The sequence below is a fragment of the Numida meleagris genome, chromosome 5 (assembly GCF_002078875.1).
Source record: "Numida meleagris isolate 19003 breed g44 Domestic line chromosome 5, NumMel1.0, whole genome shotgun sequence".
Taxonomy (NCBI): domain Eukaryota; kingdom Metazoa; phylum Chordata; class Aves; order Galliformes; family Numididae; genus Numida; species Numida meleagris.
The window spans coordinates 22680858-22752946 of record NC_034413.1 but is presented as its reverse complement, the minus strand read 5'-3'; the positions used below and the strand labels follow the sequence as shown (position 1 = coordinate 22752946).

The 72089-nt window shown below is 37.8% G+C and overlaps 2 protein-coding genes across 5 annotated transcripts; one reads left to right on the top strand and one right to left on the bottom strand.

Moving 5' to 3' along the window:
• Positions 27796 to 33763, bottom strand: RPS24 (ribosomal protein S24). 3 transcript variants are annotated; one of them, XM_021398875.1, is made up of 8 exons: positions 33669 to 33763; positions 32468 to 32533; positions 31918 to 32127; positions 31313 to 31423; positions 31187 to 31189; positions 30456 to 30473; positions 28704 to 28739; positions 27796 to 27893 (listed from the first exon to the last, which is right to left on the bottom strand). In XM_021398875.1, exons 1-6 carry the CDS (start codon positions 33669 to 33671, stop codon positions 30468 to 30470), a joined length of 399 nt encoding a protein of 132 aa, XP_021254550.1. In that variant the 5' UTR covers positions 33672 to 33763; the 3' UTR covers positions 27796 to 27893; positions 28704 to 28739; positions 30456 to 30467. The 3 variants fall into 3 exon arrangements, with proteins under 3 accessions (XP_021254550.1, XP_021254551.1, XP_021254552.1); XM_021398876.1 differs by lacking the exon at positions 30456 to 30473; XM_021398877.1 differs by lacking the exons at positions 30456 to 30473; positions 31187 to 31189.
• On the top strand, positions 33782 to 68901 carry POLR3A (RNA polymerase III subunit A). Of its 2 annotated transcripts, XM_021398873.1 has the most exons (31): positions 33782 to 34163; positions 34296 to 34431; positions 35416 to 35553; positions 36103 to 36274; positions 37151 to 37305; positions 38223 to 38462; positions 39388 to 39550; positions 39732 to 39868; positions 40400 to 40503; positions 41239 to 41380; positions 41879 to 42019; positions 43196 to 43265; positions 43907 to 44034; positions 45697 to 45835; positions 46401 to 46565; positions 46870 to 47042; positions 48754 to 48865; positions 49551 to 49669; positions 50961 to 51098; positions 52077 to 52247; positions 52966 to 53079; positions 57580 to 57666; positions 57749 to 57831; positions 60033 to 60203; positions 60792 to 60885; positions 60996 to 61088; positions 61495 to 61659; positions 62252 to 62416; positions 62740 to 62871; positions 64238 to 64370; positions 66566 to 68901. In XM_021398873.1, exons 1-31 carry the CDS (start codon positions 33931 to 33933, stop codon positions 66712 to 66714), a joined length of 4362 nt encoding a protein of 1453 aa, XP_021254548.1. In that variant the 5' UTR covers positions 33782 to 33930; the 3' UTR covers positions 66715 to 68901. The 2 variants fall into 2 exon arrangements, with proteins under 2 accessions (XP_021254548.1, XP_021254549.1); XM_021398874.1 differs by lacking the exons at positions 33782 to 34163; positions 34296 to 34431; positions 35416 to 35553; positions 36103 to 36274 and adding an exon at positions 36715 to 37054.

The following is a 72089-nucleotide window of genomic DNA, read 5'->3' as shown; positions in this document are numbered from 1 at the left end:
CAGGAGTAAAATACGTGAGCTTTGCTATATTGATTGTCTGAAGTCTACAAATTCAGAAGACTTGAACAGCTACAGCATCTGCTTCTGAATCAGCAGAGGCAACAATCATAATCTGAGATGAAGCAGTTAGGACTACTGCTCATTCTTCCCACGACTGCTTTTAGGTAGAGATACACGCTTATGAAGAGTAAAAACCTTATTCCGAATACACTAGAGGCTATAACCTGTTGTTACATCTATTGCTACAGCTGACTCACTTCCCGTTGTTCTGCACCCTAAAAATTCTCAAGCACTTCCCACAAATTCATAGACTGATTTTAGAAACCTCAGTTTGGAGAAAAAACCCACCACATTATTTTCACTGTTAAGTTAGTGTTAAGTTCTATTAATCATGTCCAGATGTGCTGACATTTATACAGGTGTTTATTACTTAAATGTGTGTATGTACGCTAACATCCAAATCTACTGCAAATATTCAGCATGCAAACACATTATAAAAATATATTCATACAAGTACTTCTTTTTTGTAAAACCTACCGCTCAGATGTAGTCCTCTTACAACTCCACTGCAGCAGTTATTTTAAGGAGTGCAGACAACACCATCACCTAAGCAATCCAAGTCAGAAAGAAGATTAAACAATGTACAACTGCTGGAGAACAATTAGAGTGTGTTGTAGAAGTGGTCAAGCAATTGTGAACAGTTATTGAACATAGATACTTTTTGTTTGTCAGCATATTCCAAGGTCTGCTAATAAGAAGAATTTACTGAATAGTTTAGAGCTGCAGTAATAAACAGAATTGCCACAGCTTTCCTAGAATGGACAAATTATGATTGCCTTGATACTGCTTTTTATTTGGGCTCTCAAGTAGATGATGTGAGAAAGACAGTGTTTTCTCTCTGTCTTGACAAAAGCAATAGATTTCAGTTTGTCTCTGAAGACTGATATAAAACAGATCTGATAAGAGTGTAAAAGATTAAAGAAACTTCCAGTTTTAAATAATCTTTGACAATATTGAAACCAGGATGAACACACCTGGGCAAACACGTAGGACTGGTTATGTAGCAAGCCTGTGTCACTAGTCAAGCACCAATTGTGTCTCTAAGTCTCAGTCTCACCTCACAGCCTGTAAGCTTGATTTTTTAAAAAGTGGATTCATACACTTTTCAGTCTTGGCTTGCAATCCTAACCTCAGACATCTCAGAAGTTTGCCTTCAAAAGCCTGTGGGACAGAACCTTGTGCATAGTTCTGGTGAGCTCCTAGATTTGAAGGTGAGCAGTTAGCATCTGGGAGAAGTGGCACAGGCTGATCAGCAAGAAGCAGAACACAGCAAGCTAATGGCCCACTTAAGGCTAGGGCAGCCTGGGACACCCAAAAGTTAAGTTACAAGTTGTTTTGCTGAGTCCACTCCTGACAATGATAACCAGAAAAGTCAGAGAAAAGAGAAATAAAAGTCCAAGGTGACTAAAGATCTTGTACTTGGACGCTGCTGAAAGCAGTGACATACACCTTGAAAACCTGACATATTTACTCTGAAGACATATTGCTGGATTCAGTTATTTCCCATAAGGGATGGTCAGAGTGAAATTACAGTAAAAACTAATGACAGTTCAAAGGAGAGAGGAAGCTTCAAAATGTCAAACGGTAGGTGATGGAGCAGGAAGGCCAACTGAGAATGGCACCAAAGACAAAAGGGCTCAGTCAAACTCACGCAAACTGAATAATAGAATAGCTGAATATCCGTTAATACCTGGATTTATTCTGCTGCCTTCTCAATGTATATCCAAGTGCATACGTAGAAAGCATGCCTAAAAAAATGGAGGAGGAAGATGGTATTCCTAATGTAAGGAAACAAACGAACAAGAGATTCAGGAAATAAGTCTAGTTTCTAAAACTGAAGGAAGACAATGTTCTTTCCACATATTTCCACGTACCTGTAATATGAAACAAACTTCTAGGACATTCTTAACATGTGCTGCAGTAGGATGTCACGTTTTCAAGTTCCATGCAGTGTGAGTCACGGCCTCGCAAATTAAGTTCTGCTGATTTACCATTGTGCCACAACCATCAAGTTTATCAGCTCCATGAAGTATTAAAGCAATAAGAAAGCATCTATGACAAGTACACTAGTATCAGAGAAGGAAGTCAGAACATCTAGTCTAGAATTGGTGTGTTAATCCCAGATGAGACAAAAATTTATCACAGGACAGGGTACAGCTACCTAGTATCTACTAGCTGGTTTTCACTTTTGAGGACTTAACATGGACTGGCAGAGTTAAATAGCTCTTCTCAGATCTCATTTGGGTTTTTAACTGCAGTTTGTCCTGTTCATTTGAACAAGTAAGAAACCTCGTCCATCTTTTCTCTGTCCAAGTAGTATTTTTTGAGTTTGTTACGGTATAAAGTAGCATAGTCAATTTATGTTACAAACAGCTCATTGACCAGGTTAACTATTCTTCACTGAGTTAATTCACTGCATGCATACCATCTATAACTAGGAATTAAAACCAAACACAAATCTGATGCCCAAGTGAGGTACTAATTTATATGAGATAAAAACCTCAAAATCCAAAGGAGGATTCATGTCTTCTACAAATTTGTATTTTTTCTGGTACTGTGAAATACAGCACTCTTAATTCTAAATGTTTTCAAACCCTAGTCCACACTGAAATAAGCCACAAGTAACCCATTAAAACCTAACAAGCTGTTCTGATAATGGTTAATAGACTATTCCTAAATTCTTGTGGTCCTGTCCTTCTGTCCCCACTTACCTTCTAGAACAATTTATTAGTGAGTCCTTTAGTGGGCTACACTGCTTAACTAAGTCAGATTCATACAAAGAGAAACAGTTCTTAAATACACCACTTAAAGTACATACAACTATAAAAGATGTAAATCACAATCTCCTCCTGATTCCACTTGGTTGGCTTCTGTCATCTTCCCTCAGAGAGGGGTTAAGATATTTTATCTTAGTAATAAAAGTTATATTCTGTCTCACATAATTTCATTTATTTCAAGCCTAAGGTAATTTAAAGAAAAAGTAATAAGATGCTATTAATTTTAGCGTTCTTATTACAAGAACAGAAAAATAGAAATTTTGCTTGTCTGCTTAATTTTCTTTTTAATTTTTCTATACAGTAGGTAAAGTAACACAAAGGTGAAACCACTGAACCTGGAAAATAACAAAATACAAGGGCTGTCCTATGACAGTGGTGTTGCTAGGCATTACTTTTGGAGCAGCCCACCTCCACTGGGGAAGGTTTTTTTGTTTTTTAAAAAAGCGCAGCACGCAGGCTGTTTTTAATCACTGGTGAAAACACATAGCTAATGATGTTGACTATGTTGAAAAATAGTGTTTTGTAGCTCAGAATTTGCTCTATCAAACAGTTTTATTGTGTTCTTTGTTGTAGTCTCCATATAAATAAATAGAAGGCATTACTTTCAGAGCAACCTATGCACAAGTAGAGAAAAGTTCTAAAAGAAGAGTGCAGGTTAGTCAAGTGGACGTTATTGTTTTGAGCATTATTTATCTAGACTGGAACACTATTTTAATATAAACAGTTGTCCCTTTGTCCTATAATATGCCTCAACAGCACAGCAAGAAATTTTTTTTCTTTACATTCTGTTTCCACTGATTTCAGTGGACCAGAAGGAAGTCCTACCTCTTATGAACCGGTTTGTAATGGAGTTTTGTGCAGCTCTGTCTTTAACAGGAAGAAACATCAATGAGTTTGTACATGACCCCACATACAGTTTATGCTGCGCATTACTTCGTCACAGTGCAGTTTGTGTATCACAACAAGCAATGTCTAGGCATTGGTAAAATCATTTCACAGCATGTGGGAAGAATTAGAATGATCTCACTGTCAAGAAGATTCGTTCTTTGTTAGCAAGTGCCTTCTTGTTAAGGGAATGGCTGCTACAGCAAACAGCCAGGTCACCATCACTGGGTGTCACCGAAGACTCTGTGGCAGCAAGAAATGAATGCAAATGAAGAGAGATGAGCAGAAATTAAGAGAATCAGGTAGTCCTGCAGCCACCACAAGAGCTCCTACAGCTCTATCTTAGCATTAATTGTCATTCAATTCCCCACAGCATTCTAAAACCTAGATGATCAGATAATAAGAGGTTGAGTGGTATGCATAACATCAAGCTGATTAAATTTGTTTACTGATAATTCTTTCAGGTTCCCGTGAATATCATGTAATTTTCAAGGTTTATTTCAAACAGATTTTATGTAATGTATTATTGACAACATCCTCATGGACCATTTCTACAATGTCATTCAGGATAATTATTTCACAACAGATTTTCAGAGTCTCTGATTCCTGTTGGGATTCGTTTTTGCATAAATTACAGAGCAGAATATTTAATCAGTGTCCCCATTAGAACCCTATGGCTTATTTTTAGGAATAAGGAATGAGAGAATGGATAGATTTCAGGACAAGGGAGGGGAAGGAAAGGAATATTTGTACAATTGCTGCATGAATATTTTCATCAGCTACATTTTCTAAAGCACAACATGGCTAGATGTTGTCCTGCAGCATCTTTGCCTTTTTTAGAAATAAACACAAGCATTAATCTTTTGATTGCATTAAATTAAATATTCATGCTAATGAACCACATAATGTGGAGTTAAAAACAATTAACATTTAAACCACATTCTTCCTATGTCTGTTCAAAAAAATGGAGTTAGCCCCTCTTTAATAAAGCCAAAGCAATAATAAATTGAAGGATTATGAGCATGGAAAATGATCACGTTTGTTTTACATATACATGCAGATGAAGACTGGACAATCCCTCATCCGCTAAAGCTGATAAATTCTTATGCCTCAAAATATTAATATACATGACTTAAGTAACATGCTGCATAGTTTCAGAGTCAGTGCTGCATACCTCAGAAAAGATAATTCAACAAGGAGAGCAATACAGTCCTGGGATTTGGCAATATACCAAGAGTAAAAGAAAAAAACAATGAATGAATTAGTTTCTCTAAAAGATTACACGTTGCCCACTAACAGAGCATTTAAAAAGAAATTAAAGTAAATGCTCAACCTGATCGATTGGAATCCATTTCCCTGAATAGTACAAAACGAAGCATTCGCCATATTCTGTATGGGAGCATCCAGTTATTTCGTCAGAGTAAGGCAGTGTTTCAGGCCACCAGAACACACTGAGCAGAAGCCAGAGTCAATTTTGTATTTTAAGCCTCTAGCAGAGGAACAAAATGCACCGTTAATGACTCTGCACAGGACAGGGCCTCAAGTACTGCACAAAACAAGAAATGAAGTAGCAGCTTGAAGTGCAAAGGAGGTTGTGATTCCAACCATAAAATAACTGCCAAAGAAGTCATAGGTAGCACTTTGAGATACAGCAGGCAGAACAGGACAGGCTCTATCTCACCATTCAAGTTCGCACGGCACCCAAACTTCACCTATAACCGCAACAAACAGGGAACATATATTTAGCAGTTCAGAAGTAAACTTTCATTACTACTAAGAAGTCAACAGCAGCTGAATGATGGAGCACTTTTCCGACCTTTCTCAATCACAAGTTTAGATATGAGTATCTCTGGAATCTCCGCATGGTACAACATAGTTATGTTACACATGCAAATTCTTGGAAGGTCCCTTTGTTATACCCAATGAACGAGATGAAATTTTATGTATTAACCAAGTAATATATATCTGTGGAACGTATGTCAAGGGGACTAAGTTCACAGTTAAATTGAAGTCTGCATCCTTCTTACTTCTACCCACCATTACAGCTAATGCATGTTCAAGAAACTTCTCCGAATACCAGCACTGCATAAACTAAGAACAAATTAGCTGCAATGACTTGAGTCTGTTTCTAGATAGTCATGAAGATATGGAAGTTACTGATCGATAATGCTTAATGCTGTTGAAAAAACACCAGGTCCATAATTCCCAGAGACTCAACCGCATGTTTTTGTGGTGTCTCTGCAGAACACATACATACTTCTTCGCTAATGCGTGATTTCTTTTGAGCCAATGGCATCACAAGGCTGGCGTGGCTAAGGCTTGCCATAGCATGCAGTCTGCAAGACAACAGTAATGTGTCACACGCTAAACCCTTGTTTTATCATTTTCCTCAAAAGAAGATATAAGCTAATAGAGTCTGTATACCCAAATCCCTGCAGAAGACAACATGCCATTCAAACATAGCCCTATCACTTGTATTCTGCTGTATGTTGGCTTGTAAAATTAGATATATGCAATAGATTAACACAAAACAGCAACTAGAAAAGATGCCTTATGTAGGGCCTTGTGGTTCCACAGCAGTGTATTGATTTCCATCACCACATGCAGACTCAAAGCAGTGAATCCATTCACATTTAAAATAAAGGACAATTGAAGTGTATTTTTAAAGTTTCAGAAGCTCAGCCTTTCTGATGCTCGTTTCCTTCCCTAAACAAACTTCAGAATTTTTATAATTAGAAATCAACTAGACAATTAGTGAAAACAAAGGCAACTACACTCTTCTATGATGTAACAAGGACCCGGAGAATATTGCCAACAGCAGCAGCTACGTGTTTATCTAGTACAGCAGTTCATAACCCAGCTTGCAGGAAAAAACACCTCTAAGCCTATGAGTATGAGTAGATATGGATAGAAGCATATCTAGTGTGAAAAATAATTGCTAACAAGGAAGCTCACCTCTCTTTTCTGCTTCTCTCTTCCACTAGGTTTGGGACCCAAACGTGTTGCATGCAATCCATTTGGCAAAAACAAGGCTATGGCTGGACTAATTCAAAACTGTCAGAAAATTCCCTTAAAAAGACTTCAAAAAGATATTTTGTCAAAATAATGGTTTGATACTACACAGAACAGTGGAAACCATTTGCTATCACAGCACACACAGAGGTCTGTATGATCCTCTCTGTCTACGTATTACACAGAACATTAGATGAGCCAAGTTCGAGGGAAGCAGCAGCAGGCAGGGAGGCCATGGCTCTCCCTCCCACACCTCATAGCAACCCTGCAAAGCAAAGCCAGGGCACAACAGAGGAGTCCCACCAGCCAATGAACAGTGCCTTCTGCCTGCCAGCACAGCAAAGGACACGGCAGCAGCACCACAATAATCTGGTGTCACGGCTCCAGGCACTTGTGTGTTCCCCCTCCATCACCCCAGTTCCAGCTAGGATGGGCCAAGTGCTGGGCAAAGGGGTCCCAGATATTATCCAAGGCCTAGAGCATCTCTGGTCAAAAACAACATGTGTACAGCAGTATGTCCCTTCTGTCACAACCCAGACAAATCTTTTCATCATAAAAGGATGGCTGTACACACACCTCCACATCTCAAGAGGACTGCACTGCCATCACTGTATGGTTTGCCGTATAACTATTTCTTATGTATGTGAGTTGTTGGCTTTTTTTTGTTGTTTGTGTAGAAAAGAAAAAAAGGCAAAAAAAACAAACAAACTCAAGTAGAAATATGCTGATGCGCAAACAGAAATTATTACCTAAAAAACACTGCCTGACAAACCACCTCTCTGACATGCAGAAGACCATGCTGGGGTCTGTAAACATGTGATAAAACTCATGACAAACAAAAGTCAAGAACAAAATAAATTAGAAGAAATATCAGTGGACAAAAGCTGCAATCAGTCTTCATCGCTGTTTCCCAAAGATGCAAGGCTTGGCAAATCAGTGTCCTATGAAACATGCAGACCAGCCAGCCTCAGTTGTTACACGTATCATTAGCAAGGATTAGAGCTCATTATTCCATGTCTTCTCCACCCCCCTGACTAGGGCAACATCTGCTAAAAGCAATGCCAACTGGTTCATCCTGCATTTGCAACAGCAGAGAATAGCATCTCTCATCACAATATGTAACAAGAGGAGAGAAGGATACAATCAAAGGTCTGCAGAAAACAGAGATGCTGCAGACCCAGCTGCACATCAGCAAGCTCCCCTTGAAATGGCTGAGCACCATGTGCAGCAGGTAGCTGAACACCAGTGGCACTGGAGTGGCAGAGATACTGCTGTTTCTCATTGGTCTCTGAGCTAAAAGAGATAATAAAGAATATCTACAATATACTACAGGAAGTTAAATCAATCAGCTTTATATCAATATACTCAGGTCACTGAAAGACCAAGAAAGATCGAAGTTCTCAACAGAAAATTTTGCCATTGTATCCCATAAAGAACCACAACCTGATAGTAAGAAAAAAAAAATAATAATAATCATCACTCCCACAAGTCTAATTGATTGCTTAAAACCTCTCCTGTATGCCCTTATCATTCTTCTTGGTATGTACAGATCCAAAATAAACAGGAACTTGATTTATTCTTCCAGTGCTTTGAAGGAAATTTTATATCTGCCCTTTCAACTGAGTATAGCACTGTTCTAGATATTCTTCGAATCAGACAGAACACAGTCTACACAACTTCAGTTTCATAGTCCACAGCGTTAACTCCTTATGCAATAGCAGTTTGCACCACTATGTATTTCACATCATTATGTATTTAGGTAAATGCAGACAATCTTAAGTTTTTTAATGCAACAAATTAGTACCAGCTAAATGCTGACTCAAAACTTAAATACCAAAAAATAAAACCCAATAGAGTTAAAACCTTCCTATCTTCTTAATTCATCCTTATGACAACTATCAGATTGAAGTCACTCCAGGTCCAGTCTTAGACCTCCAGCCACACTTCAGTGCAGCAGGGCCTTACTCCCCTGTCCCATGGCCCCAACCAGGGGCAAGCCCAGCAGCAGGCAGCTCTCTGGGGATGGAGACAGGCACACGTCAGCTGGGCTGAGGTTGGCTACACAGCTGCTACAGCACTGGCAGAGCAGCAGCAGGCCTCAGCTTCCAGCTGCCTAGGGCCAAGAAGCAGGTGAACCCTGAGGTTTCTTCCTTGTGTCTGTACACATAAATACACACAACAATCTGTAAGACTGACTCAATTTGAGCCACAAGAAAAAGACAATCATGAATCATGAGGACAAATGACAGACACTACCATTTAGGGGACTCGTGGAAAGTGAATTACTAGACTCCCCCAGAAAATAATACCATGGAACAGCCTTCAGTGATCCAATGTGTCCTGAAGGCCACTGAATGGAGACAGACAAAAAAAAAGTTAAAAACAAGAAAAAATCATTTTTCCTACATTCACAGATCCATGAGAGGTTTTTAAAATGCATTTTATGCACCTCCACCATTTTCTGTTATTCGACAGGGTGACAGACTAGTAATATCTCATAGAAAATAATTAGAAAAGACCTGCACACACACAAAAAAAGGGAAGTATGCAAGCTTCAGTAAACAGAGAGAAGGTGAAAAAACAGCGTTAACAATCTAGGAATAATGTGTGACTAAACAAGGTTGCTTTGTCCCATAAATTAATTCTAACAGTACCACGCTAGTTTGGTAGTTTGGGTTTTTTTTTTTTCCTTCAGAGTACATATATACATATTGACTAAAGTACTGTTTAAAACCAGATAGTACATGTCTGAATGGGACAGAAATTGAAGTTACTTATTCTGTTAGATATGTGAATCTGAAAGGCACTTTCTACTCAGATTCTTTACTAGAATTTTTCATGTGTATTTGTAATGATCAGAAAGAACAACACAATGGAAATTGTGTTACAAAAGAGGTGGAAGGACTAGCACAACAGAAAGGTCCTACAAAGGAAGGGAAGTAGATCGCTCACCCATATCAGAAGATTCCAGGTGTGCAGGGAAAAGGTTCCTCCAAGGAATGATCTCCAAAAAGACATTCTTCCAGAGCAGCAGCCCCTAAATGAGGCGAAAGAGAGGTGGAGCCAGGCTCCACCCCTTCTGGTCACACAGTGAATTGCCTTCACCTGTGTTCCCAGAGCTGACTGGGTCTTTCCTCCAGGTGCTCAATCAGTGGTTCAGGCCATGACTCAGCAGTTCCCACACAATATTGTACAACAGCAGATTCTCTGGCATAACATTTTAAAAAGCACGTATATATAACCCTATTCCCATTACCTATTCTAAGAGCTGGACAACCTTCATAATGGTATTCTAGTGTAGCTGCATATGTGAGCACACAGTGTCATGATTTCTGGCTAAAAACCCTTGAATCCCAGGCTGTCATTCCAGGCTGTGCTGCAGCACAGGTCCCACAGAACCTGGCCAGCTGCCAGCCCACAGGCAGCTCTGCCCTACACCCAGCATGACCCAGCCAGCGAACACAGATTTTGTGGCCACAGCAGCTGCAACCTGAGTGGAGATTGAGGGTGCCCAAGGGGTTGGCACTCAGGTTTGGAAGGGGCACACGAAGGGAGGCAGAGCAGGAGGAGAGCAGCAATGCTCTGAACCAGCAGGAGCTGTCTGCAGAAAGCCATTTCCACCTTTTACACCCTCTTTTCTGTTCCACATCGATCGACAAACAGAAGAATTAGGACCAGAGGGTTGGACAGGAATAACTCATGTTATCCAGAGAAAGGCAATTCAGCAGGTTTTGGCCTTTCAACATCATCCCTGTCAGAGGGAATATATAGATAAATCCAGTAATGTGAGATAACAGCCAAGAAGCTGTCTTTCCACTCATGGCCAGCAACAGCAGCAAGAAACAGTGTGAACAGTCTGAGCCTCCTCAGGACAGCAAGACTCACTGCAGCTCCTCATCAAAACTCCTGGGCTCCCCAGTACATGTTTCTACAACGTATTTATTTATTTGATTTCTCATCCTGAGTGCTGTTGGGTTTTTTTCCCCAGAACAGAACTCTGAAAATAATTTATCTTCCCAGGCTCCCCTAAGCCCTGTTTTCCACGAGCTTTATTTAGTTTTTTTAACCTCCTTGAATTCCAGTGGGTTCACTGTAACAAGTCCACAGTTAATAACTTGGGAGGAAAGCAGAAGTTGTTGAAATGAACAATCTTAAAGAGGAAAGGAACTAAATTAAAATGTTGCACCAGGCACCAACTTTTCCTGTGGCCCTCTGCAAGCCACAGCATCTTTCTGTCCCTGCTCCCTATCAGTGAGACCATTAGCTGAATAAATGGTAGTTAAAAAACCATTAACAAAAGTCAGACTTGATCAATTAGGTTCTTCCAGTGTAGCAAGATCCTAACTCACAGGGCTTAAGGAGCAAGCTCCTTCTGTTGAGCGTATCAAGTCATTTTTTCTCTCCTTTCTCTGTCTCCTTCCCTATTGGGAAACTATTGTTTCTTTAATGGAGAAGTTTGGGTGACGATAGGGGAAATAAATTATACTTCCTGATTTTCACAAGGGGTGTTTCCTATTTTTTAACTGAAATTAATTTTATTTCATTTACTTTCCTGATCTCCAACTGAGAGCAGGGAATGAAAGGCAAAAAGGATCCTGCAAGATGAGCATGGCTGGGTTTCATGCTGCTGACTGGGCTCTTTGTCCCAGAGTTCAGACCAAGGCTGCAGCAGTACTGCCGGCTGTAACCGTTCAAGCTCCACAGCCCAGTGGGACTAATTACTGCATTTACAGTAAAACACGCAAGGAAATGCATCTCCCTATCTACATATAGCCAAGTTTACTGAAGGATAACCTACTACATTACACAGATTAATACTCTAGTGAGTAAATTAATCCTCAGAATTTCACTCACTACTTGTGGCTTATAAATTTTAATTGGCTTTAAACTGCAAGATGAATTTATGCGAATGTATACTGATGAAGCAGAAGGCATCAGAAATTACTCTATCAACACTCAGAGTCTAGAGATAAGATAACAGGATATGTTGGGACCAATTTATAAACACACATAAATGTTTGCAAAGCAGGATTCAAGCTTGTTTTAGAGGTGCACCATCGTAGATTGGATACAGCCCCACTGAGGAGGAAAGAAGCAGCATTAGATTAAACAGGAAGGTTCTTTCAGAATGCAAAATATTCCCATTTTGCTAAAAGGCAGATACAGAGCTGAAGTACAAGCGGTGCTTATGCTGTTTTTGACTGTACTGTTATTGATCGCGGTCAATCAATATTACTGGTACAGCAATCAGAACAGCTTCCTCTGATGTGCTGACACAATGGTACACCATACAAGTTGATATTTCTACAACCATTAACTATGGCACCAAGCTCTTGAAGGTATTAAAGTGCTTAACAGTACAGACAGAAATCTTTAGGAAGCCATACACCTTCAGAAAGTTTTGTCACATCACAAAACCTTTTGGCTGATTGAAAACTGTTTACGAAGATCCAGTTTGCTCACTTAAGCTTCCTACAGAGAAAGCCAAAATAGAAGCAGCTCCCTGACACATTGCAAAGGTGGTCTGACCCATTTACCATCATCTGTTTACTAGTACCGAAGCAGAGCAATGATTCTTTGGATGTCGGTACCAGTAAACATCCTACTACTTCCCATGACAGCAGGGGCAGCCAGTGCACATTACCACTGTCAAACAGAGTAGTAACTAGCAAGACAGGGAATCAGAGAACTGACTTCCCCTAAAATAATGGTCAAGACTTCTAGAACCCAGTAACATGAAAGGCCAAGTCCATCTCCTGTCTCCTGTCCAGACGTAAATACCTCCCTGAAAGTCAGGAAGCAGAATTGCCACTTAAAGAACGCCTTTCTTTCTTGCAGTTTTGTATTTCTTCATGTGAACACCCATGGAATGCAAGAAGAATATTGATACTACATGAACCAATTGAGTTTGGTATGAATAAACAATATGAAATAGTGAGAGACTGTTCTTCTCATATTTACTTCCATGAGGCTCTTAATCAAGCATCTGCTAGAAGTTTCCACAGAAGTTAGCAGATGCTTCACAAATGCCTTTAGCTACCAAAACTCATTTCACAAGTCTCACCCACCATTGTTAGCAGAGATGGTGCTCTATGGGAAAAAGGAGGGAGCCCTAAGACTAAAATAGCTCCTTGAGTCCTTTCCATCTTAAAGGTGGATCAGTAAATTGCAGACGTTGGTAGTAGCACCTAGGCATAACTTGGGCCCCTTAAATTAAGAAAGAGTGCTGTGGTTTAACCTGACAGCAGTGCAGCACCACACAGCTGTTTGCTCGCTCTCCTCAGGTGTAACGAGGAGCAGAGTTGGAAACAAAATAGAACTGGTGTTGAAATATAGACTATTTACTGAGACAGAAATAAAATATAGCTATCTATGTGTCTCCACAATGCTGTTGCTCTCCAACAGCCTGATACCCAGCTAACAATGTAACTGCTCACTGACTGATGCAGCAGCTGCCCCCCAGCCAACTCCCCCCAGCTTTATGGCCTTCTACATGGTGTCATGTAGCGTAGAATAATTGTTGGTCCATCTGAGAACATCTGTCCTGGATCCATCCCACCCCATTGCTGCTGTGCCACAAAGGCAGTGGCTCTTCCTTGCTGAGACCCCTAAACAGGACCCGGGTGTATTCCCATCACTCAAGATGAACCAAAACACAACTGTGCTATTAACACTTTCTCAGCTGAAATTGTAAAAGAGATCATCCAAGATCCATACTTACAAGCCTCCAACACCTAATTACTCAATTAAAGTGGGGTTAGAAGACAATCTAAGCTTTCTCTGAGGCCAACTCCTTACTGTTAGAAATATGGGTATCTTGTAGAAAACTGCAGGAATGCCTCGCAATCCAGCGCACTCCTAGTAGCATACTAAGGGATACAACCAACAACTTCACAGTCACATACACAACAGGCTATGTAAGTCTTCATTTTATGCTCTACAGCTCTGTACGGTGTCACTAAATTATTCAAAATAAATATATGGATATTATAAAAGGCACGACCTAAAATAAAGTTACAGAGCCCTTAGTCTGTGGGACATGCACTTTGGTTTCTGAGTAAAAAGGAAAAGTTTTTGTTGGCGTGTTCTAGTTTTAGTTTTAAGGCTAGCTGCAAATGCTGATATTTATTTCAAGGATATCTTTTCCAAAAGCAGTGTTTTAACTAAAAAAGGCAAGGAGTAAATGAGTAAAAGCAATAAGAATAAATAATTACAGATATTTCTTTCTCATGCATTTTCTTCATCCATTCAGCAACACTACCTTTTTACTCCTCTATTCTCTTCCTGATGTTTTTGCCAACAAAGGAAAACTCCTTTAAGTTTAGAAGCAGATGAAGATCTTTTTCTTTAAAAGAAAATACTAAGTTTCAATTAGACATTACTTTACTCATTTAACATTTTTATCTTTCTTATAAGAATTTTCTATTACTGAATAGGAATACTAAAGCTCTATAGGTCTTAAATAGAGAGTCCACAAGATTCCTACCTCAATCTGAACTGAAGAATTCTTGAATGTGTTCCCCCCAAATTCCTAGTAAAGCTGGGGATCATTCAAACATCCAGGCACATTTCAGTTAAGCAATTATTCACCTACCTTATTATCCAAAGAGAATGAGCCTTTGAATGTCCAGCCATTCACTCCTAATGTTCTTTCATCAAAGTTTTCAGCATAATAAACACAGCCACCAAACAAACAAACAAACAAACAAAACCCAAACAAACAAAAAAAAACACCTCACCTGGCTGTGATGAAAAGTGACTGTTACACCACTGACTTGCAGACTGGGGTACAGAAAATGAGCACCAGCTGTGCCTTCTGTGTCCTTAGTAGCTACAGCTGGGGTTGGACAGGAGCCTCCATATTAGAGCTAACAGTGGTCAACCTCTAAGGCTGCTCGGTTTGTTAGGAGTCTTTCACCAAACTTTTAAAAAGAATAAATATATAGAGGAAAAAGTATGATTGAATTTGGTTTTCTACTTTTTAAGAGAAGTTTGAACTACTTCAGTTATATAAAGCACTCTTTGTTCTAATTATTTCCGCTCATGCTGTATCTATATGTTTTGATCTGAGCTCTTCATTGAAATATCTTAGCTCTTTTAATGTGCTTAATAAGTAATATAACTAACATCTGTTATGCATTTATTCTTTTATTCCCTGTGGAGAGAGAAAAGTAAATAGTAAAGCATTTTGTAGTCCTTGATATAAATTTTTCTACATGGGCCTTTGTTTTATTGTTGCATGCTAGATGTAAACTGGATATCAAAAGATTGTAGAACTCTAGTTCTATCCAGATTGCTCTAGACAAAAGAGATTCAGGCTTCTCTAGCTAGAAGTTTAGTATGGCAGGAACATCACCTTCAAAGGAAGCTTTATTGTTCTGTCAGTCTTTAGGAGAGCACAGAAATCAGCCTGCCCTTTCTGCCTCAGAAAACACTGGGCCAAAATATATTTACATAGGTCACTCCAAAAGTAATGCCTCCTATTTATTTCCAGGGAAGCTATGGCAGGTACAAAGAGCACAATAACATTATTTGATAGAGCAAATTCTCAGCTACAAAACACTATTTTTCAGCATAGTCACCACCATTAGCTATGTATTTTTCACCAGCAATGAACAAGAGCCTTCATGCTGTGCTCATAAATATCTGCATGGCTGTCTGGAAGATGTTTTATCTTTCTCATCACTGTTGCTACTGCTGAAATGCATCACCCACAGCCTCGCTGTACTCACATCCTCTCTTTGATCTCCACCAACATTCAGCAAGCATCAATGAATGTCATTGGGTGCAATTTTTTTCTGCATGGAGGAATTCAGTGTCATGTGTTTGCTTCATCTGCACTTCCATGTCAGACGCCATTGTGTCAGTCTGCCCCTCTGCTGCCATTTGTCACATGGCAACAAAATGCAATGGAATATTGACGGAAATGTTCAACCTATACTGCTATGCTACCAACATCCAACTCCAATGTCATGGGCTAAGATAATAATATAGGAGGCATTATTTTCAGAGTAGCCCTTGTACATAAAAAAAGACCACAGAGTTCTTCAGCACACTTTTGGCTAAAAACAGTTTGACCTAGCACATACAGTGTGGGCCAATGAACTAATGAGATAGTAAATATTAAAAGACCTACTCATTCACTAAACTAATTGAGCTAATGCTGTCCACACATTTAAATAGGAGGAGTGAAAGCTATATACAAACAAAACAGCTGTAATGACTTTCTGATAAATGCTTCCAGTCTGAATAAGGCTAGAGGATATTACTCAAGGGTAGCAGAAAAATATCCTTTGCACAGCAGCAATAATCTATATGTCCACAGAGAATTTGAATAAATGATTGAGATCCAGCAGTTTACTATGGTTACTGCAAATGCAGAGGTAATACTGCAGCTAAATTTCTATTAGAAGCCAGAACCTTCCCAGTTTCAAAATCAGCAGGCTACTTCTTCAGGATGAAACTTTCTGCCCAATTTCAGGAGAACTGGACAAAAGATTCTTGAACTAAAGAGGTGGTATCAATAAAAGAAAGAAGCAGCCAGTAGAATTCAGAGTCTAATTGCTATCTTTCCAACAAAACATAATCAAAAGACAAGGAAGAAAACTGAGCTTCTAGGTCTTATATATTTAGTTCAATGTACTCCTGTTTTTAAAAGCTGAGATTTTAAATAGATATCAAATCAGTTTATTAGCTCTGAACTGAAATTGTTTGCTGAAGACCAAATCTTGCTTTTTTGGAATTCTTTTTGTCATTGAAAAATAAAGCACTGAAGCACTTCATTCACACTGTCAGAAAAGAATATTGCTAACAATAGCTTTTGACAATAGCTGTAAATGAACAGGTTTCTGAGTACAGTCTTGTTCCCTAAACTGATTTTGTTCTTCAGTGGCTTAGAGCACAGAATAGGAGAATCCCACTCTACATCCGTTTTTTTGCTATACTCCTGGGAGTTTGGAAAATATGCGATTTTTTTCTTTGCCATTCAAACAGAAATACAGGAATGTGCTTGTGTCTCTTTGTATATGTGTATATTGTCATATAATGAGTAGACAAATCATAGTAAGGCTCCAGAAAAAAAACAAGATCCAAAAATGGCATTTTTCCCCCCACAGGAGTATCCTTGTTTGATACAGCAAGATTGAAGATGGTTGTTGTTACCTTGACTGAATGTATGCACTTGCATGCAGACGCATGAGATGTAAACACGTTCCTACTTCGTTCTTTCCCCAGATTCTTCCTGGTGACATGCCTTTCCTTGACTGCTTCCTACATGGCATGAACTGGAGGGATAGCCTTAGTGAGACTGGAGGAAGCTAGGAGGAAGGCATCTTATGCATGGAAATAAGAACAATGCTAAAACAGAGAGGGGGTGTGGGTGAGGAAGGCCAAAGAACAGAGTAGTGATAGGTTTTGGAGCCAGTTTGGAGAGATAGAAAGGTTCTCCAAAGCTGAAACTCTTTGCTCCACCATCACTCTCTAACCCAATCAAAGTAATGCAGTTTCCAAGTTTACAGTGTCATCCTGGAGACTATTTGACTGTCATATTTAAATTTTGTTCAGCTCACTCAAACTAGTATTAAGAATCCATGTTCTGCCTGGAATAACTCAAATGTAATCCATATATCACAGTGCTTCTTCCTCTGGGTAGTTAAAGAAAATAATATTTATATCAATGTCTTCAAACATCTCAATGATTATTAAAGACTTCAGGCTGAAGAAAAAGCAATTCTGAGAATTATTTCCAAGGGAACTATCCTAAAGACGTGCCTTTCTTATGCAGCTGGTTGCTTGTCCTCTTCCACTCATGTGAATTATGAGACATTCACCCAAGTGATAGAAATCTCATCACTTACCCTTATCTAAGAGATATCCTCTAATTTGATATGAATGTGTAAAAATGTTTTGAGATACAGATCTCAGCAGAATTTACTGCAGATGCCCTTCAAGCCTCTTCCAGTGGAATCATTTATCAAATAAGTGAGAATATGTCAGAGTGAGGATTTCTGAGCCTTGTTTTAAATTACGTTTTATATATGGATTAATGAATGAAGTAATAAATCAAGAAAGACTGCTGTGCTCCGATTACTCTCAGTTCCTCATATACAACTTCCTTTAATGTCCTACCTGCAACGCGATGGGGGAAGTAAGTGGGAGGAAGTAGCACAGAAAAAGATGGGACTGGATAGAATCAGCTTTCCTCCTCACAGTGATTCTACCCATTGCTGCCTACTCTTTTGTTTTGATTATGTTTGCTGTGTGGTGCCTGAAATCTGGGCTGAAAACAGAATTCCTCCCTCCCCAGAAACACCCATGTGAGCTCTGAGAATGGATTTCTTAATACACAGGGCAATTACTGGTTATCTTCTAGAAAAATCTACGTCTTGAAGCATATTAGTTCTTGATCTACAATAAAGTGTGAAAATAGATCCCAAATGTAGGCATTATACCTCATATTCCCTCAAAGTTGTCAGCTGCAGCCTTACTACTAACTTCAGTACTTAGGTATCATCGTAAATGTCTCATTGTTAAAGAGCACAGGTTCAACTGTCTAATCAACCTAAGAAAACTCACTAGAAGACCAACCGAAAGTGAGTGAGAAAATCTACATGAAGGGATTGTACCTCAACTGTTTTATCAAATATTAATGATGTGAATTCACCTTGTATATGAAACCAGAATGTCACAGAACTGCACTAACTTTCACAACCTACACGAAGACAACTCCCTGCAGGCAGAAAGCAAGCAGAGTCCAAGAGGCTTTTCTAAGATTCATAAAGTAAATCTTCCTTCTGTACTTTGTGGAATCTGTCTAGATTTGTTTTCTTTCAGGCATTATGGCCATGTCCTTGGAAAGGAGTGTAATTGATAGAGAGACATTTCTGGCTCCCACAGTGGAGTAATGTATGACTGTAGTCACAAGTGCTCTGACAAGGTTTGCTATTGTGTTGCAGGAAAATCCCCCTTGCCCATCCTGTAGCTTTTCTTTTTTCTTATCCCTCATTTGCATTCTGCCTTTAATTGAAGCAACAAGAGCTCAGCACTTCGACAGGTTGCCATTGGTATCATTTCTATCCTGAGGGCTAGATCCATAACATACAATTGTTCTCCACAGCCTCTTTCATCTTTACAATAGGGTGGTAAGGAAGATGTAAAAACATTTCAATGTTTTAACATGCATGACTGCAGAAAGGGAGGGTAGCACATTTTAGCATTCAAAAGAGTGGATTCCAGATTAGTAAGACAAACCTGGAAGAAGCTGGATAGATAGCCAGAAAGAGATGACATAAGGTGCAGGAGAATGGATTTTAAATTGGTGCTGAAACAATCCATGCTAGCACTGATAGCGTGAATTCATAGAGTGTTTGCATACCGCAGCAAGTGTTTGTTTTCTCCTTGGGGACAGTTTGTGTTTGTTCTATTTGACAAGAAGAAAGGTGAGGAAGGAAATGCTAGTATGTTTTAAAACATGGTAGGAAAAAAAAAGTCTTTTATATTTTCCTTGTGTTTGGAGAGTAGTTTGCTGTCTGCAGTTTAAACAGATTCTAAGTGGTGAAGGGTGGGAATCCCTCAAAAGGAGAGATGGAGGGAAACAAAAGCACACCTGTAGGCTACAGTCAGAATGCTGAACCTAACTAACTAGTGATTTGCCCCTGCCACATCATATAATGCATTACCTGGTGTTTCCAACACGTTAAAAAGGGAATTCAAGACGGCTGTAAGTTGCTTAGACTGCATTTACCCTATAGCACAGGGGAGGTGATTACCTGCCAATCCAGCACCAGCACACATATTCACTTGCAGTGCAGTTTTGTTCCAAAACGTCCCAACAATTTGTTTTTTTTTGCTGTTGGCCCTGTGCACACAGATGATTTAGAAAACTGTGGATGATGGCAACCACTGAGGTCCCATTGATGACAAACAGCAAAGGGCAGGCCATTCTCCTTCGTTGTCTGGGATGGCTCCTTATAAATAATAAATGCTAAAATCAGGAAGAATTGTCTCACTATACTGAGCAGAAAAACTCACTAAACTTACATGATCATTTGCATAGGAAATAAATCTGAAATCAGTCACATTTTCATACATAATAGATTTTACTTTTTAAATCTTCCTCAATCATAAAAAAAATTAAAAGTATTTTTCTGATGTATAACTAGTTTCATGAGATCAAAATTGAGGTGCAAAAAAAAACCAGTCCTTCAGCATGGAACTGTCTCTCACAGCTCGTTGTATGGTAGCCAGAACAGTGTGATTTCCCTCTGACATACAAGGAGAACTTAAAGTTTGGTTCATTCCAGAAGCAAACATTGCAGAAAGGTGATGGTATTGCTAACTTCATCACTTCTTTTTAATCTATGCAGATATCTCTTTTCCTAACTGGAGATAACTAATACACGTTTTAAAAGAGACAGATAAATGGCAAATTTTTATGCCTACAGAAGTGCCTAGAACAGGTTAACTACTTGCAGGTGACACTTGGATGGGCAGGCAATTTTTTGCCCTGTTCCTGCAACTAATGGGTGCTTAACAACCTAGCTAAGGAGAGACAGGAGAATCAGGGGGGCAAGGAAAGCTTCAGGAAACAACAGAATTTTCAAGAATTTGAGAGTTTGTATATTTGCTTTTCTCATGTAAAAGTCTTGGCCTCCATTTGGATTTACAGCATCAGGGAATGCTTTTAAGTATTTTATCCATGTATCAATTATTCTCTGAAGAGCGCTTCACTGTATATCTACAATATTGCACTTGTGCAGTAAAAACAAGCATCTGAAGAACCCTTATGAAAACATGTAAAAGCCAATTATTGTGATTTGTGTTTATATTCCAGCTGTCTTCTAATGAGATTTTTTTTTTCCATGCCATTAAAAAAAAAAAAAGGATGGTGCTGTCACTTCTGGACTTGGAGATAAAGTTCATGGAAGCATTTCAGTATTGCCTTAGAGTTGAGAGATTTTTCTGAAAATTTATCATTTAAACATACACTGGAGTGCTTTCATGAATTAAAAGATTGATGTAAAATACATAAGTAGATGCACAGGGAGTCTGAATTCAACCATTTGTCCTCAGCAGAGTGCTTTTTCCCAACTTAAAGTAACCTCAGCACAGTTACTGATCTTTGATGATGAATGCATAACAAGTTTCAGGTCTAAATGGACTAGACCCTTCAATAGGACAGACCTGGCTTCCGGAGCATTTCTTCCAGGACGCTAACATATCTATTTGACTTTGAGCTAGGGAACCGATAACAAAAGGCTCTCACAGCTCCCTCTGCCTCTAGAAGCAGCTTGCTGAGGCAGCCCAACACAGGCATCTGGCCCATACGTACTGGAAGAGCAGAATTCTCTCCTACAGGAGACAGAGAATGAATGCACCACTGTAGCACACCCAATCTGCCACAACAGTGCAGAGAATGTTCCTGTTTCTTAAAGGGCATCATGCATATCAAACCCTTCTCAGTCTTAATTACAAAAAAAAAAAAAAAAAACGGTCTTCTTACTGTATGTCTTTATTTACTATCTCATCTGCTCTAGCATTTTAATATCCAAGTTTTAGTTAGAAACAGATGCCTTTGTTTTAGCACCTTCTTGTAATGGCTTAATATTCGAGGTAGGATCGAAGACAGAGGAAAAAGATGCTACACTGAGCACAACTTTTGAGCAAATGGGCTTGAATATTCATTAAACAACATTTAATTTAAACACCCAAACTCTTAAAGCAGCAACATATGGGCCTGTTTTATTTTACATAAACTGAATAGGAGGTTGTGCCATTAGTTTCTGCAGACATAATGTTCATTACAAATGAAGTATGTTTTCCTTTAGGGAATGCGCCACCATTTCTGTGTCAGCACAGCACTGTGATTCCCCCAAAAGGTTCAGTATGCAGCACATAGGAAGTACTCTTCTTGGCAATGAGCTTCCAAATGTAAACAAAATTCCCACGGATCTTCATCAACAAAGGAACCTGGGGCAAATTAAATTCTTTAATGAGAAATAAACAAAGAACTGAGCCCTCACTTTCCAGTATTTTACCACATTTAATAGACTGTCTTTTCTACATAGCTTGCTACATGGGTTTTCCCTTTATTCTCTGTGATTGAACATTTTTTGCATCAATAACTGTATGATACGTGGTTCTACAGTCCTCTGCTGGCTAAATGACTACTTTACACAACTCCTTGAGAATTTAAGTACTTCCCTTCACGCACTCCCAGTGAAAAACAGGCTATGTTTGCTTTTGATTTTTGCACCTATTGGAAATAGCTAGATAAGACCATTTTTGATTACTCTGCAAACTCCATGAAAGATGTTTTACACGTGGTCCTGCACTGTACATTCCAAGACAGTTATCTAAGGGATAAGACAAATAAGAAGAGACTTTGAGTACTGAGCTGAAAAATAAGGGAAGCATAGCAGCTTCTGAGAGCGGAGGTTCTGTTCTCTGTAGCATCGCTGTAAACTGCCATTAGTTAGAGGAAAATTAATTGAATAACAGACCCAAGAGGTACCTTGCATTTAGTATTTGTGATAGCTGCCTGCTGTACTACTCTCACTTCCTAGTTCCTAGAGTGCAGTAAAGAGAGCATGACCAGCAGACTGAGGGAGGTGATCCTCTCCCTCTGCTCTGCACCGGTGAGGCCACAGCTGGAGTACTGTGCCCAGTTCTGGGCTCCTCAGTTCAAGAAACACAGGAAACTCAGAGAGTTCAACAGGAGGCCACGAAGATGTTGAGGGTCCTGGAGCATCTCCCACATGAGGAAAGGCTGAGAGACTACATGGAGCTGTTCAGCCTGGAGGAGATAAGGCTGAGGGGTAGAAGAAATCTTACCAACGTTTATAAACATTGAAAGTGTAGGTGTCAAAGAGATGGGCCCAAGCTTTTTCCAGCAGTTTACAGCAGCAGAACAAGGGGCAACAGGCAAAAACTGCAACATTAGTAGTTTCATACAAACATGCAAAAGAACTTCTTTATTGTGTGGGGGACAGAGCACTGGAACAGTCTGCCCAGAGAGACTGCGGAGTCTCCTGCTCTGGAGATAATGAAAACAGGCATGGGTAAGCCACGTAATAAGTAAAATCCTGCTAGTAGCCAAGAAATTCTGTTAACCTACATTTTCTCTAAAGCAAATAGGAAAGGCAACTAACAGACATTCACGCCCCTTAATAATGGAGAAAAAAGGCCAAAAAAAATTTTTTTTACTTCATATTTAATGCTAGATGTTTTGTGTTTAGCACTCGAGTCTGAGCAACTCACTTTCACCAGATTTTCTTTGGTTTATGCATTAGTGCGATCCTTCACTGTTTAAGTAAATGCTATAGAGTTGAGTGCTAGATAAAATATATTCTCCTTGAAAAAAAATTGTGTGCGTGAAGCAATTTCTCCCAATCCTGCGTTCTTACATTTTTAGTTGTTACTGTCATAAAATCCAGAAGCAGGGCCCTCAATAAACTTTCCTTCAATAACCAGATCTGAAGAGTTAAATACTTAAGATCTGAGTTCTGACAACTCCCAGGTTTTATGATAACCCTCTACCCACCTTTTAAGAAAGCTTCCTCTTATGCTCTGCAATAGGATCCAGCAAACAATATAGGAAGCAAACTATGTAAGAACTGCTGTCATCATTTTGAAATCAACCTTTTCCCCCTTTAAATTTAACAATACTAAGCCACTTTCATTGTGATTTTTAAGTTGGTTGTTAAAGCAAACAGAAAAGATTAGAAAAAAGTGTCAAACCCAATTTTCTACTTGCAGCCAGTGCTGGGCAGAAGATACAGATCTGAGGTCATTTGTTGCAGAAGTTTTATTACCAGTGATTGAAACCCATTATCAAATCATCACAAATGATGCCTGGCTTAGCAAACAGGCTAGTAAGAACTGACATAAACTGATAGCAGGGCAGCAGCTCAGAACAATCGAATCAGATCACCATGAAAGGCAATGAAGCCTGTTTCTCTTAACACAGATATTTCCAGTCTGGCCAGTTCATTACATAACAAGCAGGGTTTTAACCCAAGGAACACAGTTATGAACCATCATGCATCTGTAACAAAGCACTGCACTAGAGTTTTTTTTTTCTTGCTGAGCATATGCCATTGACAGCATGATAAGAAGTCACAGGTGCTCCAAATAGACCTCTGCTTCAATTCACTACTTGCATACGACTTCTACGAATGAACAGCAGTAACTGACAAAGATGGAGGTTTCTCTCCTTGTTATTTGTAGCACTGGTCAAAAAACCCACAACACAATTGTCTTCTAGTGCACAGGATGCTTTTTAGACACTTTTGCAGCTGTTTCATTAAGCACAGCCTTCTACAGAGAGCCAAGATAAATCAAAAGAAGCTTACTGAATTCCAGATGGATAGAATTTTACAGGTGGTTTTTTTTGTCATCATCTGGGTTTTTAAGACAGAACACTGTATAGTTAACAAATTACCAATGTACAATTTAGGACTATATTTCCATTTAATCTCTTTAAAGCAATGGAAAACAAAACACATTAGAGTACCAGAACATGCCTAGTTCTGACATTGACTTGTCAAAGCTTAAACCTTTCTTTCTACCTACTAGAGGCATTGCAACCAGTGCATTCGTAAACATAACTTAGGCTTATTGCTATTACGTTTTGAATGAATAAATGAACAATGCATTATCAATGAACAAAAATATTTGCACCCATATTGGAAACTTATATTCAGATTAAAGTCCACCAGTAATTGGGGCAAAAGCCAAACTACTTCCATCTGATCTTCAAGTACCACAAACATATCCACCCAAAACAGTCTCTATGTAGTTCTGCTCAAATACAGACACATGAGCAGAGAACATTCAGAACTAGACTTTTGAACTTACTTTATGAATAGAACGCCAATAGCTGCTACAGGACCATGTTCTATCTCTTCCATGTACAAAAACTGAAGACTTTAAAATGAATTTTGTAGAACATACCAGGATAATAGGGGCAAGTTAATTTCTTCTGATTTGGTTGAACTGCATATCTTGCTACTTAAATATGTGCTTATTTTTTTCCTGAGAAAAAAAACCTACACTGCCCTTTACTCCTCTTCATACTGGTACAGCATTCTTCTCAGAGCATGTTATCCCTCATTTATTTCAACCCAGTATCGGTTGCCATTCTCTTCCCCCCTTAACATTTGTTCTCATGCCTGCTCCACGTTGCTCAACTCCTCTGCCCAGCTAAAGCCAAATTTTATCATCTTTCATTTGTATTAAGTTGTCTTTAGCTGACCTCATGACATTGATCTCCTCTCCTCCTAAGATTTAGGTGGGAAGCTGAATCTGACATGCTGTAGCTTTCTTTTATGCCTTCTAGACAACACGCTCTCAGATGGGAACTGCCTAATAAGACATAGCTTATATCTCAGTGAGCCTACAGGTGGAACCTCACTAACAAGTAGGGCCACTTGATCTAGCCTAAATTAAAGTCATGCCCTAAGGCTTCTGTGTAATTTTTAACATTTATCAGAGGAAGAGCTCATTTTACCTCACTAGTCAAGCAATAGGATCGAGTCCTTAGGACCACAAGAAAAAACCCTCCATGATTTCTGAGGCATTTGTATATCTTGTAAAAATAGAAAAAACAATTCAAACAAGTCCTATCCATGAATATGGCAGCTAATAGAAGTCTTACCATGTGGATCAACTTAAAACTAATCGTAAGAACCTTCTCCAAAAATCCTGTTGTTTAATTTAGGCTCCAGATGGCTCATTAAATAGATACAATACTTAAAAGTAGTCTTTGAAACCTGCATTTTTAAGAAATTGATATTCTAATATTAAGGCCAGGCTGAAGTCCAAAAGGAGCTAACTGTGACAAAAACTGTCACTTATAGATGATGGGATGTGCTGAGATCAGCAGGAAATAAAAGGGTACCTTCAGCACACAGTAGGGAAAGAAGTGAAGATTCCTGCTCATCAGTGCTTTCCACTTAATTGTTTTACCTCCCACAGGAAAGGGGATTAACCTAGAGTCTCTCCACAGCATGATATGTGCATTTAACTTTTGAATTAGAGAACATCTGCTACACATTGCATAGACTGTAGCATACAAAGGCAAAATGTTGGCAGAACAGAAACTTGCACGACAAGCCACTTCTCCCTCCAGACTGCAGAAGCACAGGAGTTCTCTGATGACACACTTGGGTTGTCTGCCATTTTTCAAGTTGAATGATAGCACAGCCACATTGAAAGCATTGCAGAATAACAGAAAAACTCAAATAGAATGACCTAATTTGACCAATTAATTTCAGATCATTCAGTCATTTCTAACCCCTTCCCTTATTTTTTTTTCCTGCTTAATGCCTCCCACCGCAAGACTACAACTTATTGATAACTGGCTATAACCTACCCACATAACAAAAAGTCCATTGCTTGGCTGAATCACTAGGTAAATATTTTTTGCTGTCAATCCTGAATTATCGTAATGGAGCACCAAATAACAAGTATAGCAACAGGCAATTACACAGCCTACTTTAAACTATTTGCTTTGAAATCCTGCCATATCGAGTGAACCTGTAATGAAAAGCACTTCAAATATTACAATATTGAGGAAGGAACCTTCAATTCCAGAACTAAGTTGTGCTTCAGGAAGCACATATCCTTTAAAATAGTATTTTTTAAAACATCAAGACTTTGCAAAACATACCTCTGTGCCAGTATTTAGATTGTTGATTGCTTAAAACTAAGGTAAGGAAGATTCTGAAAAGAGCAACTTCAATTTGAGCATCATTACTATAATGCTTTGAAATAATCAACATTTTTGAAAATTGTGTGGTATTGACTGAAAGTAAATTTCCATTCAGTTAAAAACAAACAGTAGAACCAATGTATCCCAGCTCCACATCTTCAGCAGCAATTTTAAATGCTTACTTTTGAAGGAGTTGACCTCTTGGGCAGGACAAGTCTGGACACGTCTGCTTCCTTCCAGCTTTTTTTTTTTAAATGAAAAATTGTTATAGGATTCTTCCTCATATTTGCATCGCTGTGTTCACATCCCCCCAGTGATTACTCAATTACATTTATCACAGCTTCTCCAGTTTCAAACAGGTAGGGAACGGTGCTGTTCCAGTTAATACCTTCAAAAGATTTAGGTTTAATTCTACCCCTTATGCAAATAATGCTTGCTGCATATGCTTGACAATCCATTTGTGAGGCAGAAGTTTACTGTCACTTGCTTAAAACACTCCAATGGACTGGAGAGTTCATCATATATACACACTATGTAACAACACAAATCTCATCTTTAATGGGCCTCCAACAATTCTTCAGGTTTTAATCTGTACATATCTTTTGGAAGAACTTCTGAAAACAATCCCACTAGTTCAGCTAAAGGCACTAAAATAGATTGTTTCATCCATGCCTACTAGATCTCATATGGAATTTACTGGGACATTAGTATCCTCTTCCAATCACTCTGACTCAAGGATTGCTTCCCCTCCTTCTTGGCCTCCAAACACAAGATGTCTTCCATTTATTGCAATATTCTACCTCAGTACACATGGAATAATTTTAAAAAACTGCACTTAAATTAAGAAACCTCTACTCTAATGCAATCTTAAACAACTCCTTTAACACTACCAGATGAGAAATTAAAAGTGCACTTAGCAGTTCACAGAACAGAGATCCCAAAGGCTGCTCTGAAAACCAAGGAACAAGAATCTAGCTGTACTAGACTCTTGTATTAGTTTCAACTGTAAAGTATTCAGCTCTGAATCTCATTGCTGATATGACTTGTTCTCCATTCCACTGTTCTACAAGTAGAATATATATAGGCCAAACAAGTATATTTTAAAAGGGCTCTCAAAACCAGAGTGAACACCGTAAGACAAAAAGTATGCCTACCTCCACTGAATAAATACTGCCTGCTTGAAACTTTGTTAAAACTATTTGTCATAGAATGCTTTGATTCATACTTCAGTGATACTTAAGACAGATGTTTAATTATGAAAAGATTTTAATACAGTGGAAATAGTGCACCGATATTGAAATTCTCAAACTTTACAAAATTATAACTATCAAATCAAAACTGAAAGGCAAATCAGAATTTGACTGACAAAGTTTATTTGATGTTAAAGCCAGATGAGCAGCTTCTTTCCAGAACAGTTCTTCCCATACTTCTTGAAGGAATTATGTAGTCTGTAAAGAAAGAGAAAGATCAGTTCCAGAAGATCACAACAGATTTTGTACTCAAACTTCTATGAGGCCTGAATAACTTATTTCCAAGTTTTGCTCTCCTTAGAAAAACATAAGGTTCAAGGCTTCACAGTACAGTCATGGGAATGAGAGCACCTACATAACAGTGTTCCTTTAGAGCAGTTCCGCAATCTAGAACTGCTTTGCCAGCCTCCTGCTCAAGGCATTATATTCACTCTATCAGCTCCCAGACAGTTACTTAAAAATGAGCCATTGATATTATCTGTAATAAAAACACACTTAGGTCTGCAATGGTTACTGCCACAGCACATCCAGTTTACTTGTTCCTGCAGCAAAGATACAAAAACAGTCTAGCGCTTGTCTGAAGTGACATCAAACATCTACTTGATTAAGTATCAGTAAGAAAACAATTATTGCTGAAGTTATACAAATCCAAACTACTTCAGAAAATGCAAAGCTATCCTCTCCTTACCGTATTTAAGTTATCTCAAGTTGTTTGCAGTAGAACTAAATGATCAAGTTCTATTAACAGAAAATCTGAACTTAATCTGAATGCACGGCTCAGGCCATCTATTAACCAGGTACTTCATGCGAGTTCAAGAAACAAATAATCAACTTAGTAGTAAGCAGAATAGTGCTCTGTAAACATCTTAGTCTTTCTTAGTCTTCCTTATGCTGATATGGAACATCATGCAAATAACACTCTTTGCACAAACTAACATTAAACCTGCATCACAGTATAACTACAGGCTACTTAACATCTACTCTTACCAAGTATCCCCCAAGTCATACCTGTTATCCATTTTCCATCTGAAGTACATCCAGTTACTGAAAAAAAGCATTATTTGATGAGAATGATTTTATTAGTGTTCTGCTACTGTAGGTGATATAGACTTGAGAATACAATTTGCTTTTTCAATTACCACAATCAAGTGTGATAGGAAAACCTCTGAATTTTGACTACTGTAACAGGTAAAGACTTTAATTTCATGCATTCCCTCAAGCTTAAAATGGAATCTAACAATAGCTGTACAGAGCTTAAGTAACTCTCAGGATACAATTGCATATTCACTTTCTAGCTAAAGGCTACAGTGGTCTTAAGTGCTTATCCATCCACATTACTGTTCGATCATGTTTAAAAACACATTTCTGTTCAAAAAATCCACATGCCAAAAGCTGTCAAAATGACTTGACATTAAAAGGCATGAGTTTTTACTCTTAAAAATGATACTTTCCCAAAGATGACTAATAATCAAGTTCCTACAGATTTCTGAGATAAACAATTCTCACAGACTGCATAAGTGGACACTAAAATAAATTTCATGATTCCTATTAAAAACACAGATGGCTGTGAACGAGGATGTTATGGCACACAATTATGTTTAAGCATGCATTTTACAAGAGAACGCTTTAAGGTGGGAGAGTATTCTGCAAGTTTTTTCCTGCAATGCAACACAGAACTTTTCCCAAATAGATTTTCCACAAAGCATGCTAATTAATTTGTCCTTAGTTATTAACAAAAGGATTAACAAAGATGAACAAGATCTTAATTATGCATACTTAAATTCAAGAATGATTTTAAAGGACACTGAGAAACCTCTAAGCCAAAATGCAGTTCCCTTATTACTAAGACTATATGCTAGTTTGACAAGTATTTGATAATGATGTCACATCTGCTGCATAATTATCACAGCACATACCCCTACTTTTAATCTCAAAATGCTCATAGACTTAAGGAGATTTTATATGAACCGGTCAATTGTAACTCAAATGACAGTTAACAAGTTTAAATACAATACTGTTAACAGCCACCTTCAAGGGCCAAAACTCCAAGGGAATGAGCCATACTAGGTATAAGTGCAACACTGACTCCTCTCAGTGTTCACAGTAGGATGTATGTTCATGTTACAACTACAGTAAAAGCTATTTTGTAACTTTCCACTTTAAACTACTGTATGACTTCACTATTAAACTAGTATTGAAATGAAAAAATGAAAGAGGTTCCAGATTACAGCTAATAGCTTCCTCATCTACCTAATCACTGCAAGAACTTGCTTATACAAAAGGCAAAAAATGCCATTTCAGAGTAACTGCTGTCATTTTTATCTCTGCTTAGAATAGTTGAAAGTTTAATGCAACTACTGTCTCACCTGCACTAAGCTATGTTGTGACTTAAGTTTTCATACAGATGTGCAAGTACTTTTGCCATATGGTCAAGCTACACATGCAATTACACTACACTGCTTGGAACTAGAACTGCAGTGTTTTTAACAAATGCCTCAATAATGAGTTGTCCTTTCTTCTCACCAGAAATTCCATATTTTCATGTCATTTGACCAGTTCGGAAAATTTTTTTCTATTGGCCCTATCTTATTTTTAAGCCACACAGAACAAAATTCAATATGTAGTCATCTGAACTCTTACAAGACAGAAGTTTAAAGCAAGCATATAAGCATGCAAGATAGTACACTGCTTCCATCTGATGGGATAGAAAAGTGTTTCAGTGATGTATAATTCAGTCACAACCATGCTCATTTTCAGTACCTGCTAGATACTTCATTTCTGATGGAGAATTCCAAGAAAGTAGGAAAAAAAGCAGAAGTGAAGATTACTGAAGTTCAAGATATTAAAGCAATTTAACACTTAGAGAGCCAAGCAATAAACCCAACACCCTCTTATTAAAACGCAGTTGCAAAACCCACATAGCAGCACAAGCCCATTCAGTGTTTTCTGAAGTGCCAGAAGCTGCTGAGCAAAATAACTATCTTCACACCAAGTTCATTCCTGTTTTGATGGTTCTGTTTCATCATAAAGGACCTCAGTCTCTTCTCAAGCTGCATGCTTTCTAAATTTGTTTTAGTTGCAGCCCACAGCAGAGAAAGCTCCCAGCAGCAAGAAAACCCACAGACATTAATCAGTCCCTCAGAACCAATATAAAGCAACTATTTTTTCTTATTTTTACTTAATCTTCACTACCTGCAACACTACAAATCCTTAAAATTTACAAGAACACTAACTTATTCCACAAAGTGTTAGATATTTAGGTAGTTTGAGTAACTATCATTAAGTAGAGTATTTCATTTGTACATAGCATGACTGAGTTATGAGATTAGAGCATTACTGTTAGGTTTAAGCTTAACTTTAGTTCCAAGTGACATGTAAGAAACAATCATTTAAGAAGCACTGTCTCATGTTTTATCAGCTAAGCTGCAGCAGTGAGGAGCAAAACTAAGCTACTGAGCTAGTAAGAAGCTATACATGACCACACAGATTACCTTCTGTTATCCAGTAGAACAGGTAAAGGAAATGGAAGAAAGACAAGGTTATTCTATTGAATAACTTCTTATCAACATTTCAAAAAATAACATGCCAACTCTAGCCTACAGAAAATCTCATCATACCTTCTTGCCAGCACCAACATTTGCCTTAGCTGTACCCCTGACTTTCTTCATTCTGTTCTTCCGTTCCTTCCGCTGCTTCCTAGAAGTCTTCTTCTTCTCATACAAACCATGCTATTAAAAAACAGTCATATTTAATACCTGTTCAGCAGTACTAATCTCTGAAGTTTTTGTTCTACAAATTACAATTACTTTAGTATTTCTGGACTTTTCAAGCACTGTTTGAATCTGAAATAATGAAGTTGTCTTGCTGTTCAGCTGTTAAGTAATAAATGATAAAATAGACTAAACACTAAGATCTTGCATGGATCAGCCCCATCTTTTATGCTTCAAGAGCTTTAACAATGATTAAGGAATCCTTCTTTGCAGAACAACACAAGCAACATCAGTTTTGCCATCCCAATTCTATCTATACTACATTATACCTGAAACGATCTATTTTTCAAATGCAAAAGCTAATCCATGCGATATTAAGACCACTAAATTCCCTATGTACAACAATATCCCCACAAGGCTACAGGTGTTTTTTTTTTCCCATGAACATGAACTGGTAAACACTTGAAAGTCATCTTAATTGTTCTCCAGTCGCTGAAGAACAAATAGCCTACCCTGGCAAGTCTGTGTTTTGGTTCATTTTTCTTTGCATAGTCCAAGGAATCGTAGATCATGCCGAAGCCTGTTGTCTTGCCACCACCAAAGTGAGTTCTGAAGCCAAATACAAATATTACATCAGGGGTTGTCTTGTACATTTTCGCCAGCTTTTCCCTGATTTCTGTTTTGGGGACTGTGGCCTTCCCAGGATGAAGAACATCAATCACCTAAAGAAAAAAATTTAAGTTATATGAAAGCCAAAGACAGTCAGTACCCAGTAAAACATCCAGACTCCCATCCCAAACTTAGAACCTGAACTAAGCCACCCTAACAGTACAAGGTATTATTAATCTAATCCGCATGTATTCTTAACAGCTTCCTGTTTCAAATGACAGGTCAGCTTGCTAACCCATTGTGAAGATTTACCTTCAGGATGCATGAATATGTTTAAATCTCTACACACCTTACAATTTTAACACTTTTAAGGCCTCTTGCTTATAATGACTTAAAATACCTGCAGCCAAGAACCAACACACAACTAAAGGCAATATGTAGTGTTTTTCTTACCATCTGCTTGCGCTGAAGCAGTCTGTTCGTCATGAACTTCCTAGTTCTGATGGTCACTGTGTCATTCTGGAAATGAGAGTACATAGAAGTGAGACAAAACCATAGATTTCAAAACCTAACAAATATAAATAATGCATGACACCACTGCAGTCAGCACTCTACTTGAAACTAACTGAACTTCCAAATTAGATACACTTGTTACATGCTATAGGAGACACCCTACAGAACTAAAGTACACTGAAGAACAGTCACTCCCAGTCCACAAGCCAGACAGCAGCATATATGCCCCTTTATTTTAACTTGCTGGAATAACTTTATTAAAACAAATGGATTACAAAAAGAAGGCTCTAACAGAATTATAGAATTATCACAGCTGGAAGGGACCTCAAGAGATCACTGAGCCCAACTCCCTGCTAAAGCAGGTTCCCCACAGCATGTCACACAGGTAGACTTCCAGACAGGTCTTGATATCTCCAGAGGAGAAGACTCCACACCCCCTTTGGGCAGCCCATTCCAGTGCTCCACTACTCTGATAAAGAGCGTCTTCTTTGTTATGTTAGTATGGAACTTCCTGTTTTGCAGTTCCTGCTTATTATCTCTTATTCTATTGCTGCTCACCACTGAAAAGAATCTGCCCACCCATCAACTTGACTCCCATGCTTTAGATACCTATAAACAGTGAGGAGTTCCCCTCTCAGCTTCCTCTCCACCAGAAAGAAGAGTCCCAAGTCTCTCAGCCTTTCCTTGTACAGGAGATGCTCTGGGCCCTTAATAACCTCTAGACGCTATAACAACATAAGGTTCCTTACGAAAGCTACACGTTTTGTCCTGATGGGACTTTTCAGGCAGTAAGAACGACAGAACTAAGACAAGAGCATAACCCCCAGGGCTCCTCTCAGAACGCAGAGAGGCAGTACTTCGGTATCTCAGTACCGCCTGCACCTACGGCCGCTCCTCCCGGCAACGGCAAGGCGGCCCAGCATGCCCAACACACGGCCAGCCCCGCTCCGCACAGCTCCTAGCGGCACCAGCCAGGCCGCAGGAATCCCGGTCGCAAGCCGCACTGCCCCCCGCCCGCCATACTCGCGCAGCCCGCTGCGGGCAGGCCAGCCCAGCGGGGCGCGGTCCCCCAGAAGGCTCTCAGAGCGCGGATGGTGGCACAGCAGGACGGATTGCACTACACCCGCATCCCCACACTCACCATCTTGTCGGCACCCTCCCTGCCAGCGAGCGAGAAAAGGAAGTGGCACCGCGGCGCAGCCAATCATAAGGCGGCGCAGGGGGCCTTGAGCCGGGGCGGGGCCATGAGCGCGCCTGGCCTTTCCAGTGCCGGACCTGAGTGGAAAGAGCGCGACTGTATTGACAACGCTTCACGTGGGAGTTCTGTAGCTAAGTAGGGTACCTCAGTAGGCCCACACTGTGATCCAGGTCTGCTCGTTTACTGGTCCGCTGTCCCGCTCCCGATGAGGGAGCCTGGGGAATATGAGCCTGGCGCGGGGCCTTGCGGGAGGCCGTACGCTTGCTCCAGCAGAGGGCGCTGCAGGCGGGAGCTGCGCCGCTCTCTCCTCCTGCTCCCACCGCTCTATGGTAATCGTGCCGGTGTCGCTGCCGCCGCCGCCGCCGCCGCATGTAGGCTCCGTGCTGCCAGCGCCATGGTGAAGGAGCAGTTTCGCGAGAGCGATGTGGCCAAGAAAATGTGAGCGGGATCGTGGCGCGGGGGGAACTGACCCGGGGGGGCTGGGGGCTACTGGGAAAAGCGGTGGTGTGGGCGGGGGCCGTGTGTGCGCGGTCAGCCCTGAGTGACCCTGTGTGAACTCTCGCCTCCCAGAAGCCACATCTGCTTCGGGATGAAGTCCCCAGAGGAGATGCGGCAGCAGGCCCACATCCAGGTGGTCAGCAAGAACCTGTACAGCCAGGACAACCACCACGCCCCACTGCAGTACGGTGTGCTCGACCACCGCATGGTGAGGAGTCTCAATTTCCTACAATGTCCCTTTTGGGGAATAGCTTGAAATAGTTCAAATGAGATAATTGAAGCTTACTGTTCCAAATATGTGCAAGTGTATCTCTACTTCAGGAGCACAGGCTGTTAGTTGCAGTGGCGTCTGCTTTGGTTATGCTGTTGGATAGCTCAGCAAAGCACTCTTGGGAGTCAGGAGATGAGTTTTCTCTGCCCAATTATTAGAGACGCAGAGACATTCATCCACAAAACATGAGGCTGTAGGTCCATAGACTGCGGGTCAGTTTCCACAGCTGCATGACTCAGTGTCACTGCTGTCAGGAGGTGCTGTGTGAAAAACATTTCTCCCCCTCTACTCTGCTCCAGTGAGACCACATCTGGAATACTGTGTCCAGTTCTGGGCTCCCCAGTTCAAGAAAGACAGGGAACTTCTAGAGAGAGTCCAACAGGAGGCCACAGAGATGTTGAGGGTCCTGGAGCATCTCCCTCCTGAGGAACGGCTGAGAGAAGTGGGACTGTTCAGCCTGGAAGAGAAGACTGAGAGGGGATCTAATCAATATGCAGCAGTAGGATAAGGGGCAATGGGTACAAACTGCAACACAGGAATTTCCATACAAATATGTAAAAGAAATTCTTTATTGTAAGAGCGACAGTGCCCTGAAACAAGCTGCTCAGAGAGGTTGTAGTCTCCTCCTCTGGAGATATTCAAGACCTGTCTGGACAACTGCCTATGAGACCGGCTGTAGAGACCCTGCTTTAGCAGGGAGTTGGACTCAATGATCTCCGGAGGTCCCTTCCAACCCCTGTGTTCTATGATATGTATTTCATGTAGTGCCACTGGCATGCTTCTGTTGCTGGGAAAGAATGGTGAGGGTTGTGGGTCTGCTATCAAGATAGTTGCCTAGCCTAAGGACTGTTCTGTCTTTTACATATTTAGCTGATTACAGCGAAAGCTTTATTCTGTGCATGTGTTCCTTTCCCCTCAAAGGGAACAAGTGAAAAAGACCGTCCCTGTGAAACCTGTGGAAAAAACCTGGCTGATTGTTTGGGACACTATGGGTACATTGACTTGGAACTGCCGTGTTTTCATGTTGGATACTTCAAAGCTGTGATTGGCATCTTGCAGGTAAACTTTATTTTTATTTGCCATCAATATCTAGGCTGGAAAAAGGAAACGATCAAAGAGAGATGAGATACTGAGATGAAAAACAGTAGTTCAGGAGACAAATGTAAGATTGTGTTACAAATTTTTATGCATCTTGTGTTTTGTAAGTGTGTTTAAGTATCAGTGCTAGTAACATAAATGCATCAGTGTTATTCTTTGTGATTTCAAATTCATTAGAATCAAATCATAGAATCATTAATCTGATATCTTTCTGTAGCTGTTTGAAGTAAATGCATGCAATATAACTTGCCTTTTAGGCCATTCCAGTGAATCATAGCTCTGTTTGCTTTGTATGGATTTTTGAGGTACTGCAGAACTTAGACAAGGATTTTTTTCCTGTGTACTTGTTTTTTTTTTTTTTTTTGTTACAATATATGAATTCATCTTTCATCTAAGTATGCAGTATTTTGTTAAAAAATCCTGCATGTTAGTGAAGAGCTTAGGTTGTGGAAGAAGTTACAACTCTGCATGTTTGTGTTAAACAACTGCTCTTATGTGTTCACATTAAAGATGATCTGCAAAACCTGTTGCCATATCATGCTGTCAGTAGAAGAGAAAAAACAGTTTTTGGATTACTTGAAGCGGCCAGGCCTTACATATCTTCAAAAGAGAGGGCTAAAAAAGAAGGTGTCTGAAAAGTGCCGGAAGAAAAACACTTGTCCTTACTGTGGTGCCTTTAATGGTGAGCGTTGGTATTAGCAGTTATTGATAGTTCTTTACTGATGGTTTTTATCCTATTGGCTGCAATAGGCATCAAAATCTGTAATATCCTTTTCATGGTGAATGGATTTTTTCTCTGTCGTCTCTTAAGAAACAGTTTATTGCATTCTTTATGCCAAACAAAGTCTTATTGACATCTCATGTATGTGGAAGTAGACATTGACCTAGTAACCTACTTTCTTTTATGCACCTGTTCATGACAATGACCAGTACTTAACACTTGAATAAGGGCTGTAGCGGAAATGCTAAGTTACAGCCTGAACCAGTGACTGAGCACCTAGTCAGAAGGTAGGGCCAAGCCAGGGGAGCTCAGGTGCATGCAGTGCACATCAGTGACCGGAAGGGGGGGAGCCAGGATCTACCCCTTCCCAGACCTCATTTCAGAGTTGGTGGGGGGAGGTAAAGGTATCTCTCTGGAGAGCTCTGTGTACCTGAGGTCTTCTGAAGATAAGCAGCTTCTTTCCTTTGTTTCTGTGCCCACGGCTGTTGCATTTGAGCAAATCATCACTTACTGTAGCCTGGGACTTTGCAGCTCTGCTGTCATTGCCACGCTTTCCATTGCGTTACAAGGGCCAAAAAGAAAGAGCCCTGTTTAACCATTTGTTTTAAATATGGGAAGCTGTTGTGGTGATCAGTACCTTAACTTGAAAGTGTTTGTAGACTGTAATTCTGACCTTCATTTTTCGTAATTCCATTAAGCTGTTCTTCATAGCATTAGATATGCTTGCCATCCTGTGGGAAGGTAACTTGGTTTTGGAGCAATCCCTTATGTTATTTTGTGTTGTTGTTAAGTTTTTCTTTAAAAGGAAAAAAAAACCAACAAAACACTTTTTTGCAGGAACTGTGAAGAAGTGTGGTTTGCTGAAAATAATACATGAAAAGTACAAAACTAATAAGAAAGTTGTAGATCCGATAGTATCCACTTTTCTGCAGTCCTTTGAAACTGCCATAGAACATAACAAAGAAGTAGAGTCCTTACTGGGAAGAGCTCAGGTGAGCTTTGTTATTACTTCAGTTTTCTGCTAGTTTTTGTGCATGAAATAAAGCCTTTGAAAGGTTTTCAGTGTAGCAGCTTACTGTGGACTAGTATTTTTAAGCACTAAGGCACATGAAGAATGTTTGCCATATTGTGATCATTATTTTGTTTATTAGTGTGTTCTGATATATGGCTTTTTGCCTGTGAATAAGGGGGTGTTCTTGGTATGTGAAACTTCAAGAAGCCAAAAAAAGCCCCAAAAGCAGGAATTATAAAGCCAAAGAAATGCCACATGTACCTGTAGATTTACTGTAACTCTGAGTTGACTGTAATACCTAGAAATCTATTTTCTTCTGAAGAATGTAATATTATGGAGGGGAGAGGAGACTTAATCAGCTTCTTTTGTTTCATACGGCTTTGCGTTGTGTGCAGTTGTTTCTTTCTGTTCTTGGCAAGCTGGGAAGATCTCAGGGTAGGTATATGCATAGAAAAAGTAATGAGCATCTTGAGTTTCTCATACTGCAGCAGTAGCTGTACTAGAAGAGAAATGAAAGGTGTTTTTTGTCTTATTTGTTTTTTAAAGAAAAACTGGAAAGTACTGTAATTCATGTCGGTTTCTACTAAGTAAGAAAAGTACATTTTAAGTTTATTGTAATGCATCAGTTACATTGCTTTAAGAAGTAACTATGAAATACTGCTAACAGTAATATAATATGTTAATGAAGCAAGTAAACATAGCAAGTATAAGAAACACTATAAAGGTTGGTTCCAAATTAATAAACCAAAACTTAATTTTGTATGCATTGCTAGTAGTTTTCTGTTTGTTGTTTTTAAATACTGATTGTTGAACCTTTGAGTAAATGAAGGGAGGAAGGAAGGGTTGCAAGTTGTTAAGTGATGGCTTGATTTCACAATTCTCTGTTGGATTTTGTAGGAAAACTTGAATCCATTAGTAGTATTGAACCTTTTTAAAAGAATCCCAGCAGAAGATATCCCTCTGCTTCTAATGAACCCAGAAGCAGGTAAGCCTTCAGATTTGATCCTCACACGACTCCTAGTGCCTCCCCTGTGTATCAGACCCTCTGTCGTGAGTGACTTGAAGTCTGGCACCAACGAGGATGACTTGACAATGAAACTGACAGAGATCATTTTCCTCAATGATGTCATTAAAAAGGTGAGTCATCCTTGAAGCTCTCTGAGGCTGTTAGTTTCAAAAAGATACTCTTAGCATTAACTATAGAGAGTGGTTTTATATGTATTGCTGCTCCCAGTGTAGCAAGCACTCTGTACTGTACCACTGTGGTGTTTGGAATTTTATTGAAAGAAATAAAGTTGCTTCAAATAGAGCTGGCTCTCTGGCTGCTTGCAAAATAGAACCTGCTAAAAATCTTCTGGAAACCGGGGACAAGATTTCTCATTTTTGTTCTGGTCTGTGAACTCTTCTTTTATGTTTGGTTGTGGGTTTTTTTCTGACCTCTCCTCATCACTGTAACATTTTTGTTGTTGTTGTTGGTTACAGTGAAAACATATTTGGTTATTTTATTTTGTGTACGCCTTTCTAGTTCTTGACCTTTTCCTATTCTACCATCTGTTTTTAAGAAATCAGTTTGCAGTTAGCACAGTTATCAAGCTGACTAGAAATATATCTGACCATTCACCATTTGTTTAGAGGAACTGTTCTACCAGACTAATTTTTTTCAGGATTTTCAAAACTGGTCTTTTTGTCAGAAAAACAAAATGAAATTAGCAAACTCTCTCATGATTGAAGAATGATTAAGTACTGGTCATTTTCCTGATTGTGAAATTATATCATCTTAAGTTCAGCAGATTGGAAAAACACACAATTTATAGGAATGTGTAGTTTTATGGGCGTTTGCTAAAAGCTGATGCTAGTCAAAAGAAATTACCTTTCCTTGTCCTCTGGAAGGTCTTATATTCTTGCAATGGAAAGTTACCTTGCCTTTTTCATTATAATGTGTGAAGGCTTTTGGACATTATTTTGCAAAAAAGAGTTGTGCTCATTGTCAGAATTAAAACTCTTTACTAGTTTAATTTGTTGCTATGTTTATTTGCTGAAATGGTTGACTATTTTTTCTTAGCACAGGATATCAGGAGCCAAAACACAGATGATTATGGAAGATTGGGACTTCCTTCAACTGCAGTGTGCTCTTTACATCAACAGCGAGCTTTCTGGAATTCCTCTGAACATGGCACCTAAAAAATGGACCAGAGGCTTTGTCCAGAGACTTAAGGGAAAGCAAGGTTTGTCTAGGAAGTTGGTTTTAATTAAGTTAAAACTATTTTCTGTTCCAAAGCATCTCTTTGTTACTACTGTGTTGTGCTATTGTGATGTACCTTGAAAGGTGTTCTAATGTGTTATCTTAACAGACATCACTTTGAAATTTAATTTCTCTGAAGGAGTTTTTACTTGGTTGTTTGTTAGGTCGGTTTAGAGGCAATCTGTCTGGAAAGCGAGTGGATTTCTCTGGCAGAACGGTCATTTCCCCTGATCCTAACTTAAGAATAGATGAAGTAGCAGTGCCTATTCATGTTGCTAAAATACTAACTTTTCCTGAAAAGGTAGGTAGTGCAGATACCAAAACCTTTTCTCTCCCTTTTTTGTGTGGCTTTTTTTGGGAGTTGTTTTGTGGTTACTTTCTCTACTCATATATGAGTGTAGTTGTTACTTACAGTCTTGTTCTAAGAGGAATAAATGTGTTGTTTATATGCTCAGCATGTGATTTGGTGACGCTCTGGTAGATCTGTTGCTGCTAGTAAACAAAGCTTGTACCATCAGATGTATAGAAGTAGTGTGGAAGGATATGGGGTAAGGAGTGGCAGACAGACCAGGATAGAACAGTTTACCTTGATGTTTTCAGACTTAACTATAGCTTCACATTTTCATTGATTTATCTGCTTGAGGAGTGACTGGATGTTTTATTTCTAAATTTCCTTCTCAGATTTTTCATGTATTTTCACTGTTGCTGTGCTCTAAATTTTCCTCTTCTTACCTGTTCCCTTCAGCAGCTGAAGGCTGTGAGGGGAATTATCAGTTGAGCCTAAAATTTGAAAATGTTTCATTTGTTCCTGTTTGAAATCTTTATGCAATAGGTGAACAAAGCAAATATTAATTTCATGAGGAAACTTGTCCGAAATGGTCCTGATGTTCATCCTGGAGCCAACTTCATTCAACAAAGGCACACACAAATGAAAAGGTACAATGCTTATCTGTAACTACTTACTTTTCATCTCTCCTCATCAGCTTGTTCTTACTGCTGTGTGAAATCAATTATATCTGAAGGGATAGGCATTATTTTTTATTTCTAGCATCTTTCATAAAGGAGAGTAGCAAAAAAGAAATAATTATGAAAAGGACTTATGTACTAAACTTGAAGAGGTTATGTGGTGAATATATAATTAAAATGCACATATTAATGATAGTGAATTGCAATTAGATTGCTTTAGGACAGAGTCTCTATTTGGGATCAAGGCTAAGATACCATAGGTAGTACAGAAACTTCAATGAGATGAATGTTTTGGGTCTTATTGAGAGGTGATGAATGAAAGGGGATGATACTGGTCACTTTGTGCTGTCTTTTCACACAAGGCCTATCAGTTTACAGATACGAAAAAGTCATTCTGTGTGAGTGAAAATCCCTCTTTTCCCTGATACAATTAAAACAATTAGTTTGTCTTTGTTGGTAGGCTTTCCCTTTAGTTTTTGTAGTAATAACTGTGGTTTTTACTAACATCACAATTTTATTTCTTAAAATAGCAATAGATCTAATGTTTAGTGATGCAGTCCACGCGTTTTGTCTTCTAGTCGTTGCAGTACAAACACTCCGGCATTTAATGGAGAAGCTTGCATTGTGAACACAGAATTTACTAATAGTTCTCTTTACATCTTTGACTTTCTTTTTTTGTGACTCATTGTCGTGTGTTGTTACAAGATTTTTGAAATATGGAAACCGAGAAAAGATGGCCCAGGAGCTGAAGTTTGGTGATATTGTGGAACGGCATCTTATAGACGGTGATATAGTCCTGTTCAACCGACAGCCCTCTCTTCATAAGCTGAGCATTATGGCTCACATTGTAAGTGCACAGTCTCTAACAGTCGGGTAGTACATCACATGATTGTTAAGAGGCCTTCATTTGCAGCTATTTATCTCTTACATGTACAGAAATAAATAGCTTCTTTTCTAATTGTGCAGTTATGCTTTTTGTATGGGAACTGATGTGTAACTGGACTGTGTGCTGCCAGACAATTCTTTTAATAGCCATATTTGACCTAAGAATCTGTTCTTGAGTAAGCATTATTACAGAGTTGTTGCGGCCTCTACAAAGCATTCTTTGTACTGTGCTTTGTGTAAATACTTCATAACGGAAGTTAGACGTATTTGTGTAATGTAACCAGTAATGTGTGCAGTTTCTGTTGTTTCATGGCTGAGCTGAATCCTACAGTCAGGAATTTTGATTCATGTCTGTAATAAACAGAATGTATAATGCCTACAAAGAAGCACTTGTGCTTAGTTTTTCATCTCTCAATATGCTTCACTGCATGCACATCACTTTTTTTTTTTCTGTTTGCAGGCTAGAGTAAAACCCCATAGAACATTCAGATTTAATGAATGTGTCTGTACACCGTACAATGCTGACTTTGATGGAGATGAGATGAACCTTCACCTTCCTCAGACAGAAGAAGCAAAAGCAGAAGCACTTGTTTTAATGGGGGTACGTATGCAGATCATGTTGGTATTGGGACTTTGCTAGTGACAGTTAGGCCATGCCTTGTAATGCTTATCTTGCATGTGAAATCCAAAATCATCATCAGGTTCCTTGGATATGGAGAGTATGCAGCTGTGAAACTCATTAAAAGCAAAATGAAAAAGGGAACTGAGAATAAACCAGGGCTGCTAGTCTGATAGTAGACTGGATGGTAGTCTAATACACATGCATTTAGCATTCCTGGCAAATTCTGGATTTTTGAGTAAGTACATGTCATCAGTATGTTTCTGCTTGACTACCATTATCAGTTGCTATCAAAATAGTGTGTTTGTGCTGGACTAATAGTTACTAGGGAAGACAGATGAGTAGGCTTTTATTTAGGGGGGGGGGGAAGTAGAAAAAGAATGGTAGATAGAGGAATAGGGTGGTTACAGTCATTTATCTGTAGTGTGAAAGTAGAGTCAGTAGCAGTAATTTGAGGATTTTCCAGTACATTGGTCCTTTAGGGCAACTACTCCTTCTGTTGTGCAAAGACAGCTGTTTGCAGCATGTACTGATTGGCTGAGGTGATTTGACAGCTTAAAAAGAAAGCTTCCAAAATAAATTAAAAAAAAATTAAAATGTATAATCTAGGTTTCTGTTGTCCTGTGAATAGTTCAGGCAAAACTGTGGCAGCCAGATACTGCATAGATGGGGATATGGAGATGAGTAACTGGAGCAATAAGAAGTACGAGTGGGAGTTCCTTACCCTAAACTCAATTTGTTTGCTGTAGAGTGATGTTTGAAGAGAAGCAGTATTTCAGTTTATGTATGTGATGCATGCTAAATCATACTGTTTTTCATGTTTTGTGCATGGAAGTGATATTTTAAAAATATTCATGAGTGAAGTGGGTAACTAAATCCATTTGACTTCAGTGTCAGATCTAATTGCTGTTCCTGACAAAACCTGGCATTACGCAAGAGACTATGAACTGCTGTGACTTTGCATGTTGATTGCTAGTTAAGCCTCCAAAGAACTCAAATAGGTGTGAGATCTTCTGTAGCCAGGCTTAGCAACAGTCAGAATAATAAGATTTTACCATTATTGCTAACAAAACATTCTTCAGTGGTAGATTTTCTGCTGAATAACATATGGAATTTCAGTGTCTTGCAGTGCGTAACTTTTGTTTCTACATCATATAGACTAAAGCAAATTTGGTAACACCAAGGAATGGAGAACCCCTAATTGCCGCTATTCAAGATTTCCTAACAGGTGTGTACATAATCTTATTTTAGAGCTGTGTGATATAAGAATTCTTTCAGAATCTTTTTGAAGAATTTTTCTATGTTAATTTTAAAATTTTCTTTTACAAGTAAAAGTGACAGTATGAGAATAAAGCCATTTTTTAGTCTGAAATATGATGTTCTTCAGATTTCTTCTGATACTGTCAACTTTTGTTGGTTCATTTTTAGTAGCTTTTCATATGTTTTGTGGTTTTTTCGGTGTCAGAAGTACACATATGGGATCTTCATATACATTACGTAATGTAAACTAATAATGATTATGGTAGAAGAGTTGAATTTATTAGCATAAAGTGAGTTTTAACCTACAGTAAGTATCTTCAAATTGCCTCATTTCTTCAAGAGAAGCAATGAATATAAGAGAGAAAGTGTACAGTCAGTGCCAAAGCTTTATTTTATTTTTTTTTTACTTATGGGATAGTGTATAATAAAAAATAGATTGCTAGAAATTGAAGCCAGTGCATTGCTACAATCTGAATGTGATGGAATTAAATGTATCTGGAAAGCTGTGTAACCCATTGTTATTTTGCATGGTATATAGTTACATAGTATCGGAATGAGGTCTTTAATACTGAATATGCAATATAAATTTATTCACTTTTTACATTTCAGGTGCCTATCTTCTTACACTAAAAGATACCTTTTTTGATCGGGCAAAAGCCTGTCAAATCATTGCTTCTATTCTGGTTGGCAAGGATGAAAAAATTAAAGTTCGTCTTCCTCCCCCAGCAATTCTGAAGGTGTGTCACATCATGTTATTTAATATTATAAACACTTACTCTGTATATTCTTGACCTATGATGATGTTCTCAGCAAGGAGACCGTTCTTATGTTTTCTGCTGTTTGTTTTGTATTAGGTACTGTAAGGCACAAAGTGCAAGGATCAAAAATCAAGTTCTTTGGTGGTTGCTGCAACTAGGCAGAGTAAATCTTGAGTTGTACAGTCCATAGAATCATAGAATCACCGAGGTTGGAAAAGACCTGCAAGATCATCCAGTCCAACCATCCACCTACCACCAATATTTCCCCACTAAACCATGTTCCTTAGTACAACATCTAGATGTTTTTTGAACACCTCGAGGGACGGTGACTCCACCACCTCCCTGGGCAGCCCATTCCAGCACCTGAGCACTCTTTCAGAGAAGAAATTTCCAGATGAATGCAAGTCCAGATGCAGGATTACATAGGGATTTAAACAGTTTCGCTTCTGTCAGACAAACCACTTAGCTATTGATGGTCGGTAGAAGATGCATAACTTTGCGTAACCTTAGTGTTATAGTTGTGGGACTAGGTTGGAGCTAACTAGAAAAGCTGTTGTTCTTTGGATGTGCTGTAGTAATAATGTGTTGAAATGCTCATGAGTTCTAGATTTCAGTATCCCAACTGTACAAAGCGTCAAAACGAGGAATAGTATGTTTTAACTGTTAACCTGTCAATGTGTTAAATATTACAGAGGATGTGGGCAATGTGATTTTTTTGCTACATAGTATATGCAAAAAGAAAACTATTGCTAACGACAGAGTGTTTGTGTAGGAGTCAGAAACTTGAAAGAGAGCGATAGAATCATGTATTAGATTGTTAGTGTCTTTAAGCTTTCATTCACATAAATCTGTATTTGATAACTTTGTATTTGAGGCAAGTATTTGCGTAGAGAGAGTTTAGAGTTTCTATCTTGTTAAATACATATAAGGTATTTGTATATACCTTTTAAACCTCTTACTCAGTCTTAAATTTGTTATGCATGTAGTATTCAGGGAAGTTTCTGTAATTATTCACAAAGAGTAACCAAAATAGCAATGTATAATTGCAATGTAAAGCAATGTCAGAGCATTAATGGGCAATATCTAATGTGAATTTTATGAATTTATATTAACTTTTATAACAAGGGGTGGTGTTTCTTTGACTGCTTCTGCCATTCAAAATAAGAAAATATAGCATTTTTAGCAGTGACAGTTACTTATGTTTGACTACATAAATGTAGTCAAATGAGTGAAGTACATAATTACATAAATCTTTAACCTCCTGTAACTTCACACAGAAGGCATTAGATAAAGAAGTAAATATAAATGTGATACCTAGCTTTGAAATGAAATTAACGTAGCATCATATTTTTTCCTTCTCTAATCAGGGAAATGTGGCATTAAGAGGGAGGAGAGGAGCATGTCTCAGTAAACGCATGCACGTACCGTTATGTAAAGAGTAACCACTTGGGAATCAACATTTTTCTATACATAAAAGTGCATATTTCTCTATTCAAAGGAATGCCATTGTGTACCTTTCCATTCAGTATGGAAAGATTACATATTAAAAATGGAATTTTACAATTAAACTCTTACTTGCTGCTTCTAGTAGTTGTATCATAAACTCTGTGGCCCTAATTCCTGTTATTTTGTTTCCCTAAGCCTGTAACGCTCTGGACAGGAAAGCAGGTTTTCAGCCTCATTCTCAAACCCAGCGATGACTGTCCTGTAAAAGCCAATCTGCGAACCAAGGGCAAGCAGTATTGTGGCAAAGGGGAAGATCTGTGTTACAATGATTCTTGTGAGTGACATTTCTAAAGCTGTGTTTTGGAAGCCTTTAATAACATTATAGGTGTTACATTCAAACTGTTTCCGGAAGTATTTCAGGGGTGAACTGAGTACGAGAATCTTTGAATAAAGAGAACTGTAGCTTGGTTTCTGAGATTTTTTTGCTGTAATTAAAAATAAATCGACTGTAGTTTGCTGTCCATGATTGAGGACTTTATTTCCAGACAGATAAGATGAAAAGCTTGATTCTTTAAACAAAATAAAGCATTTAGTGCTTTTATTTTAATTTTTTAAACAAAAAATAATCAAGACTTCTAAGAAACATTGCGAATAAAAACTTGCCGTTCTGAGGTGGAAGGAAAATACATAAATGTTCACTTCTGTAGGTAAGATCAGTTTGTAGGCTGTTCCCTCTTAAATACTCATTCATATGCTTATTTAGATTCAGTAAATGTGCATCGTTGGGTTTTGTTCTTTTCTTGAACAGAGCTTTTATTTGAAAAACTGCTCTGTACTACTTAAGAGTTTGAGTCACGCTTTAGAAAAATTATGATTTATTCTTGCTTTTCTATTTCTAGATGTCACAATTCAAAATAGCGAGTTAATGAGTGGCAGTATGGACAAAGGAACCCTGGGTTCTGGATCAAAGAATAATATCTTCTACATTTTGCTGAGAGACTGGGGACAGGTGGAAGCTGCAGATGCCATGTCAAGACTAGCCAGGCTTGCTCCTGTGTATCTTTGTAAGTTTCCTTGTAAAACAATATCTTAAAGCAGAAATACAGAACAATCAAGTGAAATTTTTGCTTCAAATACAACATATCCTGTTAAAAACAAAACAAAGAAAAAAAACCCAAGCCAGTGGTTAAACTGTCAAATAGTGTTATGACTGGTATGTTTACAAAGTGCTTATGACTGTCATGTGGTGGGAGGAAATAGCAAAGTTCCAAATGACAAAATTTCCTGATTTTCTTTTTTTTATCATATATAGGTTGAGCTATCATATACAGGTTGAGATAGCATTATAATCTTTTTATTTTATGACAGCTAATCGTGGCTTTTCAATTGGAATTGGTGACGTTACCCCAGGTCAGGGGCTGCTAAAAGCTAAGTATGAGCTCCTGCATGCTGGCTATAAGAAATGTGATGAATACATTGAAGCATTGAACACTGGCAAGCTACAACAGCAGCCTGGTTGTACAGCAGAAGAGACGCTAGAGGTAAGCATTTTCAGTTAAATCAAAATATATTTAGAATAGAAATTTCATGAGTGTATTCGCATAATTTGTGAAGCTAAATGTTGTCTCCTGAAGCTTGAAAATATAAGCAAGTAGGCTCTGTCTGTGTGCAACTTTAGCTGTCTGAATATCTAATCCATTAGATGCATACAAGCATCTGAATGTTAAATTGTTAGCTAAACACTTAATAACCAAGATCCTTCCACCCGCTGGAAGTATTGAAGTGACATAGAATAAGATTACACAGATAATGAGAACAGGATTAATTGCATTTACCAACATTTACTGAATTAATAAACAACAGTAACAACAATTAATCTAGTCCAAGAAACAAAATATTCTTTTAATTAGAATTCTGTCTACAAGCGGTGTTTTTTCTTGTCCCTTATTAGAGCAGCCGTTAAGTGGACTTCAGTTACACTGTTTTCTTTTCACTTTTCTGTTTCAAAAAGAAAAAAAAAAAAGATCAGTTAGTATTGCCCAAAAGCTTAGGGACAGGATCTTAATAACATCAGCTGAAGAATATTCTGTTCATCACCTTTAATGGTTTTATACATCTGTTCTCTTGACTATGAATGTATTTTTTTTTTTTTTACTTTGTTTAAGGTAGAAAGGGGTGTAGGGGAGGAAATGTAAGAGAAAAAACAAAAACAGAAAAACCCACCCTCTGAAGTACTTCCACATTTGTCTAGTTACACTTGGTCTGAAAGAAGTCTTGCCATGTTTTATGCTTTTCCTCTTCTCAGAGACCTTGGTTATTGATATAGTGAGTGTTCATAATAATCAGAGATATCAACGCTGTACGCTGTGAGAGTGTCAGCGGTTTACGGGCGTTCGGCCTGGTTCCGTGATGAAGGGGATGGGGGACCCACGGGCCCACGCCCCAGGAAAAAAGGGAAAAGGGAAAAAGGGTAAGGAGATGGCCCTGAGAGCAAAGAACAGCGGCAACAATCTGAGGAGAAACAAACTAATTTACTAAATAAGATATCGGAATGCAAAACAACACACTATAATACAATATGATTAAAATTTAAGCTGATAAATCCAATACAGAGAGAGAGAATGTCCCAAAATCAAGGTAGGCCTTACTCTACTACCAACGATAAGATGGCTGGGGAGCGAGGTGCTGCCAAGACGAGAGACGGCGGAAAAAGGGATGAGGTCTCGTGATCTGCAAGTTTTTATACTGCGAGCTTTTATCTTTTCCCTCTGGCTGGAAATGGTAACAGAGGAACAAAGTACTGTGGGGAATGTAGTAGTCCTTCTCTTCTGAGAACCAGGTACATTCATTGCATGATGTTATGATGTGGAGTACCAATAACCGAAAATCATAAAACCATGACAGAGAGCATTCCAAAATTACTTCTTTGTGGAAATTGTTCACATACTACAGTGAACAGCTTAGTTCAGTTTTTTGTTTAACTAGCTTAAGCTGGTGCTGCTAACAAAAGAGGTTGTAATGTCCCCAGCTACCCCTGTCTTAACCCAGCAAAGAATTATTTTGCAGCAGACTGGAAAGTTACATGAGTTAGAAGTTGCGACTTACTTTACCAAAAGCAACTTTCAAGCTTATTTATCTTAATTCTATTTTTAGTTCCCTGTTCACTGCTGAAGGCATTGCTGTCAAGTGGTAGTATATTGTTTATGTATGGCTTTTTTACTAATACTGAATCTCTGAATTCTTCGATTTTAGGCCTTAATCCTCAAAGAACTCTCTGTTATCAGGGATCATGCTGGCAGTGCCTGTCTCAGAGAGCTGGACAAGAGCAACAGTCCCCTTATCATGGCTCTCTGTGGTTCTAAAGGTAGGGATAGCTGAGTTTCAGAATTAATTTGCTAATTCCATCTCTTGTTCTCAAAATTACTTGTTCTGTCATGATGGCTTATTTCATGCAGACAGTTGTGCAAGTACTAAATTCACATCTTGCAAATTTGAAGTGACTCAGTTACTGCTAGTCAGCTCTTGTTAACTGAAAGTGAGCTGCTGAACTATTTATTGTATCTTTGTTTTTTTGTACTAGTTGAAAAGCATCCTACTAGAACTTGTTCTTAAGACTTGAATTCATTCATACAAAGATTTTTGTTGAACTTCCACTTCAAGTATCTCTATCACATGGAAAAATTGGCCAGAAATGATTCCTTGAGAATTAGAAATAACAGAAAACCATTTTCACTGCAAATTAAGCTTTTTCATTCTCTGAGGCTTAATTTGTTGTAGAAATCATGATGAACACTTAACCCTTCATTTGAAATAAATGCTGAAATATGCTTATTGGAGAAATTGTGAATCAAAATATTTAGGCTAGGACCATGGGTTTTATAAACCGGAATCCATAATACAAAACAGGATAGTATAAGGTACCACGAATGTCCATGGCTCAAAGAAAATACGGAATTGTTAGTTATCTTCATAGAAATGAAGGCAACTCTGTCGTTAGAGTGCTGATATTACTCATTTGCAAGTGAGATTTTTTTTTTCCTCCTTTTCAGGCTCCTTCATTAATATATCCCAGATGATCGCGTGTGTAGGTCAGCAGGCTATCAGTGGGTCCAGAGTTCCTGATGGATTTGAAAACAGGTCTTTGCCTCATTTTGAGAAGCATTCTAAGGTAAGTCTGTATGTGTACAGTAAACTGTAAAGAAAAGTGAAACAAGTTAACTTAGAACATTTTAAGAAAGGTGCATAGTAAAGAAATAAGAACACATACATTCAAAACATTTCATATTAACTGTAATTTTAACTTAGTAGTAGCGTTGTGAATTGTGGGACATTTCATTTGCCTGAATATTTACAGTTAGGCCTTGCTGTTTTCCATAAACCTCTAATTTAGTAATTTAAAGTAAATCTGCATTTTTGGGTCTTAACGAGAGTTCTAAAATGACTTGCTACTTTCTGTCTTGCTATCTGTTTCACTATACTAAGAGTTTTCAATACACCTTTTGAGTGTATTATCTAGAAACATGCCAGAAAACATTCTGGGGTCTGTTTCGTTTTTTTTTCTTTTTGTACTAGGATATATATCATTGGATGCTTTGTACATGGAGCAGTGAGGAATCATGCACTTGTTAATGCAAATCAATGAGATTTGTGGTTTGTTGGTTTGATTTTTTATTTTCCTCAACTGCTCATCTGAAATTTAATGATCACTAGAGAAAGTTCTTTATACCAGTCATCAATCGTGCTAATGGATTTAACTCAAGTGTCAGATGATAACCATGACACTTGTATCTGTCACTAAAGTCCAAATTTCAATTTCTGAATTCTGCAACATAAAATCTTCTATTTCCTAAGTTAAAGAAGGAAAAAAAAATCATGGGTTATATAAGGCTGAAAAATTCAAATTTTAACTCCAACCTTTTTTATTGAAAGTACTTCCTATTACATAGTAGCATATGGTGGTCTTCAGACATGAGCCTTTTTGTAGCTTATATATGGTTCTATGTCATCATGGAGACAACTTAGCGTTATTCGACTTTGCATGCATAAAGTTCTTTGTCAAGAACTGTTCTCAGTCATCATAGGAAAACATTCAAAAGAATTAGTTACGTACATATCTCCATATATTTTTCTGAATTCTTTGGTCTCTAGCATGAACATTTGTATAATCCTTTTAATTCCCTTACCATTAAGTGAAGTCGACTTGTCAGAAGTTGGCGTAGTGTTTGAAAGAGTTGCTAGAGGCATAGATAGACTTAAACAATAACTAAAATCTGGTTTAGTAGTTTGGAAAAAACTAGGTGAGGGTATTGAAGCCTGTGTTAGGTTTAAAATACGTTAAATTTCAGAGCTAAGTACGACTGAGACAAATTGTTCTATACATATATATCAACTGACTATCTTTTTTTTCTGTTACGTATGTAAAGAATATTATTTCAACTTCTTTCTACTCTTTCCTGTAGCTTCCAGCAGCAAAAGGCTTTGTTGCTAACAGCTTCTATTCTGGGTTGACTCCCACTGAATTTTTTTTTCACACTATGGCTGGTCGAGAAGGTCTGGTTGACACTGCTGTAAAAACAGCTGAAACTGGATATATGCAGGTAACTGTCAGTAGAGTGGGAGCTTCATCAATTTTTCCAAGGGAGACTATTTCTTTTAATGCTTTTTGGGGCAGGGGGCAGTGTACGTGTTTTGTGTAGCTGTTTTTGTTGTTGTTGTATGTTTTTTAAAGTAAGAATAGTTTATATTGGGAAGTAGATTTTGCTCTGTTCTCTGATAGATGTGAGGCTTGTGAGAGACCTCAAGCAATAACACAGTAATATGCTTGTGTTAAGCTGTTTGAATATGGGTGATAAAAGCCCTCATTCTAGGTAATTATTGAGGACTGCTTTCTAGGTGCTGTAAATTTTGTCCAGATATCATACACATCATATCACATAGATTTGAGCTGAATGCTTTTTCAGATTTGATATTTTGATGATAAGAAGCAAAAAATGCATCTATAAGACGTCTGGATGTATAAATATGTCTAAACCTTTCTTTTAGTATCTGTCCTGTTTAGGTGGCAGGCTGTAGAGACTTGGACTTTCCAGAAAATGAAGCTATGTAAGAGACAATAGCTAGCTAAAACTGTTGGAAAAATGGCAACTACTGGCTTTGATGAATGGATGGGCTAATTGTTTTTTATCAGTGAAAGTAACTGTTGACTGGTTTTGTTGCTGTATGCAAAATTAATATCACTTGAGAAACAAACCTGACTAGAAGAATACAAAAGAATATAAGACTTCGAAATCTTTTTTTTTCTTGTCACAAATGACCACAAATAGTCTTCAGACTTTAATAGATCATTGCAGTCTAGAATTTAGGAATTCTGTGGTATAGGAAACAATGACAAAATTGTATTGTGGCTTTAAATTTTGTTACTGCTGTCTCTTGTGCTGTGGAGAAGGTCTAGGTGAATGTGTGGCTTTCATGCCTGCTCAGTCAAATGTACTTCCTGACTCAATTTTCTATAATTTTTATAGACCCCACCAATAAAACAATCCTATTTTATCTTCCGTGCATCTATTTTTCCTCAGAGACGGCTGGTAAAATCCCTTGAAGATCTTTGTTCACAGTATGATCTGACAGTCAGAAGTTCTACTGGTGACATTATTCAGTTTATTTATGGAGGGGATGGCTTGGATCCTGCAGCAATGGAAGGGAAGGATGAACCACTGGAATTCAAGCGAGTTCTGGACAATATCAGAGTAAGGATTACTGACATTTTGTTCCATGTGAAAAGACTACTAAGCATGTGGGAAGAAGAAAGAAATTATGCAGAACATTGTTTCAGTTAAAGAATTTAAATCACCTTTTTGGCGGTCCTGATCAGGGTTTTTAAGCACATGTGTGCTAAGAGTTGTTGATACCTTTCACACTAGAACAGAGTGACTGGAACCAAAGTGTATGAGCAGTGAAAACCAGTATTCCTATGTACATAGGTATAGATAATACCAAATGGTAGTGAAGTTACTGCTGGTTCAGTCAGATACTATGTTGGATCTAAATTACACAAAGTAATTCTTAATTAAATCAAGACTTCTTTGTATGCTGAATTACTTCTTCGATCATCCTAACATTTTGTTGAATAACTCTGGAAATATTGTGATGTTTTAAAACATTACTGTTTATTTTTGGTTTTGCTTCTCTTTTCCACAACATACATAAAGCTTTTTGCTCAAATGATTGTCCAAGTTTCTGTAATCTGAGCATAATAAATTGACAGAATTAGAAATCTAGATGTGTACGCCTTCAGATTTACTTCAGCACAAATGTATATGGGCTGCCTTTTCGCAATAGTCAAACATTGAGTTTAAAAAATACTAAAGGATACTGTTAATCAGTTGCATATATCTCTATTCTATGTCTCTACAAGGAAATTCCATTTATTTTTATGTGAAGAATTTTTGTTTTTTTTTCTCTTAGGCTGTATATCCATGCCGAAGTGAACCAGCCCTTAGTAAAAATGAATTGGTGTTAACATCTGAATCTATCATGAAGAAGAATGAATTTCTTTGCTGCCGAGACAGTTTTCTGCAGGTAGTATCATTATGTCACTTTCTTACCATGCTGTTATTGATCTTACCTTATAATTCAAGGAAATTAAAATGCTTTTATCAATCTGTAGGAGCAGTGGCTGAATTTTTTGCATTAGTAACAGGGATAGTAGTTTGCTCAGAAATATATTTCTGTACATTTTAGAGGTGGGGAGGTAGGACAAGTCATTCTTAATATGGTAGATGTTCACACCACAGTAACATAAGTTAGTGATTTGTGAGTATAAGTAATCATTGATCTGATTAGAGGTATGTTGCTGGAATTTCTGCTTATAGCACAATGGTACAGTAATGTGCTTTCTCCGGGATGTCAGAAAATAAATAATCCTCACTGATTCCATATTAGAAACTACTATTTTATCTGTTTCATGCATTCGTTGTGATATTATCGACCTTCTGACAAACAGCTTTTAGGAATTTGCTTGTTTTCTTTCAATAAACTATATCCTTACACCTTTTTATGTTGCTTTCCTTAAATACTAAACCAGCTAAAAAACTTGAGCCGTATGAAGCACTTCTCTCAATATGGATTTATCTTCTGGGAAATACTTGCATATCTTTCAAGGATGAGTAAATGTTCTCATGACTGTTTGCACTTGAAATTGTAAAAAAAACTATTTGTTTAAAAGAGCATATGTATTTGAATATTCATGAGTATCCCACTTGAGACTACTTTAGGAGACAATGATTAAAAACTGTAGAAATAAACTGACCATGGATGTGTAAAACCTTGATGAACCTTCTGATTTCTGGCAGTGATGACATCGTGAATTTAGTAACCTAGTTTTGAAGGGTTTCTTTTTAATAGATCAGAGTACTTTAGAGCTCTAAGGAAACAAAAGCAGTAAGCAACCTGATGTGCATTGCTAGAGCGGAGCAGAAAAATCATTTGTATCAATAGTTGAAATACGCTGTAAATCTCAGCTGTACCTGTGAGGGGAAAAAAGGGAATACGCCAGTGTTGATAGATAAAGCTGTTCTTCTTGAGGCTTGATTCTTTTTTAGTCATATCTGTAAAAGTTAACTATATTTGTCCTTCTGAAATGTTACATTTACATAACCTTAACTTATGAGCTTCACTTTTGATTTTTAAGTTTCAACTACTGTTACTTTTTCTTATTTCTTTTCCTTTTTTTTCTGTTCATCCTTGAAGACGTTAACTGAAACAGGTTATGAAAAATATAATGAGGTAATTGTAGCATGTGTGTGCACTGTGTGAGCATTAATGTTAGTGCTTTTAGCTAAAGATGTGTATATAGTGCTAAAGGAACTGATTAGCATATATACATTACTGCTTGTTAAATTCTAGTCTAGGTGTCCATCACAATAATTTAACCAAGTCCTTTTCTAATGATGAAAACCATGACAAATGAATTTATCACTGCACTAAGATTTTTAGTAATCTGAGGATTTGAGAAAGCTTTCTTCTGGTACGTAACTTTCCTTTCTAGAATTCATTCTTTCAATTTGTGTTAACATTGACATGTTTTTTTTTTTTTTGGTTATTTCTTATCCCTTCCTCTACTTTTTCTTACTTCTGTTACTTTACAAGGAGGTTATTATAATGGGCTTAGTCTAGAAAGCAGGATGTCTAAATTACCTGTTCCAAGCAGGCTGTGTTCATTCAGCTCGTCCTCACTAGAGGGAGATCATCTGATGGAAAAAGTCCATTGTTGGCTGGACCAACTTTCAGCATGGCTTGACATTTTAATACAAACATGTCTAAATATATTAAAATACAGCAGAAGGAAATTTTTTTTCATATTGTAATGAGGAAACCTTCTCAATATTTTCTTTTCAAGAAAACTATTTTCCTATTTTCTGGAGATGACAGAAGATAAACACTGGGAGGTGTGGTACAAATACAGAAAAGGCTTAGACAGCCAGTGGAACATGCAGAGCTTACCTAATGGGTGTGACTGGACTTGAATGGCTGCCTGCTTGTATTTCAGTGGGCTTCCTAACTGTGAGAATTCCTATATTAGCTGTGCTTAACATACATAAATACTCCTACTAACTTAAGTGTTGGGAAAAACTTACTGAGTTGGTTTAGTGCCTTTTTGTTAAACGTGTCCTGACTAAAAGACTTCATAGGTTTGGACTGTATGAAAAAGATGATTTGAGCTCTTGGGAGCTGCATGTGTGTGCTTATGGAGCATCACGTTCAAGGTGATAACGCCATAAACAGGGACAGACTCAGAAATAGTCAACTACCTCTGCTTTTTATTTGTAGCCTGAACTAATCCGTAGTTGAGATAAACTGCTAAAAGATCATGGAAAGTTGAGAGTCATAGGTCGCTTTTCTCTATTACTTCTGCATGAATAAAACATTTTGATAATGAAAAAACTCTTCAGAGTTTTATCTTATATTTCTCACCGTTCTTTCTTTGTTCTAGTACATGAAAGTAAAAGGTACTCAAATGATACATTATTTATAATGCAGAACTGTATATATAACATAATGGTTTATAATGTTAGACACTTAAAAAATACATATATATTTTACTACTTCAGGACTGTGAAAAAGTTGGCAATAAAATTGGCCACAATGCTATTTGCTAACAATAAAATTTGCACAATGCTACTGTTGCCCTATACTGCTTTGGTGTTATGTCCTTTCCTGTTGCAGACCTCCGTATGACCACGTGACTAATTCTTCAGTCAGTGTGACAGGCTGTCTTGAGTTCTTGTGGTTGTTACTATTATTATTCCTGTCCCCTGCTTTTAGGAGAGTAAATAAAAACAAAAGAGCTTATCCTGTGGTGTTCTAGAGGGAGAAAAAAGAAATACTGCAGGACTTGGAGAAGATTACTCAGAACAATTGAGCTGGAGAAAAAAACACTGAAGAGACGCTTTAAAAAGTAATTCCACCTTGAAATACACTACATTTGTGGAAGAGTGGAAAGGGAAAAATACAGAAAATACGATACCAATTTCTCCCTCTAGAACACCAGGGATTAATCTTTCTAATACTGCATTATTACTTTAAACTTATTTAGAAAATAATTACATTTATCAGTTTTATCCAAAGATTTAATGATAAACATTTTTCAGAATGGCACAGTTATTTCATTTGTGAATTATGATTTACTGCAGGGGAAAAGGGGCTGAAGTCTGTGAATGCAACCTATGTCATCCAAATGGGAAACAACATAAAGCATCCATTTCAGCAGCACGCTTCTTTTGTCAGTTCCTTCATTTGATCTTTGTTCTGTTAGTCACAGAACATAATGAACTGTCTGCAAGTACCTGGAATGTCAGTAAGAAGGTTACTATTTTGAGAATTTGAGGATTCTGTTAGGATGTAATATAAGTGTTTTGATAGTGATCTATGAATGGAGTCATAAAAAAAAAAGGGGCAGTTACTCAAATATTTACTAAACTTTGCAAGTAATTTTCAGTGCCCAGCTACTGCAGTAGTCGGAAGGAGTCCTTTAGTGACTGAAGAGGTGATACTACACAATCATTCTGGTTGGCAGGCAGGATTGTTAGGGTAAAAGGGTTTAAATAGTCTCTAAAAATCAAACTTTTTGCTCTTCTGTAGAGGTTTGCTTAAATCGTTGTTAAAGTGGATGGAAAGGATTTCCTCTTGGTTTTTAATTTTTTATTTATATTTTGGTTTTGATAAGCTGTTGTGGTAATGACCTACCCTGAGTCCACTCTGATGGAAAATTTCAGTCGTGGACCTCACGTTTCATACCTATGTCCAAAGTATGATACCTTATGGATGTCTTTCTAACAGTATTATTTCAGTTGGCATTCCAGTAAAGACTATTAAACTACCTCTGGGTAAACCTAATAAGAAAGTGACTAGATTATGTATTAATATATTTTAAATGCTCTTGTTTGCAAGATCTCTCCACAGCATGAAGAAATTATTTGAACTATGTAACGTAGACTGATATATTTCTATCAGTTTTGAGAGGTTATTTTTTTGTATTTGACTTTTTTTTTCTGATTCATTCCCCAACCCCACCCCCGATAAAGTATGTCTTTGAAACTCTGAACAGTTATCATTGGGAATCCTCTACATACCTCTCTTGCTGTAGTCTTTCCATTTCAATTAATTTTGAATTCTGATAAATGAGTGAGAATGGTTTTGCCATTACAGTAAGAAAACAAGATTTTTGAGGGGGGGTTTCTTTTTTTTCATATAACATTTTTGACTGGAGAAAAAGTGTTTCATTGAGTGGTGAGTAGGAAGGAAGAATCGACCACTGACAAATCTCTTGTTTTCAGTGTGTGCTCAGGAAGGATGCTTTTATTCAGTGTGGACCATGTTCTTCCATGTGCTGCTACTAATTCACAAGAGTGAATTTGATTTGCTAAATTTTAGTGTGTTTAGTCTTAATGTTTCTCTCTTCATATTGTGCAATTAATTTATTGTTGTAAACATTTCATTTGGATCCCTAAGCAAATAATCGCTGAAGATTTCAATATGAGGAACATATCTTTGCTCACTGTTGTTTCCATGTAATTTCAGGAAATCAAAAAATTCATCAAAGGTGTTTCTGAGAAGATAAAAAAAACTAGGGACAAGTATGGTATCAATGACAATGGCACAACAGAGGTAAATAGTTTCAATGGGTTAAGTATGTTATTTTGAGTCCTCATAAGCTATTTCTTTTTCAACTATTCTATTCTCTTTTCAGCCACGGGTTTTATATCAGTTGGATAGGATTACTCCAACACAACTAGAGAAGTTTCTAGAGACCTGTAGGGACAAATACATGAGGTAAATGTTTGCCTTGTTATTTTCTCTCTATTTATTTAACCAGTTTAGTATTTTTGCTTTGTTTGCTGTCTAGGAGTAACTCAAATGCTAAAAACAACATTTTGCTATTTTTACTCTATGGATTCTATTGTGACTGCAACACAAATAAGTGATTGACCTCAAAGACCTCAATAAAAATTGCAAGACTAAGGTGGGGTGTTAATAAAAACAGTATTACCACCTACAGATGGGTTTCTTAAGGCAGAGTTGAGCATTGTGTGACAGTTCCTAAAATTCTACAGAGACAGTTTTCATCTTTGTCTTGAGTCCTAATCAGATTCTTCTGTTAGAAGACTCTCATTACTGATTTGTTTAGTTTCCTCTTACACTGCAGGAAAATACTTTATATTTCATGTTATATTCGTTTAATTCCTACATCAGGAGATTTGACCATATAAAGCTAGCTGCTTGAATTCAGGCATATTTCTTCTGAAATATCAGGAGTCATACTACTGTAGTGGGGAGGCTACAAAGATGATTGGGGGCCTGAAGCATCTCCCTCATGAGAAAAGGCTGAGAGACCTGGGGCTGTTCAGCCTAGAGAAGAGAAGACTGAGAGGGGATCTTGTTAACGCTTTTAAATATCTAAAGGATGGTTGTCAGCTGGATGGGGTAGGTAGGCTTTTTTTCAGTGGTGCCCAGTGACAGGGCAAGGAGCACTAAGCACAAACAGGAACACAGGAAGTTCCATCTGAACATGAAAAAAAACTTACTTTGAGGGGGATAGAGTACTGGAACAGCCTGCCCAGAGAGGTTGTGGGGTCTCCTTCTCTGGTGATAATCAAAACTACCAGGATGCTTTCCTGTGCAACCTGCTGAGCTTCAACAGGGGGGTTGGACTGGATGGGTTTCCAGAGATCCCTTCCAATCACTATGATTCGGGGATATCAGCAGGTACGGTTTTCTTCTGTAGCTGATTACCAGTTATTTCTGCAGATCCTGTTTTGATAGCAGATTCTGGTAAAAGCCAAAAACAATTCGTTCAGAGTGGGAGAGGATATTATTTAAATGCCAACATTTTTATATCCGTTGGTAGACATGTTCCCTTCCTCCTCTGATTGCAAGAGATTGTTGCCTCCCAAGGGTCTGTGAGAAGTAATAGATGAATAAGTCAGTTTCAGTCCATAACAATGCTGATGGTTTTTCTTGATCGAAGCTGTCCATGGAGAGCTATGTCACATTTTGTACAAAAATATTCTTGAATCTGTTATGGACTGTTCAGAATCCTTTTTAATTCTTTGTTACAATAAAGTAGTAGTAAGAGATGCGAACATCCACACTATCCATTAAGAGTTATTTCATTTACTTAAAGGTGTACAGTCTCCTGAGATTTGCTTACTGGTAGGCAGTCGGTGGCATCCAGTTTGTTTGATTTTGTTGTTGTAATTTGATTACTCACATACTCTTAAGATATTTGTCTTACGTGTTCTTAAACATGAAGAGCTAGTAACATCACGCTCTTTGTGAGCTTAAGAACATTAAATGCAGGACCTGAAGAAAATTGTAGGGGAGAATGTAAACCATGTTGAGATTGCATGGTATACTATAGTCAGCTTCATTTTCTGTCTTGTAAGGACAACTAGTACTCCAAGTACATAAATTTTAGGACAAATATGGGATGCTCCCATTAAATGCGTGACTTGAAGGGGAAGCAAGTCAACATACAAGTTTTATTCTTAAGGTGAAAACAAGGAGGCATTAATGTCTGGATTTTGTTCTGATTAGAAGTAGTCTGCTTAGTAATTTATTGAAGACTTAATGAAGATCTCTCCTGCTTAAAAATATAAAGGGGAATTTTGAAAATATTGGTAGGGGCGTTCCCTGAATGTGGAATCCAGAATCTACTGTTTGATGGTTTTGGAGATGAGGGGACAAGCATTTTATTTTCTGTTACGGGATGTTATTGTGAGGCTGTGGAATGTCTATATGATAAGGCATCGTCTTGTCTTGAGTTTGATCACTGTCTTTGTGCATCGGTTACCTTCTAATCTCTCCTATTACTTATTTATGAACAAAACAAGCAACCAAAAAAAACCAACCCACAAGTAATAAACTCCTTTTAAATCTACCAGAATAGTTTCTATCTTTGCTTGCATAGGATAGCCTTACTGAGTTCCATGTTCCTTCCTATGTTTTTATGAGATAATTTCTTTCTTTCTCAGGGCACAGATGGAGCCTGGTTCTGCAGTAGGAGCTCTTTGTGCACAGAGTATCGGTGAGCCCGGCACACAGATGACTCTGAAGACTTTCCATTTTGCTGGGGTTGCTTCAATGAACATTACTTTGGGTGTGCCAAGAATCAAGGAAATTATTAATGCTTCAAAAGCGATTAGGTGCTAACATTTATTTGTTTATTTTTAATTCCCTCTCTAAGTGAAATCTGATGGAAAAATATACAGTGGTAGCATTTCCCTGTTGTCAGTATCATACTAGGCAATACTGAATCCATAGAATACCCAAACAAGAAGAATCTAATGTCTGTGCGACTAAGTGATGATTTGAAGCCAGAAAATAGAACAGTTTTGTGGTTTTGTTTTGCTTTGTTTGAAAATTAAATGAGACAATTTTTTTATTCAAGTTTAATGTTCTGTTGGCATCTATCATATTGTGAAGCTTTCTATTGTTTAGTGATAGCTAAAGGTACCTGTATATCCTTGAAGTTATTCTTAAATAATACTAGAGTAGTGTGGGCCATCAAAATAGTAACTATTGTGTTATTATGATTTCTTATGTATTTGCTTAATTTTTACCAACCTGAAGTACATGAATATTCTTAAATGTATCTGAGGAAGCTCAAGATCTTTCTGTGTTCTTAAATGCTACTCTTAGGCTTCATAAGGTGAGCTGTAATTCACGTTGCCATATCTAATCTAGTTTAGCAGTTTTCTAACTCTGTTTTTTTGTGTGTTTATTCCTTGTAGCACACCTATTATAACAGCACAGTTGGATAAAGATGATGATCCTGATTTTGCCCGCCTGGTTAAAGGAAGAATTGAGAAAACTTTGTTAGGAGAGGTAGGAAAAATTGTATTATTGGCAATGTCTTAAATACAAACATTAGCCAATTACTATAAAGCATTTTAACCATTCTTATATGCTAACTATTTCATCTTCATCTCTTCAAGATATCAGAATATATTGAAGAAGTGTTTCTTCCAGATGATTGTTTCATCCTAGTGAAGCTGTCTTTGGAGCGCATTAGACTATTGAGATTAGAGGTGGGTTTTTCAGCTCTTAATCAGAACATGCTTTGCAAAGGTTCCAGAGGGTGTCCTAATCCTTTCACAGAAATAACAATGAAAGAAAAGAATGGAAAGTCTATGAAAGGGGAAATACAAAGTGAACAAACGATGTTCTGTGGCTGTATTACATCTATATCTTTTGCCTTTTTTTACTAGCAAAGTGGATAATTTTTCTTATATTTGGAAATGAGAATGTAAATTCATTTCTTAGCGTCATTCTCAGTGCAAGAATATAATTATTTTCCATCTTTTTGTTTTGCTTTTTTTGCAATCCACTTTCTGATTTTCTGTTGGAAGAGCAGAAATCTTGGCTGCTGCGTGGCCTTGAGAGATTTACATATGTTGAGATACTCAGGTTATTACTGACTGACTCTTGTCACAGGTGAATGCAGAGACTGTGCGCTACTCAATTTGCATATCTAAACTCAGAGTGAAGCCTGGAGATGTTGCTGTCCATGGAGAAGCAGTCGTATGTGTGACACCTCGTGAAAATAGCAAGAGTTCAATGTATTATGTACTGCAGTCCCTGAAAGAAGAACTACCAAAGGTTAAAACAAAGGCTCTGTCTCATGTTCTTGTGGGAGATATTCAGTTATAATAACTTGGCTGTTTTAGTGAGAAGATGAAATAGTTTTTTTAGGTATTGATAAGATTGAAGGTGATCCGGGTACAGAACTTCTGATTTGATGCTACTGCTATTCCACTAAAACTAAGATTCTGTTAGTAATCTTTATTTATAAAATTGTACCCTTGGTACTTTCATTACAACTGGTGTTTTTGCAGCTTTGTGAGGAGACAGGCTACTCTGACTTTTAAGAATACTGATAAGTCAACCGTACTATTGGCGGGATGCTCTTTCAATTTTGTAGATCTACCATTCAGAGAGACAGGTCTGAATGTGAGGATGTGTGATGGGATAAAATAGACAATGTAGTGAGTGAGGTTACTGGTACAGCATGAATGTCATATTGCACTGATGTGTATATAAAAGGGCACAAAATCTGATTACGTATGTATTTAAATTTAGTATCTGTTCCAAAGACTGAAGTTTCGAAACAGGTTTAAATTCTGGTTAGGGTTTCTCTTTTATATTACATTACTGCAGACATAAGAATAATTCATGTTTTTGTTTTGTGCAGGTTGTAGTGCAAGGTATACCAGAGGTTTCTCGAGCTGTCATCCATATTGATGAACAAAGTGGTAAGGAAAAATACAAACTTCTAGTTGAAGGTGATAACCTGCGAGCTGTTATGGCTACTCATGGAGTGAAAGGAACAAAAACATCCTCTAACAACACTTACGAGGTAATGTGCAAGTGGGTACGGTTGGTTTTTTTTGTTGTGTTTTTCCCGCAGCATCTTTGAGCACAAAAAAGCACTTGTAATAGATGCTGCAATTTATTTCTAATCAAGCCTGATTTCACTAATAGTTATCGGGATAGATAAACACAAGAGAATAATTTGGCCGTCATCACAGTTCACTTCAAAGCTTTTTCTATAAATATTTTTAAAGCAAAGGTGTACAAAATACTATTAATGTCAGTATTACCTGATATTGGATGGTATTTGTTCCAGGAACATGTGTTGTCTTAAGGTTATTCATTAATTCTACATAATCTTTCTTGTAGGTAGAGAAAACACTAGGAATTGAAGCTGCTCGAACCACCATTATCAATGAGATTCAGTATACAATGGTGAACCATGGTATGAGCATTGACAGGAGGCACGTTATGTTGCTGTCTGATCTTATGACTTACAAGGTTTGTACTATTCTTTTTTTTTTTCAGTCTAACATTGGCCTGGTTATACAAATTAATTTTACCATCATTGATAATTGCGAGTCAGCTAGGGAGATGGATCAGTCATAAGTTTAAAGAATTGTAACTTGGATGGACTAAATGTTGTTGATGGTGTATCGGACAAAAATGGTTGATGAAACATGGGGAGTGAGTGAAAGTTCTATTTTGATTGAAGACACGTTGATACGATGAATAGAGAATCATAATTTCATACTGGAAATCAGAAGCTTAAAAATAGCAGAATGAAAATCAACTGTTTGGGTAACTATGCATGCAATTTAAGACTTGCTGTGCAGAAAACTACATGGGGTGTGGTTCATAGCAGCTGCACTCTGTTTAGCAGTCAAAGAATACAGGCATTACAAATAGAATCAGATTACATTTAGAGTATCGAGAAGCTTCCAGAACTTTTTATTTAAAAAATTCTCTGTTCTTTACTGATTTAACATTATTTCTTTTTGCCTTCACATCCAAAATGTTTTGGTTTTTTTCTTAGATGTATTTGGGTCCACTTAGTGAAGCCAGATTTTCCACTGTTGCCAGCCAGAGTGCAAGGGTTTGATCTGGAGGAAAACAGATGGAGGGAGTTAAGAATTCTCCCAAAACTGTAGGGCTTTGTTGTACTGAGCTGCAGCAGACCCCAGGGCTGGCTGTGCAGAGCTGCCACACAATGAGGAGAAAGGGCATCGGAGTGCAGCACTTTACACTTTTTGGGCTCCTAGCATGCATTCTTTCACCACAAAGTTGCACAGAGTCTGTTATAATTGGGATGTTTGTTAGAAACAGAGGCAGAAATACATCAAGATAGTTTAAAAAGAGAAGTGTTTTCTTCTGGAGATTGAAAAAATGAAGATTTAACATGTTCTGTAATTTTCTGGCAGCTGAAGTCAGATTTGTTCTTAGACAATAGGCAGTAGTTTCAGTATAGCGCTTTCATAGCACTACTCTGAGACACCACAGAAGTTTGCAGCACAGCAACTAGCTTATATGTGTGTGTTTTTTCTCATGACCATGTTTCTTTCATTCTTGTGTTTCGATATTCTTGTGTCACAAGATATCTTACTAGGAATTTATATCTGTTTCTGTAGTGCATGAATAATATCTTTTGGTTTAAGTACTTGTTACTATAGAACTACTGACCTTCAAGATGCTTAGCTGTGAAGCAGCATATTATGAAAATGCTATATAGTAGGCAGTACTTCATCTACTACTTGTCTCATGTACTTGTTAGAATAAAAAATTACATTTTTGTTGTTCACTTGATTTCCTTCTTTACTAAGCATAACTGACCTTGAGCTGCTTTCTTTGGGTTTCTCCATCAATCAAGGGTGAAGTACTGGGCATTACTAGGTTTGGACTGGCAAAAATGAAGGAAAGTGTGTTGATGCTGGCTTCTTTTGAAAAGACTGCAGACCATCTCTTTGATGCTGCCTACTTTGGACAGAAGGACTCTGTTTGTGGTAGGTATTGCAAACCCTGTTGTAGTTTGTGGTCCTTACCCCACAGCTGTAAACCTCTTCAAAGTATAATAGATTTTTTTTTGGCATTTTTAAGCTTTCTGTTCAACTTAGGTGTCAAAAACTTCAGGTCTGAGACTGATCCGTACTTCTTGATTCTAGAAGCGCGGTTTATGTTTCTGTACTTCTTATCTCAGTCAGTTGGACGTTTGTCTAACGTTTCTTGAGGAGGACATTTACTTATGTGGATATTCTATTACATTAAACTGAGAAAAGGAGAGGTCTAAGGTTTTACCCTCTTCATCATGTCTTTAAGGCCTGATTCCACACTGGACAGTAGTGAAAAGAAAGTATCTTCTCAAAATTCCCTCTGAGATAGTAAAATCTTGTTTTGAATGATGTGGAAACTAACAGTCTTTTCATGTTGCCTTCTATATAAATATTTTGGTTCAAATGTGTGAATGGAATGGACAAAACAAAATCGTTGCCTGTCTCTCCAAACGGAAGCAATCTTGCAGGCTTCCTTGTAAGAAAAATTGCTGTGCAACTGCCTGACCTGGTCATCACTAGTTATCTCTTTGAATTGCTATGAAAACGCTCTTACTCACATTTTTGCATCTCCAGAGCAGGAAAACTTAAACACTGCCAAGAAAAATGAGTATGCGCCAATATTAACTATACATGCTGAACTGAATGGCATTTCAAATCAGTGCTTCTACAGAATGTGTGGATGTAGTTTTGGGCAATGTGGCTTCTGAAACTTTTGGTTTTTTTTCACCTGAAAAAATGAGGAACAGCTGATTTGATGCTTTACATACATAAAAGACAAGCATTTTTTCCTGTGCATTGCTGATGCCACCTTTTAGTGGGCAGAGCGAGATCTTAGTATGTGTTAAGATGAACACATATATAACATTCCTGTTCGATACAGCAGTGTTTTCTGTTCAAACACTTTCTGCTATGTGTGGCTACTGCCAGATGCTGCAAAAGGAGATGGAGAGAAAGGGCTCCTGGTTATTTAAACTGAAGTATTGCTAGGGGAGAATGATTCCCAAAATCTAAGTGCTGTTTCCATGGTTCAGGAGTTGGATCTGCTTTGAAAGGTTATTATGTAAAACCAGGAAAGCTTTATTTCATTAGGTTTTAGAAAGGTATTTCCTTAATACATTCTAACATGTATGCTGTAAGGGCTGTTCAGAGAAGTAGGCCTAAATATACAGTAAGTAACACCTAAGATTTCTATTATGCACAGGATTTTTAAGTACATAATGCTGGAGTGTACGTAGTAGAAATGCAACGGTGCGCTAAGAGCAAAAATACTGAATCTTCATTTCTATAAATAAAAAAAAGTATCAGTCAAATCTTGCCAGAGTTTTAAGGAAATCATCTTCAACCTAGGATGTTCATTCAAATGTACTGTTTTTTACTGCTTATAGGACTAGTTTGTTGTTGTTGTTTGTGTTGGTTTGGTTTGTTTCTTTTAATGCATATGTAAAGGGCAATATTCTCATTCCTGAGTGTGTGTGTGAAAGTGTTGTTTGAATAAAAAGTCTGAAGAGATAAAAACATTGGTATCTGATAGTTTACTTTTAATATGGCATGCTCTTGAGAAAAATTGAGTACATCAGAATGTCAGAAATACGTGAGCACATTGCTGGGAAAACTTAATAGCAAAGAAAAATAAAGCAGACAGACCAAATCTTTAAGTTCAAACCAAGCAATTTTTGAATTATGAAAATACAATAAATAAAAACAGTAAACTAACGTAGTGAATACACCTCTTTCACTGGGAAATTGCAGATGCTTGAAGGGAACTTGGCCAGATTTGACTGAATTCTTTGCTCTGACTCAGAAAATGAATATGAAGTGACTTTGCTGTGCAACTTCTGGTGTTGGCACCAAGTGGAATGCGTCTTCTCCAAAAACAAACCTTCATGTGCTGTTATTGGTAGAGGTGTTTGAGTTGAATTTTTACCTATCTAGAATTTAACTAGCACCCGTTAAATAACATACTGATCTAACATTCTGATAACCATAACATTTAACTTAATCTAGTAAAGAGAAATTGGTTTTCACATGTGAGATTCAAGGAGATTTGATTGGTGATATGTTTGGAGTGGACAAGTTAAAGCAATTACAGTTTATCTAAATCTTTATTCTTCAGGTGTTCAACATGTTGGATTTTTTTCCCCCTCCAGGTGTTTCTGAGTGCATCATCATGGGAATCCCAATGAATATTGGAACAGGACTTTTTAAGCTTTTGCACAAAGCAGATAAAGAATCAACACCTCCTAGGAGGCCTCTGATATTTGATAATAATGACTTTCATATCCCCATTGTTACATAACATTTGGGCTTAATACAAGGTAGAAAAACAAGAAATAGCAAGGAAGCATAAGGAAAGTGTATTATCAGTTCTGTGTGTCTGAATGACTGAAGTGGTAAGTGAAAAACTAACAAAAGAATTGCCTCATTACTTACCATCTGTTGCTTGTACAGACTCTTAAAGGAGAGATTTCTCTGTACCAGAGAGTGGAAATAAACGTAAGTGTGTTTCAGCTGATGGTTTTCTTCATGTGCTAGAATTTTCCATGGTACAAATAATAAAAATAGAAACATGCTTTGGAATGACTTGAAGTTCTTAGTACCTTCTGGGAATTACTTCCCAGGCTTGTTGATGCTAGTTTGTATAGGAACCGAGTTTGTTTCTTCACCATCACAAGCAAAGTTCTGAATTTTTGGCATGCAATTCCTGCTGCCTATGAAGTAAAAAATAGTGTTCAGAATATAATATACATGTTACAACATCAGAGACAGTGTTTTTTTGTTTGGGTTTTTTTAAGAAATGATTTATATCTAGATTACTGAAACTGATGAGAAATAATTCTGCTTCGGGTTCTCTTGTGGCAGGGCTGAACAAACATTGAAAAGCATGTCAAAACATGGTATTGTAGGAAAGGAAGTGCTGCACTTGGAAGTATGTGCTCTGTGTGGGTGGATCTCAAGTGTCAAACCTACTGTTGCCATGCTTTGTGGTTCTGTAGGCAGTGCAAACTTCTTGTAAGCGAATAGTATTGCTAAAACCTCATAGTAAAGCTACGCATGTTTGGGAAAATAACTCCACAACTTGCTCATTATTTCCTGAGAACTAGACTATTCTGGAGGCTGAAGGAAATTTTGAGCAACTGATGACCATGAGAATAGTATGCTTAATGAAACTGTACTATTGGCTACAGATGGAAGTGAAGAGTAAGCATTTGTCATGAAAAACATATTTCTGTAATTTATAAGTGTTCGGTAAAATTTGTGCAATATGATAGCTTGCTTAATTTTTAGATATTTTCATTACTGTTAACGCGTGAAAGTTGTTCTTAACTCAGTATTGGACAGATATATTCAGACTTGATTGAAAAATAGCTCCTGAAGTATTCTGTAAGCTTGCACACCGTACATTTGGAAATGATGTTTCAACAGAAGCAGCAGAGGTCATTCTATAGCTCCTGAGAAGTGGGACTTGAAGAAAATCAAGTTCCTGAATTCATTCATCCTGTGTTAACTTCAGGAGTGCTATCAAAAGTGTCTGAAATATTTGTTCTTAGTTTGCTTTTTTTTGTTTAGTATTTTTCCTTTATCCAAAATCGTTATCCAGGAAACGGTTTTCCTCCCCAGGATTGTACTTTAGGATGTAGCTACAAGAAGTGGCAGATTGTGAAATAGTTACTAAGTTCTGAGAAGATGATTATAAGAACGTGATGATCTATAAATTTCCATAATATAGCACTTGTTGTTACACTGCTGAAATCTGTAATTTACAGCGGTCTTTTGGGAGCTTCATAAGTGAGCAGGGTCATCTGAACAACTTAATTCCATGTTGATACGTAAAGCAGAAATGGAGAGGAAGCTGTTTTCATGCATGGACATGAAATGATTTGATGAAAGTGTTTTAATCTTTAGCCTACTAGACTAGTTTTCAGAGTGAATACACATTGTAAATTATTTCAGTGTAGCATGTTTAAATTTAGTGCTGTGGAGGGAAATTGTCTTGGTTCTTTCTCTTGTCAGCAGTACTTGGGTATGGAGTGTACTCAACATCAATCAAGGAAAGCGAAATAGAGAAACTGAAGTTGTACACTCTTGAGGTGGCTGAAGAATCTAGCATTTAAAAATGAATGAGTCTGTGCTGCAGTTTGTCTTTACATGGCAACCAAAAGAAAAGCGTAATGCTGCTCAATGTATGTAAATGTAAATGTAAAACCTGTTGTTTTAAATTGAGGGTTCCACTGTTCTTAGATTCTTCTTTAAATTCACCTACTGTGCAGAGAAGACACAATGTAAAATTCAGTGTTGCTGTTCTCAAGTGTTTTTGTATTTTTATGTAGTATGGAGATATCCTTCTGTCTAGATTTTGGCAGGGTAAAGATTTGGAATGTAACGCATTTGGTACCTGCTCTGAAAGCCATATGTATTTTGCTGTCTCTCTTTTAACAGTTAAAGAATTAAGAATAAATTAAAATTTTCTTTGTGATCTCTGCGAGATTGCCATTTAACAATTTGTCTGTATAGAAGTCTACCTATTTCTTTTTAAAGATGCACGTATAAGACAGGTGGGGGCCAAATGGAGAGCAAGCCAGTAAAGCTTTCCTGTGGATAAGTACTTTGTCATGGGAAACAGTAATGAATGAGCTTGGCATTTTTATGAGTACCTTCCAAAGATTCTTCTGCAGTTTTAATTGTGTGAGGTTTGTATTGGTATGAGTGGCCACCTAGTTTTCTTCTGTAAATATGGTGAAATGCAGCTATTGAAATGGTGGCTTTACTCTTTTGTGTGTCTTAAGTATTCAGTAAATTACATCTGTTATCATTGCCTTTAGAATGACAATCAAAAGAGGCAGAGATTATAATGTAAATCTTGTGTTTGTTTATTGATGCATTATAATTTCTGCATAATTGATTAATGGGTGACCTGACCCTCTCTCTCTCTCCCTCGTCTGCTTAGTTAAGGCAGTTGACAATTACTGAGTTTTCCTAAAAAGAAGTTTCTCATAGCTGGAAAGAGGCATCAGTGAGGGCTTAATATATACTACTGCTGTACTTCTTAAGTGATGACAGTTTGGCATCTATGCGGTGTCCTCAAAGGAAGAGAAACAATGGCTCAAAGAGCCATTGCAATAGGCAATTCCTCAGTTTTGTAGCATTGGTGATCACTGTGCTTGCAGACAGGAATGTCTTCAGAAGCTCATAGCAAATGACATAAAGATTTCAATAGTATCTACTTCCATGTCTAAATTCTTCTGGAAAGAATATAACTCATGAATATTGTATTTTCAAAAGGATTAGCTAAAACGATGTATTTAGACCTGGAAAAATCTGTCAGTAATCAAAATGTGGAGGGGGAAGAAATAACAATGTAATAAAAATAAATTTGCCTGGGATTTTCTATTGCCTAAGAACAGAAAAAAGAGATCAAATTAGAAAAAATATATTAATGCTTTAATGCACAAATACTTTATGGGTCACTTAGATGTAGCTAATAAAGTGAAAATTTTAAAGCATTCCATCGAGTGTGACTAGATCATATTCCATATTTTTTTTGGAAAAGAGATATTTGAGTTGCAATTTTTAATTTAGAAAGGGTTTCTTTTTTTCAATGTTGGAGCTAAAATACAACTCTGAGAAGGAAGGTAGCCTGCCAAAATGGTATATGTGAGGAGGGAGGAAATAGAGTCCTGATGTGCCTCTTTCATGAATTGGTAAAGACTTGCTTATCTTTTGCCCCATCTTGCCTAAAAAATAATTTAAAAAAAAATACAGAAATGATTGTTACAATCTGCGTTTGTTCTCTATAGTGAATGTTTAAAAAATAGCTCCAAGAGCTTCTCTGAAGCATGAAGTTCTGGCAGCTCACTGGGTATCATCTCGCATTCTGCAGCTGCTGCAGAGCTCCAGAGCAGCATTGGATTAATAATGCTTGAAGGTGATGCTGAGAGATGCAAGATAGCAATGTCTAGGGCTGAAAATAATACGAAACAGGTGATCTTGTTTATACTCACAATTGAAAACAGCAAAATATATGAAGGATGACTTCCCCTTTACTGCACGAAAGCTACAAAGATGCTGTTGCTTTCCAAGAGCCTTTCAGCTGTGTAACTCAGTTCACAGGAGTCTATTGAACAAGAACTTAGATTGTACTTCAGAATTCTGTTGAGCATGATCTTCTTTGAATTTAGTGTTGTCCTAACCACATTTCATTCTGATTATGGAGTATAGCTATGTACATAGACTGCTCTGAGAGTAATGCTTCCTGTTCATTTCCATGGAAACAACACTAGCTACAAGGAGCACGATAACACTGTTTGGTAGAGCAAATTCTCAGCTACACAGAAATGTTATTTTTCAACATTGTCACCACCATTAGCCAGTTTATGCAGATGAGCTGATTGAAATGCTATTCATTTTGTGGTGTGACAGCTGTGCTTGGCCATTGGGAACATGGCTTGTCTTACATGTTGCCATCACCACTGCACCACCCACCACCTCATTGTGCTCACATCCACTGTTTGGTCTTCATTAACATTCAGCAAGCATTGATATACATCCATGGGTGCCATTTTTTCCACATCTTTGCTTCATTTGCACTTCCATGTCAGATGCCATTCTGTCAGACTGCCCCATTGCTGCCATCTGTCATATGGTAGCAAAACGTAATGGAAGATTGTTGGGAAGGTTCAATCTCTACTGCCATGCCACCAGTATCCTCCTCTGACATTGTGGGCCAACATGATTAGGAGATATGACTGTTCCGATAGCAATAAAGCCTCTGAATTCGCCAAATGCTTAAAGATGTTTCTTAATCCAAAAAGTCTGTCTTCTGAGATTCTAATCTGCAAGATTAGAGTATTTACTCTTCCTTTTGGAAGAAATGATAGGACATGTAATTGACATAGCACGGGAATAGGGTTGTTTCTCCAGTTGTTGCGGACAGAAGGAAGAAAAGTGGTAGACAATGCAAAAATAACAAGGGAGTATGGAAATAGAGCAGAATTTCATGTCGGTTTGGGGAGAGACATGCCAACTAGGTGAAGTGGCACGCAGATGTTAGTAATCTCTACAAGCAGTCCTAGTGAAGCAATGGAAATGGCAGAAAAAGAACATGCATTTCTTAGAATTAAGATTTCATCATTTTTACTGGAGATCAATGTGACAACTGATAGTTAAATCATCATTCAGTCATTAGGTGATTACTAATAATAAGTAATACCTGAATTATTTTATTTCAGTTATACGATCTGGTTATAACAGTTACTCAGTCAACTGTACAAAAATACAGCACTTGAATTACAGTGACATGCTGTAGTTAAATGTAAAAACTGTGTATACTGAATTCTAGTACAGTCCACGCAGAAGATGATATACAAATATATAAAAGGGGGGAGCAGTTAGGAATCTGGTGTTGATAACTCTGGTGAGATCACAAGCATTCCTGGAAATATCTTATTTGAGGGCTTTAAAATCATGTGTAATGCCTGCTGCTAGGCCAAGATATGGAAATGACATCAGTTAATTTGCTAGTGGTGGTGCCTCTCCCACTAGAAGACAAGCTATGACATCTGTGAAGATCTTTAGCAGAGTCTGTTGTGGTGGGACAAGGGGAAATGGTTTCAAACTAAAAGAGGAGAGATCTAGATTGGATATAAGGAAGAAGTTTTTACAATTATAGCAGTG

Coding starts and splice junctions, on each gene's coding strand:
- RPS24 (XM_021398875.1), bottom strand. Junction 32,128..32,467: donor TGCTTCAGCGCAAGCAGATG/GTAAGAAAAACA, acceptor TTTTTTCTTTAG/GTGATTGATGTTCTTCATCC. Junction 31,424..31,917: donor CAAAACACAGACTTGCCAGG/GTAGGCTATTTG, acceptor GTTTTTTAATAG/CATGGTTTGTATGAGAAGAA.
- POLR3A (XM_021398873.1), top strand. CDS start 33,931: ATGAGGGAGCCTGGGGAATATGAGCCTGGCGCGGGGCCTTGCGGGAGG. Junction 34,432..35,415: donor GTGTGCTCGACCACCGCATG/GTGAGGAGTCTC, acceptor TTCCCCTCAAAG/GGAACAAGTGAAAAAGACCG. Junction 57,832..60,032: donor TGTAGGGACAAATACATGAG/GTAAATGTTTGC, acceptor TTTCTTTCTCAG/GGCACAGATGGAGCCTGGTT.